General features: G+C 40.6%; 5 protein-coding genes across 7 annotated transcripts; 3 read left to right on the top strand and 2 right to left on the bottom strand.

The window, feature by feature from the left end:
* Positions 1-743: 743 nt before the first annotated feature.
* Positions 744-20,558, top strand: LOC114288530 (protein EARLY FLOWERING 5). Of its 3 annotated transcripts, XM_082909080.1 has the most exons (10): positions 772-1,075; positions 2,075-2,168; positions 2,805-2,890; positions 6,834-6,883; positions 7,364-7,433; positions 7,516-7,597; positions 7,672-8,093; positions 8,662-9,159; positions 13,052-13,129; positions 20,029-20,558. In XM_082909080.1, exons 1-9 carry the CDS (start codon positions 995-997, stop codon positions 13,106-13,108), a joined length of 1,440 nt encoding a protein of 479 aa, XP_082765206.1. In that variant the 5' UTR covers positions 772-994; the 3' UTR covers positions 13,109-13,129; positions 20,029-20,558. The 3 variants fall into 3 exon arrangements, with proteins under 3 accessions (XP_082765205.1, XP_082765206.1, XP_082765207.1); XM_082909079.1 differs by lacking the exon at positions 13,052-13,129 and having other exon boundaries at positions 744-1,075; XM_082909081.1 differs by lacking the exons at positions 772-1,075; positions 13,052-13,129 and having other exon boundaries at positions 2,133-2,168; positions 6,812-6,883.
* Positions 20,559-24,452: 3,894 nt separating this feature from the next.
* LOC114259525 (HIPL1 protein) lies at positions 24,453-29,831 on the top strand. Its single transcript, XM_028199542.2, has 7 exons — positions 24,453-24,883; positions 25,018-25,175; positions 26,093-26,890; positions 26,971-27,184; positions 28,297-28,475; positions 28,867-29,108; positions 29,223-29,831. The coding sequence occupies exons 1-7, from the start codon at positions 24,793-24,795 to the stop codon at positions 29,626-29,628; spliced, it is 2,088 nt and encodes a 695-aa protein (XP_028055343.2). The 5' UTR covers positions 24,453-24,792; the 3' UTR covers positions 29,629-29,831.
* Positions 29,832-31,072: 1,241 nt separating this feature from the next.
* Positions 31,073-50,874, bottom strand: LOC145813172 (uncharacterized). The gene is made up of 6 exons (XM_082908444.1): positions 50,725-50,874; positions 50,421-50,646; positions 46,374-46,454; positions 33,894-34,340; positions 32,342-32,491; positions 31,073-31,971 (listed from the first exon to the last, which is right to left on the bottom strand). The coding sequence occupies exons 1-6, from the start codon at positions 50,872-50,874 to the stop codon at positions 31,850-31,852; spliced, it is 1,176 nt and encodes a 391-aa protein (XP_082764570.1). The 3' UTR covers positions 31,073-31,849.
* Positions 50,875-54,938: 4,064 nt separating this feature from the next.
* On the top strand, positions 54,939-57,071 carry LOC145813171 (uncharacterized). The gene is made up of 3 exons (XM_082908443.1): positions 54,939-56,492; positions 56,581-56,930; positions 57,065-57,071. The coding sequence occupies exons 1-3, from the start codon at positions 54,957-54,959 to the stop codon at positions 57,069-57,071; spliced, it is 1,893 nt and encodes a 630-aa protein (XP_082764569.1). The 5' UTR covers positions 54,939-54,956.
* Positions 57,072-58,544: 1,473 nt separating this feature from the next.
* Positions 58,545-68,528, bottom strand: LOC114259586 (uncharacterized). The gene is made up of 4 exons (XM_082908442.1): positions 68,392-68,528; positions 66,322-66,442; positions 59,764-61,747; positions 58,545-58,582 (listed from the first exon to the last, which is right to left on the bottom strand). The coding sequence occupies exons 1-4, from the start codon at positions 68,526-68,528 to the stop codon at positions 58,545-58,547; spliced, it is 2,280 nt and encodes a 759-aa protein (XP_082764568.1).
* Between the last annotated feature and the right edge of the window lie 2,089 nt (positions 68,529-70,617).

The following is a 70,617-nucleotide window of genomic DNA, read 5'->3' as shown; positions in this document are numbered from 1 at the left end:
GTGGAGTTACTATTGGTGGTGGCAATGGTGATGTAACGGTTAGAGTTTGAAAGATTATAATGAAAATATTTTGTATTATGATAAAATTGTAATTTAAAAAAAAAAAAAGAAGGATAATTCACATTAGTTTTTCGTAATATTTGAATAAAATACATGAAGTCTCATAATTTTAGCGTAATTATACGAATCTTCCTTTTTGTTAGGTTAAAGTAATCGAAATTAACACAAATAGAATGAAATCATAGCAACAAACTTCCTATTGACTGGGTGTCTCATCTTCTGCAAGAGCTTGAGATTCTTTTGGCAGACATTCTCCAGCTTTAGTTTGTTTTCCTGCTTTCTATTTTTTGTTTCATTCAATCAAATAAAATAAAATAAATAAATAATGATAAAAAGGAGAAAATACATTCAATGTAAAAAAGATAATAATATTATTTTTCAATTCATATGACTAGCGAATTATTGATGAAAAATATTCTAAATATTATGTGAATTATAACAATTAAAGAATTTAATGTAATTATACTAAAATTGTAAAACTCATTATAATTTTTTTAAACTTCAATAGGATCAGTATAATTTAAACGTAGAGGATCGATGTTTGGAAATAAGCTATTTTAATCCAAAAGTAAAAAAAAGACACTATAAATTATTACATAACTCCCTCTAGCACATATTTCTGTTAAAAAAAAAAAAAAAAATTAAGATAGTCAATCATCAAACCACTACTAAAAAAAGAAGAAGAGTGGGGGTATTAAACAACAGAGTGGTCAAAGTGCAAATAACCTAAACCACAAAGGTAAAGCCTGTAATTAATAATTGTACACACATGCGAAATCCGAACGCAGTTGTGTTGCTGTGCTCTTCTTCATCTCCGTTTGCTCTGTCGACTCTCTGCAATCGACTTCAAATCAAAGAAAGAAGATAACTTCGAGATACACATACATACATAGAGAGAGAGAGAGAGAGAGAGAGAGAGAGAGAGAGAGAGAGGATGAAGACCACAAAAGGAGGCAAAGTCATGAACCCCACGGACGCTTATCGAAAAGAGCTTCGCAAGAAGGAACTGAAAAGGGTAATCAATCATAATCTCATATTTTTTCAGAATTTTATCTCCTATTTGACACACCAATTGTCACTCATGTTCTGATTTATTGCTAATGAAATTTGTTAAACAGAGAAGAAACCCAAATTGTAATTGACAATCCAACTATTTTTGTTTAGTTGAGCTGAGTTTCTATAGTCTAAATTAATCAGTCAATACTTGAACCAGTGAAACAGTAGCGATCTAGCCTATTCTACAATGTCTCAATTGGGGTATGAGTTCTAAATCGATTAATGGAGTTCATTTTTTCAAATACTGTTCCCAGGAGTTTTTTGGGTAATCTGCTTCCCCGAGGCAAAATTGATTTTAATGTAAAAGGAAAGAAAAATTCTTGTTTTTGTAATTGTTTAAATGGAAAGTTGTTGGAGTTATTTTTGATTAATTTGGCATTCAATTTTTATTCTCTTCAAGTAATAGTGCTGCCTTGTTTTCAGCTTTTTGATATGATAATTTCTGTCATCAATACTTTGATTAATGTAGATGGACCTTTTCTTTCATCAAATTTAAATTTGATGGAAAAGTGCTCAAAAATCACCACTAATCTTTTCTTCAAATGTTCATCAAATCAAGGGACAGTCATTTTTTCATCAAATTTGAATTTGATGAAAGTTTAAAAAGATGAAGCATTGGAGATGATTTTTTTTCTTCGATCAAATTTGATGAAAAGGAATACTTGGGATAAGAAGGGAATTTTTAAAATGATTTTGACGAAAATTTGATGAAAGGATTGGAGTAGTTCGTATCAAATCAAGCTTTTTACTCAAATTTTGAATCAAATTAAATGAAAATTTTGGTGAAGGTTTTTGAGATGCTCTTATTTACTATTCATCTTTAAAAGTGTGCTTTTGTGGATCATTTACATGTTATGTTTGTTTCTTTTTTGTTACTCATTGTTTTCTCATTGAGGGGTTCAATACATGTTCTGAATTTGCACAAGATCTTATTATCTGTGCTCATATATTTTGTCAGAACAAGAAAGAAAGGAAGAAAGTGAGGGAGGTAGGGATATTGAAGAAGGATCCCGAGACACTGAAGGAGCAGATAGATAAGCTGGAAATGATGAGTAAGCCATCATCTATCTTTCGTTTTTTATATCATGACTATGTACTTGTTTGTTTTTTATTTCACAATGAAGGGTTCTATGGAATATTGGGTGGGTTACAAATAGCAAAAAACAAAGTTTATGCCATTGAACAATGTCTGTGGTAGGTACTTCTCCATTTGTGCGAATGCGCAAAAAGTTGATTAAATTAGGTTTTAATCTGACACTTGAATTGCCACAGTTGTGCAAATGCTCAGAAGTCTGTTAAATTAGGTCTTGGTCTGATACTTGAGTTACCAATAACACTTGCTAGTTGTCACTTAGTTTTGTGCATGTGCCATATATTTGATTGTGTTACACTGTGAATTTTATTTTTCATAAAGAGTATTATCAGATTGATGCCATTTTAAAAACAATGATCATTACGTTCTCATAAATAAAATAGGAGAAATTATGAATTTTTTAAGAAGAATTTTTCCTCAGGAGTGTTTCGTATCTTTTCTTCACCCTTCAGATTTTCTGTGTACACTATTTCATGTTGCTTGCATAATAAATAAATCTAACTTCTTTCCTTTGTGCAATCTTTTTAATCACGCATGCAGCTTTATTTAGTAGCTTGCCGATACAATAACATGCCTTTTCTATTAACTGGTGCAGAGGCAGATGGTGCTTTAGATAAAGCAAGAAAACACAAGAAGAGACAACTTGAGGACACACTGAACCTCGTTCTTAAGAAGAGGAAGGTAATCTTTATGTTTTATTTTTTAAGAAGAGGAAGGTAATGGCCTACGTATGCAAAACTAATGTCCTAACTGAAACTTTTTGTCTTCTTCAGTAAGCAAAGATGAACATTTTTGTTAAGTTATTACCAAAATCACTAAAAACTTGGCATTTTTCATTTTGGGGCCTACGTCTGTATGCGGTGTACTACAGCCCCAGAGTCCAAACATTTTTTTGGGCTTGCTTTTATTATTTAAGAAGCATAAAAATGAGAAGTGCTAGTGAAATTAACACTTCAAAATTTGACCAAGCTCGATGTGTTTATCTCTCGAGCCAATGGCCCTGTTTGGTAGGGGCTTATGTCCAGCTTATTTCTGCTTTTAGCTTAATTTAAGCTATTTTGATGTGTTTGGTTCTGCTTAACAATACAGCTTATAGCTTTTTGTAAGTCAAAAATCAACTTATTCTTTGAGTGGGGGAGGAGAAGCTTAATTTATAAGTCAAAAATCAGCTTATGTTCACTATAAGTTGTTAGGCTATAAGTTATAATCACTTTCCCACAATTTTATCAAACGGGGCCAATATTGGGAAAAGCCCTTGACCAAGTAAATCATGAGTTCAGCTCAAGAAGTTTGCTTTATTGTATAATATTATAGATGGTTAAGCTGACTTCCAAGCTCAATAAATTAAGGGGCTTCAAACTTTGGCAAGTTTTGACTTGTTTATCTCATGAGCCTATATTGAACTAGCTGCTAGTCAAGCTAAATATGAGTTGGCCTCATATTGAAGTTTCTGTGGCACTTATTAGTATATGTTTAGACCAAAAATGTATTCGTTAATGGTTGATTTTTTTACTGTCATAAATTTTGGTTGAATGACATGGTGGCCTTCTATTTCTTAGAAAGTATTACTATCTTTACATATAATGAGTTGGTGAGGAGTGCATTTAGAAATTAGGATGGGATCTTGTTGCATTTAGTTGTTTGAATAAGTATTTCAAGCAAAGCAACTGGTGTAACAAATATGTTGTATGCAAAGATGAATATTGGTGAGCATGTTTATTGAAAATGTGAAGGGGGTGCCTTAAGACATCTTCATTGTTTATATCTTAAAGATTCTAAGCTAAATGATACACTCCCACACAATGCTTCTGCGTAAGGTAGACAAATTGGTTATGGTGTCAGTTCGGCTAATGAATTTGTGGATTGCAAAATTAGACTTGACCGCTGAGTCTGCGGTCAAGTCAGAGAAGTGTATGAGTTATGAGTTTGTAATTTGAGGTTCCTGATCTGTGTCATCAAGCTTATGGGTTTGTGAGTAAACTAGAAATTCGGTTAAAGGCTTGCATTTGTATGGACAACTTCTTCCTTCAAGTGAATTGCATTACAACAAGTTTCTTTGGCAGCTTCAGAGGGTTTAGACAAGGCAGCCTTCTCTCTTCCTTCCCTTTTATCCTAGTCATGGAGTCGCTCAGTAGGATGCTAGATAGAGTAGCGGATGGCTGCATATTGCTGGGGGTCTCTATTAGGAGTCGTGGCAGTGTTTTCATTTTGGTTTCTATCTCTTTTTATTGATGATTCAATTAGTCTTTGTGGGGGGTTGGGGGCGGATAATGAGGCAAGTGTTGTCAAATGGGGGCACTTGCTAAAGTCTTGTGTTTAGCTGCCTCCATCTTGATGTTCTTCATGTCCATTTTTACTATTTTATTCCTGATGGCTTAGAAGCTAGAGAGGCCATAACACAAATATCATTTTTTTGAGTGCTGTCTCCTCTTTGTTTGATGCTTAAAGATGGAGCTTTGGCAATTGAGAAGCTCAGGCAGTTCAAGCCTTGTTTGGTGAGTGGTTATGGAAGACATTTTTTGAAATGGATAGTGTATTGCTAAGGGTGAATTTATCACTGAGAGTGTTTTCAGAATGATGTTTGGTTTTGTGATGTTCCATTGATAGAGGAATTCCCAACCATTTATTGGCTTATACTGCCTATGATCTTTGATTCTCTAGATGCGTTATTAAAAGTGAAAGGTGCACCAAGGGACCGAGGTCTCTTGCGACCTAGGCGCAAGGCGAAGTGCGGGCTTCATTGAAGCAAGGTGCACCTTGTAGATATAAAATATATAATTTGACTTAGACTAATAATTCAAGCTTCAACATAAGTGCAATGAAAGAATTCATGTTATAAACAATGAGAAAATTTTCTTAAAAAGAAAAGTTCTTTGTAAAATTTTATAAGACTTCCAAAAGCCATAAAAGCATCTACCATTCCAAATACCAAATAGTCTACAACTAAACATTCAACAAAGCATAAAGCTAGCGGGCACTAATATTAAAGTTTAAATGTCTTAAAACTAACAAGGGCAAATTAAATAACTAAATATCTAACACAAATAACAAACACCAATATTTAAAGTTATAACATTTAAAAACACCAATATCTTAAGGAGGACCTAACAACCATTCTCAACATCAACACCAAGAAAATCATAATCTTCTTCTTCATCATTGGATAATCCATCATCATCTTCGTCTTGTGTCTCATTTGAAGTGGAACTGATGATTTAACACTCATCGATTGTTCCTTTGAGCTTGCTTGAAGTTCTTGTTCTAGTTCTCTTCCTACTTTCTCCAATTCCAAAAGCTATAGCTACATCGCCACATGTCAAACTACTACTATCATCATCAAACTCAAACTCATCATCTCCATCGAATTCTCCTAAGCAACCACTCATTCTTTTCATCAATATTCTTTAAAGAGATGGGATCAAGTGTATTGCATCTCAATAGTTTATTATACTTAACAAATGTCAAATCATTGAGATGTTGTTCCAAACTATTTCTTCTTTTGCTATGAAGTTGTAAGAATTAGAAAAAAGATTAAATTTATGTTACGAGAATATTAAAAAAAAAAAATTGAAATTCACCAAACATGAGTTAGAATTTTAGATGTTCACATGTTCAAATACACTCTAATTTTGTTCACAATTTGATGTGTGGGGTAGCTCTGGAGGTGATTTTGACTATGGATAATTTGGGTTGTTAGGTAAAGAATGCCTTCCAAATTGTTGCTGTATGCACAAGAGACCTATGCTTTATGATGTTTCCTCACTTCATTGTCTAGGGTTTTGCCTCATAAAGTTGTGGACCTTATTGATTGTTGGCAAGGGGTCGAGCAAATAGGAGAGTTCAGGCCTAAGAAGCATGAACGGGATTTTTTTTGAATCTTTGTTGATAATGTTTGTTAAGAGCTGCTCTGGAAGCATTTAATTGTTTTTATTTTAGTTGAAGTTAACTTAGGTTCTTTTTTGCTAGGTTGATTGGCATTGAACCTGCGAATGCTTGTGGTGGCTTTTTATAAACTGACAACTTCACTGAAAAACAATATTTGAATTGGACTTTTGCTATAGATATAAATTATAATTTCTTGGATGTGGTTGGTCCAATTTTGGGCTGTTCACCTCCAGAAAATCCAATTTTCTGAGTCTCTCTGGCAAAGTAGCCGGCCCACTTATATTCAGATTAATAAGATAATAGGGAGATACTTCTCTTGCCACTGAGATGGACCGTTGATACTTCTCTGTCCCTCCCAAACGGGCTGGTGGTGTCTTCCTTTTCTAGGAATCACCTGAACATGATGCATATGTGAATTGCATACTAGGTTTTGTGGCAGTTGGAAACCATTATCCCTTTAATTTGGTTCTAAATGCGCCCACTTCTAAAGTTCATTTGTAAAGAAGAGGTAGAAGTGATGTTTGTGGTGAAAGGATTTAGTAGTGTTGCAATTTCCATAGAAAATTTTTGGAATTGAGGTTTAGTTTTTTTAATGTTTGGCAATTAACAGTTTTTTGATTTTGGTAATAAACCTTTTTGTCTGCAATATACATTTAAGTTGTATAATGCTTCCTTCACATTTTAGTGGTATTATGATGCTAAATGTGATTGTCACAGTCTTCCTGGCTGTCCTACACAGGAATATGAAGAGAAAATGCGAGAAAAAGGTGAAGCACCAGTTATGTTCAGGTGAAAGAGCCTATATTTTTCTTTAATCTTTATTTTCTTATTTTTGCAACAAGAAATTTTTTTTTTTTCAACAATTATCTGTTTTGGTGATCACATCAGACTAAGAGAGATTTTTATGTTCAGGAATATGAGTTATTATAGGAGATACCTATGGAAGAGAACCTAGTTATAGGTAGAGATTTCAACGACCATGTAGGAATCGATAAAGTAGGTTATGAGAGAGTGCATGGTGGGTATGGTTTTGGTGATAGAAATGAGGCTGGAGAGAATATTTTAGATTTTGTGTTGGTTTCTGACATGGTGATGGCCAATACCATGTATAAGAAGAGAAAGGAGCATTTGATAACCTTGTAAGAGTGGGTCAATTAGGAGCTAAATAGATTACTTTCTAGTAAGAAAAGTGGACCGTCTCAAATCGGTTTGGTTTGGTATAACAATCATCTGTTTTCATTTAACAAGTATATTTTCCTTCTGATGCAGTCATTTGGGACCTCCCCGAAGACGGACAAATGCAGAAGAAGAAGAAAGAGTCAAGCACCCAAAACCTGAAGTAATTTTTACTTAATTTGTGCTGTAACATCAGTCCCTTGTGGTAAGATATGATCTGCATTCAGTGATTCTTTTTTATGCAGGACTCAGTTTACTATCACCCTACATTGAATCCCACAGGAGCCCCACCACCTGGAAAGCCTCCTATGTTTAAATCGTCAATAGGTAATTTTTATGCTTTTGGTCTCTCTCTCTCTCTCTCTCTCTCTCTCTCTCTCTCATCCATATGTTGGTTGCAGGACCAAGAATTCCCTTATCAGCAGCATCATCGAGTGATGCTGCATCATCATCGATGTCAGAATTGGAAGATGTTGATTTAGGTGTTCCTCCACCTCCACCTCCACCTCCTCCTCTGCCCCATACTGGTGATGTAGATGCTGGAGATTCTGTTATACCTGCATCTTTGCCTTTACCTCCTCCACCTCCTATGCCACCAAAGGCTGCTGTGGCAGATTTGGGTTCACCATTGCCTCCACCTCCTTTGCCACCACCACCTCCTGGCCCCCCACCCAAAGATCATGTTGCAATTCGGCCTCCCCTTCCTCCACCTCCGCCATTCCAGCAGTTTGCTCAGCCACATCCACCAGGCACTGGTGGAAGTGAAAGGGAGAAAAATCAATCTTCAAAGTCAGATGATTCAATCTCCAAGGAGCCAGTTCAGGTAAGCTCTTTTTTGTTCGCTTTGTGGAAATTGTTTGATTGTGTGAGAACTTGAAATTTATTGTTTGAAAAGATGTTGATCACTTGATTGAAACATGGACAGGCATGATCTTTATAAAAAAAATTCTGACATAGTTATTTGACTGAACAAGTGTGTTCTTAAGGAGTGGTTTGGAATGATCTAAATAAGTGTACTTTTTGACTTTTTATGAAATATGGATTGGGTTTGAGGTGATGTGGTAGAGAGGTGATGTGATAGAGAGGTGATGTGACTTAAATAAGATGATGTGACTTAAATAGGATAATGACTTTTTGACTTTTTTAGGTTATGACAAACAAGGCTTAATTGTCTAGTTAATTTTTTTTTTTACAGAATAAATGGATGAAAATTTCGTTAATAGAAAAAGAAAAAGGGTAATTGGTGGAAAACCGATATACTTGTTTTATTGAATATCTAGACCTGTAGATGCTAAAAGCTATTTAACATTTTGCAGCTAATGTCTAGAAAATAGAGACAAATTCTCTCTCTCACTTATAAATCTCGCTCTCTCTCTCTCTCTATTGTGCAGGCACATACCATTCTCCCTCCACCCCCTCCACCTGGGTTACCGTCAAAGGTTGCAAGTAATCAATCTGAAGGTGCACCATCTGAATTTGAGGCCAAAAATTCTTCGGGGACCAACGATCTCCCTAAACTGGTTCCCCCACCCCCACCTCCAAGGCAACAGCCTGCAGTGCTCAGTCCTGCACTGGTCCCAAATTTACAGCCTGATGTATTACCCCCAGGAATTTCAAGATTCCCCCCACCCCCACCCCCTCCTGGATTACCTGGCCAAGCTGTACCCCCAGGCATGATCGTTTCTCTAATTCCGAGGCCACCTTTTGGGCCTCCCCCTGGACAAGCCCTCATGATGAGACCACCACTTCCCCCGGGTCCCCCTCCTTTTTTACAAGATGATTATGCTGCAAGACCTACAGTTCCTCAGAAGCCATCATATGTTAAATCTGCTGCATCTACTGTTGTCAAGAGGCCACTTGCTCAGCATACTCCAGAGCTTACAGCCATGGTATGTTCCTGTGCATATTAATGTGTTGCTATTTAATGGGTTACAACCATTATCTGATGCCTTGGTGGAAAAGTTGCAAAAGCATGTGGGGTATGGTTTATGCTATTTTTCTTTGCCTTTTTACGGAATAAAACTTTGGGTCAAAATTCTTTGAGAAATGTAATTTGTCATCCTTCAAGAGTTCTTAGAGGCCTATGAGAAATAATTTAGAAGACAAATGAAAATTTGTGACTTTAAGTTATTGTGGGTTTTTATTATGTTCCAGAGGTTGGGCACGGGATTCACAACTGTAGGAGCTTTATCTAAGAAACTGACATATAAAATTGTGTATTGCAAATATCTATAGGGAGTCGGGCCTAGAGCAGATTTCTAATCTAAAATTTATTAAAAAAATGCAAAATTTTTCCATAAATCTTGTCTTCTTTTGATTTCGCTTCAGTCAAGATCTACCACTCTGATAATTACAGCTGGCTGTGCTGTGATTTAGGTCTCATGGAGTTCAGTCGGTTCCAAATCTTTCTGATTATAAATGAACGGAAATTCTAAGCCATTGGTACTAGCCAGGACCTTAGTTGCAGGAATCGTGCAACTAGGTAGCGATTCTCAGTAAGAATCGCGATTCCGCAATTCCTAGAAAGAAACGTGTAAGAATCGCGTTTCTGTGGAGAGAGAAACACGATTCAATCCAAGATGGGATCATAAAGGGCAGAGAGAGAGAGAGAGAGAGAAACCCTAACCTTTGACGTCGACATGAGAGGAGAAAGGGCTTCGATCATCTTCGTCACTCTCGCGATCGTCTTCGCCACTCTCTCGATCGTCTTCGTCTTCGTCTTCGTCTTCGTCACTCTCTCTGTGCTTCTCTCTCTCTCTCTTCGTCTCCGCTTCTCTCTCCCTTCATCTCTGTTCGTTCTTCTCCTCACTCTCTCTCTTCGTCTGGATCATATCATATATAATAGATAATATATATAATTTATCATATATAATAATATATATTATATATCATATATAATATATATAATAAATATAATTTATCATATATTATATATGTAATAAAAAAATATTTAATTATTATTTCTTAAAATATCATATATAATAATAATTTTTGTAAATTATTATTCTTAACTTTTTAACATATAATAAATAAAATAAATCATCCAATTATTTTAAAGAAATCTAATTAAACCATATATAGTAAAAAAAATTATAAAATAAAATTTCTAATTTTTCTTTTTATTTATTTTAACATAATTTATTATTCCTTATTTATTATAATTTTTTATTTATAATATATATCAATTAAAAATAAAAAAATAAATTAACAATAATACATTATTTAAAAAATATAATAAATAAATAAAATAATTAATGTATATTAAAATAAAAATATTTATAAAAAAACTTCTAATGTGCATTAAAATATATATATATATATATATTACCGCTCCCGGAGACGCTCCCAACCTAAGAAACTTCTATCGGCTCACGATTCCCCGCTCCCGGCCCCGCCCTCGCTCCCGCTTCGTGCAACTAAGGCCAGGACAAGGGGAATCAATATAGGGTTGCATGTGCTTAAGTGGTCAGCATTCACTATGCTCTGCACATAATAACATGTCATATATCGACCTGAACCTGATTTACTTTGTAGGGCTCAACCAACCAACCTCTGAGTTCTGATTGTGACAAGAGTAACTAATCAATGTTTAGAAAGAATAAATAAGGAAACATTACCTTCCCAAAAATAAATAAAATATTAATAATCAAATACAAGATATATTGTAACAAAGCGGATTGGATTGGGGTTAATTTTGTATAAAGTTTTAGAAATGTTGGATCATTTGAGATATTCTTGTTTCTAATATTTGAGATTATATAATCTAATGTCAGCTGTAGTAATGTAATGCCATAAAAAAGGAGTCTGGATCCTCTCCTTGAGCTCCTCTGTGGTGCTTCATGCGGGTGACGGCCCAAATTGGGCCACGTCGCCCACTTACTCATGGGTGGCTGAGATTTGATGATTTAAAAATAATAATAATAATAATTTTCCAATAAAATGTTTCCCTCCGATCTTGTGTACCAGAACCCAGAGCCCCCAGAGCCCCAAATCCCCAAATCACACCTCCCTCTCGCTACCTACATCACTCTACATCCTCCCCAAAACCCGTCTCGACTTCTCAGCCTCTCCCTCTCCCTCACCCTCACCTTCACAATCTTCTCCTTCAAGATGATTTGAAGAAAGCAGGATTCAAGAGGTAATTTCATGGACTCTGGTATTTGAATGCTTTTATCTAGACTAAGAAAGTGCTTTTGAAGTTGCAGTACATTAATATTCTTGAATAGCTAAAACAAGCTGTGGTTTTGATTCTTGTTGAAGAGAAGATTATATCCATTGTGGTTCTCATAGATAGCAGATGGATCCTGAATTTCCCCCCCACCCACCAATTTGTGGTTGTTTTCATTGCATTTCCAAGGACATTATTTGCATGGTACATAAGAGTGAAATAGGATAAAGATTAACTTTTATATTTTTTGGAGGTCTCAACACTTAGCTACTTCTCCCATTTCATTCCCACTTCCAGTACCTCTAAAATTGGTGATACTATGTTCCTAAATGTAATTGCTATGAAGCACAGACACCTCCCCGGGGCCTGCGTACGAGTGTCAGACACGCTGTGGACATGTGTCGAACACTCTCCCTAAGGTGTCCCCTTTTTTTTTTTTAATTTTTCCAATCTGACACACGATGGACATGCGATGACATGATTTGGACACGCGTGAGGTGGATCGAAGAAGCCCTAACCCGTTGGGGAGAGAGAGAGAGAGGTCGATGATGGAAGCCGTGAAGCTGTTCAAAAGAGATCAATTGAAGCATTGAAGCTGTTCAAAAGAGATCAATCGAAGGCCCTTCTGAGGTATTCTTTTTCTTCTATGTTCTCTTCTCTTCGTCTTCTCTGTTCTTCTTCTTCTTCTCCTCCCTTTTCTAATTTCGTCTCTCTTCCCTCCCTCTTTTGATTTCGCTTGTCTCCCTTTTTGCAATTTTGCCTCTCTCTTCTCTCTTCTGATTTCATTTCTCTCAGCTCTTGGTTTATCTGTTTTCATTTTTTTTTTCCCCTCTCTCCCCTCCCTTTTTTCCCTAATTTCGTCTCTCCCCTCCCTTCTTTTTTCTTTTTTCTATTTTTTGGTATCCTTGTTTTTGTTGAACCTAAATTCATAGAACAAATTATTTTTACTTGAAAAAAAAAATCAATTTTTATTAAAAAATTTTAGGTGATGTGTTTATTAATTTTATTATTATTGTAATTTTATAGGAATCAATGATTTTTTTTTATATTTTAAACGTAATAAATAAATAAAATTATATATATTAAATGTGTCCCCGGCGTGTTGTGTCCTCCATTTATTAAAAATTTGCATGTCCGCATGTCTGTGTCATGTCCCGTGTCTGTGTGTGTGCATCATAGTGTAGTTGAGATGAATTGAAGCTGCTTGTTCATTCTGTTTCATAAATATATATAGCCAATTCTAATTGTGGGTTATGTCACAACTTCTCTTCTGTAGATGAAGTTCTCCTATTTGAAAACTTACCTACTTCTCCCATTTCATTCCCACTTCCAGTACCTTTTAAATTGATGATACTAGGTTCCTAAATGTAGTTGAGATGAATTGAAACTACTTGTTCATTATATTTCATAAATATATATAACCAATTCTATTTGTGGGTTATATCACAACTTTTCTTCTGTAGATGTTCTCCTATTTGAAAAAATAAAAAATAAAAAATTTAAAAAGTAGGAATGACATTTGATTAGTCCAATTCTTAAAATTTCAATCGCAAAATTCATTTACTTCCAAAGCTTTAAGTAGTCTAAATCAATTCATTGCTTCTACTTTTTAGTTGCATTTTGACATGGATATGGAACTAACAATGATTGTGGTTGGAAGCCAAAACTAGGAATGCCATTTGATTCAAAAGGTGTGTATTGTTTTTGTAATGCATATGGAGAGAGAATGGGGTTTAGCACAAGAAGGAATTGTTGTAACAAGAACAAGTTTACTAAACAAATTATTTCTAGAGTTTTTGTTGACAACAAGGAGGGTTTTCGGAAGGTTGACAAGCGAGACCCATTGACAAAAAACTCTAGAGTTGAAACTAGCATTGGTTGTGAGGTCCAACTTTTTGTTAAATTGGATGTGGCTATTGGGAAATTTGTTGTGAGTAATTTCAAAGAACACAACTATGAACTTGTATCACTAGATTGTGCCCACATGTTGCCGTCGCAGAGAAAGATATCAGCTACAAAAGCTATTCAATTAGAAACTGGTGGGAGGCAGTCTCTTGGATTTATGAAATTAGACCAAAAAAATTATTTGAGAACCAAAAGACAGAAAAGTTCAGCATATGGGGAGGGAGGTAATGTGTTGCAATACTTTCAACAGAAATCTTTGGAGAATCCATCTTCTTTTTTATGCTTTCCAATTAAATAATGAGGAGCAAATAATGAATATGTTTTAGGCCAGTGCACAAATGATCATGAATTATACCTAATTTGGTGATGTAGTTACATTTGATACTACTTACAAGTTAAATAAAGAGCATAGACCCTTTGCATCTTTTGTGAGATCAACCATCAAAGAGAAATAGTTGTATTTGGTGCAGTTTTGTTAGATAATCAGACGGCTGATTCTTTCGTATGGTTGTTTGAAATTTACTTAGAGGCTATGTCAAGAAAGATGCCAAAAACTTTGTTTAACAATCAAGATGTTGCAATGACTAAGGCCACACCCATTGTGATGCCTGACATTAGTCACTGATTGTGCACTTGGCATTTGATGTAAAATGCATTAAGGTATGTTAATTGTCTCTTCTAGGATAAGGGGATAACCAAACCAAACCAAACGAAGCCTTAAGTCCCATCAAATGGGGTCGGCTACATGAATCCTTCTTCTCCACGCGGCCCTATCAAAGGTCATTTCATTAGTCAAATTAAGTAGATTCATATCTCTATTTATAACGCTAGTCAACGTTAATCTAGGCCTACCCCGTCCCCTAACACTTCTATCTACCGTTACAGCATCGCATCTCTTCACTACTGCCTCTGTTGGTCTCCGTTGAATATGACCAAACCATCTCAAACGATTCTCTCTCAACTTATCTTCTATCGGTGCTACTCCTACCCATTCCCGAATACACTCATTCCTAATCCTGTCCTGTCTAGTCTTACCACACATCCACCTTAGCATCCTCATCTCAGCCACACTCATCTTATCTACATGTTGTTTCTTAGTTGCCCAACACTCCGTCCCATACAACATAGCTGGTCTAATAGCCGTTCTATAAAACTTACCTTTTAGTCTAGTGGGTATTCGTTTATCGCACAATACCCCAGACGCACTTCTCCACTTACACCATCCCGCCTTAATCCTATGGGCCACATCTGCATCAATCTCTCCCGCTGTTGTGATAATCGACCCTAAATAACGAAAATGTTCACTCTTAGGCAGTTCTTGGTTCTCAATCTTCACTTCTCCTCTGCTTTCATTGTTACTGTTACTAAATTTACACTCCATGTACTCTGTCTTAGTTCTGCTTATTCGAAACCCTTTAGATTCAAGAGCTTTTCTCCAGATCTCCAACTTTGTGTTAACTCCTTCTCTAGTCTCATCCACTAACACAATATCGTCTGCAAAAAGCATACACCATGGCACGTCATCCTGAATATTTATCGTCAACTCGTCCATAACTAAAGCAAAAAGATAAGGACTTAAGGTAGATCCTTGGTGTAACCCTACAGTGATAGGAAATTCATTTGTTTCTCCAGCTGGCGATCTAATAGTGGTCACCACCCCTTCATACATGTCCCTAATCACGTCAATGTAGCCTTTTGTCACCCCTTTCTTCTCTAACGCCCACCATATTATATCTCGGGCACTCTGTCATATGCTTTCTCAAGGTCGATAAACACCATATGAATGTCTCTTTTCTTTTCTTTATACTTTTCTATTACTCTCCTCAAAAGATAGATCGCTTCCATTGTTGACCTACCAGGCATAAACCCAAATTGATTCTCTGACACCTCTGTTATGTCTCGCAATCGATGTTCCATCACCCTCTCCCACACTTTCATTATATGACACATTAGCTTAATTCCTCTATAGTTGTTACAATTCTGGACATCACCTTTATTCTTATAGATTGGTACTAAAATACTCTTCCTCCACTCATCTGGCATGTTCCTAGTCAACAAAATTTTGCTAAACAACCTAGTCAACCAAGCAACTCCCTTTTTACCCAAACACTTCCAAGCTTCAATAGGGATATCATCAGGTCCTAAAGCCTTATTTGATTTCATCTTCTTAAGTGCAATCTCCACTTCAAAATTTCTAATCCTGCGATAGAACCTATAGTCTTGGTTTATCGTATTACTGATTATTTCTTCCCCTATTGTCGTACTTCCATGTTCCTCATTTAACAGTTTCTCAAAATAATTCTTCCATCTTTCCTTAATCTCATCGTCCTTCACCAATACCTTAGAATCCTCACTCTTGATGCACTTTACTTGATTAAAATCTCTTGTTTTCCTCTCCCGTATCTTAGCAAGTTGGTATACCCTCTTCTCTCCCTCCTTACTATCTAGTCTAGTGTATAGGTCATCATAAACTTTCAACTTAATCTCTCTCACTACTTTCTTGACCTCCTTATTAGCCAATCTATAGCTCTTAAGGTTTTCCTCAGTTCTATCCTTCTGCCACTTTTTAAAGCACTCTTTTTTTTAAAAAGTGGCAGAAGGATAGAACTGAGGAAAACTGAGGAATGGTGTATTTTCAAAACTCGTGTATAATATTGAGGATGAAAATGAATGGAAGTTAGAGTGGGGGGAAATGCTTGATAAATATGGTACTTGTGATAATCATTGGTTGAAATTGACTTTTGAGGTGAAGGAAAAATTGGGCTAGCCATATGTTAAATCAACATGGACTGCGGAAATAAGTAGCACACAACTCAATGAATCTTTTAATCAACTTCCATTCATTTTCATCCTCAATATCATACATGAGTTTTGAAAATACATCTTTCACCCTCTTATCCTAGAAGAGACAATTAATGTGACTTAATGCATTTTGCATCAAATGTCAAGTGCACAATCTGTGACCTTGGTTGTCAAAATCCCTAATCTGGATCTTACGATCCTACGATCTTATGATCCATTTGAGTACAATCAATCTAGATCGTATAAAAAATTCATTATAGGTAGGATCTTTTGATCCTAGTAATGGGATCTAATAGGATTGTGGAATCCCGATCCGAATCCGATCCTATCCGATCCAATTTACAAACCTTGTTTTGTATTGTATGATATATTTTATTGTAAATTTTATGTTTGTTGTCTAAATGCCAATTTATGTGGTCAAAATAAAAAATAAAAATTAAGTAGTATTGAATCAAATAGACTAAGAAAAACAAACTAGGAAAACAAACATTCAAATATTGCGGTAATTTAAGAAAATTAACTAGTCGGAAAGATAAACTTAGCTTTAGCGGAGTCCAAGGAGGGTAAGATGATTGCAACTTTATCCCAATTTTTGGAGAGATTATTTTTGACTCGAATCCGCTCCACCAGGGATGCTAACGACAAACCTTATGATTCGGTTAAGCTGCTCTTTTGAGTTCTTAATCTATTTTCATATCCAACTTTGTTAAATATTTTTTCTTCGTTTTTTATGCATGATTGTAGATTTTAAAGTATTTTGTTATAGAATTCTTCTTTTTCACCTTCTTTTTTGATGAAATACAAAACTTTTACCATCGAGTTTTCTATTGTATAATATTTTATGTACATTTTACATGGAATATTATATTTTTCACAATATCTTCACTTCTTTTTAATAGAATATAGGCTCATTTTGTGTATATTTTTTAAGAAATATTTATTTAAATTAAATTAGTATGTAATTTGTCTTTTTCGATAGGATCTAACGATCCTCGATCCGATTCAACGATCCTCGATCCGATTCTACGATCCGATCCTATAAACACTTCCAACGATCCAATGTAGAATCCCGATTTTAACAACCTTGTCTGTGACTTGTGTCAAACATCACAATGGGTATGGCGTTAGCCACTGCAACATCTTGATCGGCATCCAACAAAGTTGCACCAAATACAACTATTCCTCTATGATGGTTGAATCTCACAAAAGATGCAAAGGGTCTATGTTCTTTATTTAACTTGTAAGCAGTATCAAATATAACTACATCACTGACTCGGGCATAATCTAACTGGAAAGCATTCAAAAAAGAATGGATTCTCCAAAGATTTATGTTTTAAACATTGCAACACATTACCTACCTCCCTACATGCTAAACTTTTCTTTCTTTTGGTTATCAAATAATTTTTTTGGTCTAATTTCATAAACTCCAGAGACTCCATCCCACTAGTTTCCCTATCCATGAGTTAAAAAGACTGGCCTAAAACAAAGACCAGATTGTGTAGCTTATATCTTTCTCTATGACGGTAACATGTGGGCACAATTTGGTGATACAAGTTCATGGTTGTGTTCTTTGAAATCACTCGCAACAAATTTCCTAGTAGCCACGTCCAATTTACAAAAAGTCGAGCCTTACAACCAGTCCTAGTTTCAGCTCTAGGGTTTTTTTGTCAATGGGTCTCGCTTGTCAACCTTCCAAAATCCCTCCTTGTTGCAAACAAAAACTCTAGAAATAATTTGTTTAGTAAACTTGTTCTTGTTGTTACAATAATCCCTTCTTATGCTAAACCTCATTCTTCCTCTATATGCATTATGAAAACCATACGTACTTTCTTCCGAATCAAACATCATTCCTACTTTTGGCTTCCAACCACAATCATTGTGAGGTTCCATATCAAAATGCAATTGAAAAGTAAAGGCAATGAGTTGAATTGGACTACTTAAAGCTTCTAAAATAAATGAATTTTGTGATTGAAATTTTCAAAATTGAACTAATCAAATGTCATTCCTACTTCAATTTTTTTTTTTTTTTCTCAAATGTGAGAAGCTCATCTACAGCTGAAAAGTTTTGATATAACCCACAATTAGAATTGGTTATATATATATATATATATATTTATGAAATAGAATTAACAAGTAGTTTCAATTCATCTCAACTACATTTAGGGACATAGTATCACCAATTTAAGAGGTACTGGAAGTGGGAATGGAATGGGAGAAGTAGCTAAGTGTTGAGACCTCCAAAAATATGAAGGTTAGTCTTTATCCTATTTCACTCTTACGTAGGTACCATGCAAATAATGTATATGGAAATGCAATGAAAACAATCACACAAAATTCAGGATCCATTTCTTATCTATAAGAACCACAATGGAGATAATTCTCTCTTCAACAAGAATCAAAATTGCAACTTGTTTTAGCTAGTCAAGAATATTAATCTAAAGCAACTTCAGAAGCACTTTCTTAGTCTAGATAAAAGCATTCAAATACCAGAGTCTATGAAATTACCTCTTGAATCCCGCTTTCCTTCAAATCATCTTGAAGGAGAAGATTGTGAGGGTAAGGAAGAGACCGAGAAGTCGAGTAAGGTTTTGGGGAGGATGGGGAGTGATTGTTGGTTGCGAGAGGGATTGTGGGTCGCGAGAGGGAGGCGTGATTTGGGGATTTGGGGCCTCTAGGTTCAGGTACGCGAGATGGGAGGGAAACATTTTTTTAGAAATTTTTTTTTTTTTTTTTTTAAATCAACAGATCTCAGCCGCCCATGAGTAAGTGGGCGACGTGGCCCAATCTGGGCCGTCCCCTGCAAGAAGCACCATAGAGGATCCAAACTCTAATAATTTATTAGGCAACTCTATATGGATAGTCTGCACGAACCTTGTTAAAATAGAATAATGTAAAGATGATTAAAGCCTTGCTTATCATATACAAAACTCTCATTTAATTTTATCCTCTTCATTTCCAAGATTGTCAAATCTGATTACTAATAGTAATATGTATGAGAAGCATTAATGCTCCATTTTTTTGGGCGGAAAATATTTTTCTTTGTTTGGTAGTGATGATGGTGAAATGGAGGTGCTAGCATGGTGGTGGGGTGGCGGTGGCGGTGGCGATAGTGACGGTGATGGTGGCAGTGGCCATGGTGTGGTGGTGGAGGTGAAAGTGGCGGTGGTGGTAATGTGACATTGGCAAGACTTTAGGCCGGAAAATGTTTTCCGCCTTTTAAAAGTGGAAAACATTCTCTGCCCATATAGGCTTGTTTTCGGTTGACCGTAGAAAATATTTTCCGTTGACTTTCGTTTTCCATTGTACCAAATACTAGAAAACATTTTCCGCCCAAACAAACGGAATGTAAAATTAAAGTATACATAAACTTGTAGAATTTAGGGTTATGGATAACAGATTTTGATGTACACATTTAAGTAACAAAGGCATTTACATCATAGACTCAGACATGCTTTAGACACTTGTGTAACACATGTTTACACTTAGACACATGAAACATATTACAAGTTTGAATAAATAAACTTGAAATCCAATGATAAAAGAAAAGAAATATGTAAATTTATACTTATTCTCCTTTAAACTTTAAAAGTTATTATTTATTTACTAAATATTCATATATGTGACATATAATAATTGTTTAATCTTTATATATGTCATGTAATAAATATATAAAATTATATATTTTGTGTGTGTTCTCCACTTACCGTGTCATACATTTCTTGAAAACTAATGTGCTGGCGTGTCAGCGTCATCTCAGTGTCGTGTCACTTGTCCGTATCCCTTCATTCTTAGGTCCATGACTGAGCCTGAGTTTGTAATTGCATAGAAACTCTTGTTTGCATGCGTGCATGTATCCTAATTTCATTTTTGGTAATGGATATAGGTTCCGGCATCTGTTCGTGTAAGGAGAGAAACTGCTATTCAGAAGTCCAAACCAAAGCCATCTCTCTCAACAGCTGTAGCAGCAGTCAACAAGCCAGCAGTTGCTCGAACTGAGGTGAAACCAGAGTCTGTTAATTACTCATCAGCAGCGGCGCCAAAGACCCAGAGTGTTGATGACTCGTATATGGCCTTCTTAGAGGACATGAAGGCATTGGGTGCCCTAGATAGTTGAGCTGATTTTACCAAAATGAAGAGGTGCAGAGAGAAACAATTTGTACAGCTATTTTGATCAATCTGCGTTTCACTGAGTAAGAATCATTCCATGCTCATGGCCTTTAAGTCCTGTAATATTGTCTTGGAGCCTTTTAACATTGTTACAATTTTTAAACTATCTCAAATTTCGAGATGTGTAAGTTACAACTTCGGATTTTATTTTTTTATTTTTTTTTTTAACGCTTCAGTGCGGGGCAAAATATGTTAACCTACAGAAGTAGAAAATTTCTACATTGAAGTTGAAGTTTGTTTTCTCAATAGCATAGTCTTTTCTTTTTAGTGCTCCTCAACACAGTTATTCTCGGCATTTTCTTATCTGCACACCTTCCCCTCTCCTAGGTTGTGTTTGGATTTTGGATTTGTGGAGAGAGAAGAAATGGAAGAGAAAAGTTATAAAATTTATTCACTTTTTTTTTCCCCTATATATATATTTTGTGTGTGCGCATGTGAATGCTATATGAGGTGTCTTTGCTTTCAAGGCGTAATGCCAACATTCAAAATTGGGGCATTGCAGAACATGCATTGATGCGGTACAAAATGGGGACTGCAATGAAAGTGGTGAAGTGAGAGATCGTGGGGGGTGGGGATGGGGATGTGAGTGGCCATGGTGGGTAGGGATGGGCTGAGAGGTTGTGGTGGAGTGGGGGAGCAATAGGGAGAGGCGGAGATGGTCATGGGGTGAATGGTGACAGAGAAGAGCCTGGAGGGGCAGGGGTGGTGGAGCTAGCTGGTGCCGGTGCTGGTGGTTGGTGGCGGGTAGGGGTACAGTTAGGGTTGTGCAAAATATCATCAAATTTGCTAAAACTGCAATGATCTATACCAATCAACACCCATCCATTCACTAATTGAGGATTCAATTGTAAATTTTATAATCCGCTTCCAAACCGTTTTTTTTAACCTCTAATGAAATATCAAAATAAAAATGTGTGAAAGATATTTGAAATATAAAATTTGTTGCAAATTAGTAGTTATATATATGAAAATTATTATGTAAAATTAGTTTGTGTTATATATATGAAAAATATTATGTAAATTAGTGTTATATGTTATGTAAATGTTTGATAATTGTTTAAGAATATTCTTCAATCAACTAGCAAATTGAAACCGCTCCAAATTGTCCAAATGGGGGTTTGGTTATTTGTCAATCTGTCATTCACAGGTTAATTTATAATTTTACTCTCAAACGTCCAAACCACACTGCACATACCCTGGGCATACGTTAGGGTTAGGCTTTAGGAGGTTAGGAAAGGTGTAAAATTGATATTTTATGAATTGATAAAATTATAATACCAAAAAATATGAAGTGATAGAGGCCTTACAAAATATGATATTCTTCATTCATAAAGAGTGATTCAATTTATGAATTTTTTTGAATCAACCCAGAACAACCCACACACACCTTATCTACTTCTGGACACAAGAAGTGCATTTCCATTATTTTTGTGCATGTATGAATGCTTGGGGTACTTGTGCACAGATTAGTATGTGGGGTGCAATATTGGCAAGCACTGAAAACCCCAAGTACAATGGGAACTTCATTCACTAAAAACCCCAAAGGCACAGCAGCATCTCTCTGTCCCTCCCATTCCATGCCCTCTCTCCTCTCCAGGAATTAGGATACTGTTTTCATTAGCAAAAGATAAAAAGAAAATTGCAAGATCGGACACAATTTTCATATATAGGATATCATCTCATGAGTGAGACTCATTAGACGAGTATGAGTCAATTAATATGAGGGGATTGTGTCTAATATGTAATCAGACTCTGTGCATTAACATTTAATGTCATGTTGATGATTCATTTAAGCGGAAACTATATACAGGTAAGAGTTCGAAAAAAAATTACCCACACATGTAAGGGTGCAAGTGATAGCCTTTCATTTGCATCTCAGCACGGACACACTTACACCCCATGTGTTTGTAATTTTTTTTTCCAACTCCCACCTGTATGTAATTCTCCCTTCATTTAATCATCTAACGCATTAGCATAAAAAAATTTAAAAATAAAAATAATTTTTTTAAAAAAATGACAATAATATTCACTCCCCCTTTGAGAGTTTATAAATAAAGATAAGTGATTTAAAAATGAAGTATAAATATCATTGTTTAAAAAAAAATAAAGACACATTTTAAGTTAAAAATTATGTTCATTTTTTTTTCTTCTAAAAGAAATTTCGGTGACAATTTCTCACTCAACTTGTAAACTAAGGCCTCGTTTGGGAACCCTCCTTTTTAGTTAAAAAGTTAAAAAGTTATTAAATTAGCCAAAAAGCTAACAACCCATACCAAAAAGTCAAAGATTCTCTTTTCTTTTTGTAAAAAGTCAAAAAGTCATTCCAAATATACTAATTTTTTTTAACTCATATTTTAGCCAAATAATTAAAAAATTACTAAATTAACCTGTTCCAAACGAGGCCTAAATCTATTAAAATAATTCTCTTTCTTATCATTTTCACCAAACCAAATCACATCAAATCACCCCATCAAACTGAGTATTAAGAGTGTCAAACTTTTCCTTACATAAACATCGGCCCTGTACAAACCCTTGAATAACTCACCCAATCAATGCCTAAACTGAGGTAAATTTTCTTTACCCATTTGACTTGTATGATTTCTTGAGCTTCACTTTTGCAAATTCTTGTATTCTCAACTAGCTGGTAATCTTGATATTGAACAGACAATAAAAAAATTAAAAAAAAAAAACTATATGCTTCGCATCCTCTGTTATCCAACTACTTTGAACCATTCAAAAGCACCCCATACCATGAAGTCCCCCCTTTCCTTTTACCCTTTAGCCAAATCTCCTTCATCTTCAATGCAGAGAATGTGACATGACAGTACACTGCATAAATATATTTAATTCATATTGAAGAACCCTATATTTAGATAAAGCTGACAGGTCTCTCATATTATAGGTTTTTATTTTATTTTAATTTAATTTAATAAATTAATGTCATTGTTGCCGTTGAATTTCCGGTGTTTTAGAGCTTCCTCTGATGCTAATTGAAGTGGTTTCCATTCATATTTGAGAACTGCCATTGCTATCATGGGCTTGTTTAAATGGTGTAATATTTGAATTTACTTTAAAAAAACATGAGGAGGCAATCAAATTCAATGTGGGCATGAGACACATGAAATTGAACCAACCAGGATCCATTCAACCTGGGTTTTCTACATTAAATGATGCTTGACTTCTTAACTACCCAATTATTATTGAAATAAAGAATTCAGGCAAAGTCAACCATGGAGGCTACCCACTTGATGCTTCAAATCTCAAATGAGAAAAAAAAAATGCCTAAAAACCCTTATGTGAGTGAGAAAGCCATAGAGCTTTACCTTTTATCTTCTGGAAGCTGAATTATTTTTTTATTTTTTGCACTAGGTAGGATGGTACTTGCAAGTTAAGTTAGATTAGATTCGAATCTGAGACCTCATATTGTGGGGCATTTTAGTGCCCTCTCAAAGACCACTCGAACTACAACCCGAGTCTCAAGCTGAGTTAGAAAAGGCCAAGGATTCATTGTCCCTGAATCTCTTTCTTCCTCTCAGGCCCGGCCCTGAGATTTTCGGGTCCAAAGTCAATAATTAATTAATAAATTTTTGGGGTCCTTTACATTTTTTTTTTCATTGAATGAAAAAAAAATGAAGATAAAAGACAAAAAAATTGTGTCAGAATCACAAAAAATATTTAGTATTACATTACAACAATTAATAAATGTCGCTTGATTCTCGCTCTTCTTGCATTTTTAGAAGCAAATAAATCAATCATACATGCATAATCTAGTTTTTTTGCAAAATCATTTTCAATGGATAACAATGCTAATTATTTTAAATGGGCTGTTTAATTTTTTAATAGATCAATTTATTTTAAGTTAATTTGGGTCTTTCTTAATTTTTTTTTAGATTTAAAATATGCCTAATATATTACAATAACCTATAATAGGAGGACCCTTTTTTGGGTCTATTTTCAATGGATAACAATATTAATTTTTTTGAATGGGCCTTTCAATTTTTTAATAGGTCAATTTATTTTAAGTTAGTTTGAACCTTTTTTATTTATTTTTTTAAACTTGAAACATACCTAATATATTATACTAAATCATAATAAAAATGACTCTTTTTTTAAGTCTATTTTGAGGGGCTAGGCCATGGCCTTGTTGGCCCATGCCGAGGGCCAGTACTGCTTCGTCTGTTCTCAGACACTCACAATTATTTGATCATGTGAAAATCTCGAGACATAATCTAATAATTGTGAACGTTTTGGAATAGGGGGACGAAGGATCCCGTGGCAATTGATGGAAGAGGGGCCAATAATATAGGGAGAAAGAGATATTGAGGAGTTGGTGATGGCAAGAATGTTTCAAACCCTTTTTAGTCTATAAATAATCTGTTTCAAGCCCAGAAATTTTTTAGTCTATAAATAATCTAAATTTGTCTCTTTAGTCAAATCCAAATACTATTGAAAAGTGAGGCTGTGTTTCAGTTTGGTGTTAATGGGTGGAGTTCATTTTATTATTCTCCTCTTTTGCACTTTACTGCTGCTTCTAAAACCTTCCTCTTCACTTCCTTTATGTACTGATTCAAGTAAGTTTCAGTGTTTCTTTTCTTTCCTCTCAATCATTCATGATCCATTTTTGATAACTTTCTATGCAGTTTTCAATTTGAATTTTGACTTTTTTCTTTTTCTTTTTTTTGCTTTCCCGCCTTATATGGTACAGGGGCACCCTTTACTCCAAAGGCTTCTCTATCTTTCTGTCCTTACAATGGAACTGTCTGCTGCAATTTTGCCAAAGATTTGCGTTTGCAGAAGCAATTTGAAGCTATGAACATCTCTGATCCAAGCTGTGCTTCTCTTATTAAATCAGTCCTTTGTGCGGTAAGAGTTTTAGTAATATTATGAACTCAGAAATTATCCATAATGAAATGCAAGGACGGACCAGATTTATTCTGTAGCCATATCAAGTTTGAACCTACACTAGACATTTCATTCTCTGATGCATAGTTTTTCCAGTAAGAGTTTATTTGTCCACAGATGAAGAACCAACTTGGTTCCAGTATGTTTTGCTTTAGTTTTGTTAGTGGGCTGTTTCTTTTCTTTGTGCTCTCTGTTTGAGCTCTTTGTGTTGTTGTTTGGCTTTGTATAGCTTTTGTTAGGTCCTGGGGCATGCCCCTTGCTGTTGTGTATCCTTGTTTTTTATTTATGACTTATTCACCCAAGAAAAAAAAGAAAGAACCAAGTTGCTTACTGTTGTTTTAAGTCCTTGACCCCTGAATCGATTCGGTGCTTGATGGTGATGTATTTTTCTCTTTTAGGGCTTAAGAATTCTAGTACATATAAAAAGTAGGTAATTACAGTTGATAAAATTGTGCCATTAAATACATGCTTGCTCATTCACAATTCAATGTTTCATATAATCCTTTTGATTTTTTTGCTAACACACCAACAGACTAAGAAATTTTATTACCTTGTGAAGGATTCTCACAACTAACATCTTTGTAGTTGATGAACTAGGATCTTTTTTTTCCTCAAATTTCTTTTAAGGATTGTAGTGTGTAGATCAATAGAAATTTTGTAAACTTCAAACCTTCTTCATATATAATTCTTTACTTTTTTCATGTCACTTTAATTTCTAACCAAAGCCAAAGTTGATTTAATATGAATGTGAATTCTATGCATAGCTTAACATTTATTATATACTAAAATGATCTCCCTTTAGAACATTAGCTTTTATTTCATCCATTCAACAATTTTTTTTTACCATATGTTAATTTTGGTGTTGTACTGATTTGTAGAGATGTGATCAATTCTCAGCAGAGCTATTTAGAGTCAATTCTATTCCTCGTCCAGCCCCTGTACTCTGCAACTCTACCGTTACAGTAAATTCCTCCCAAACTATCCAAGCCAGCGATAACTTTTGTGCAGAAGTATGGGATACGTGTCAAAATGCCTCTGTAATGAATTCACCCTTTGCCCCTTCATTACAAGGCCAAGCTGGACAACCGATAACTTCCAATTTTACCAAACTAACAGACTTTTGGCAGTCAAAAGCCGATTTTTGCACTGCGTTTGGTGGAGCTTCTGTAGATGAATCAGTATGTTTTGATGGAGGACCAGTTAAATTAAATAACACGGGAACTCCAAGTCCTCCAAGTGGTATGTGTCTTGAGAAAATAGGTAACGGTTCTTACCTCAATATGGTTCCTCATCCTGACGGGTCTGCTCGTGCATTTTTTTCCAACCAACCGGGCAAAATTTGGTTGGCGACAATTCCTAAAGACGGGTCTGGTGGAACGCTGGAGTTCGATGAATCAAATCCCTTTCTAGATCTAACGGATGAGGTTCATTATGACACAGAACTTGGGATGATGGGCATTGCATTTCATCCAAACTTTGCACAAAATGGTCGTTTCTTTGCTTCTTTCAATTGTGATAAGGCTAAGTGGCCTGGATGTGCGGGTAGATGTTCCTGTAATTCAGATGTGAACTGTGATCCTTCGAAGTTAGGTCCTGATAATGGTGCTCAACCATGCCAATATCAAGCTGTTGTTGCAGAGTTTACTGTTAATGGTACCGCATCACAGCCTTCCTTGGTACATATCAATACACATGAATTATTTTTTATTATTATTTTTCGCTTAATGATTAGTATTGAATCTAGATCATCTTCCAGGCAACAAGTGCTAAACCATTGGAAGTGAGTAGGATATTTACAATGGGCCTTCCATTTACCACTCATCATGGGGGACAGATTCTTTTTGGGCCCACGGACGGGTACTTATACTTGATGATGGGTGATGGCGGTACAGGTGATCCTTACAATTTTTCCCAAAACAAGAAATCATTGCTCGGAAAGATTATGAGGCTTGATGTTGATAACATTCCAAGTAGGTATTAGCACGAAATTTTTCATGTATATGGTTAATTCTTGACATCTAATAATTATTCTTCACATTTATTGGAAATCTTTCTTTGGGGGATTTGTTTTCATCATTCCTGTCCTTTTCGCTTCTAATCTATCTTCTCTACTTTAGTCAGTGCTAGTTACTAGTGTTTCACTTTGAAATGTATTCTCCAGAAGCCTGACTTTGATCAACCAAAAATTTTGATTTTATAAAGTTAGAATTTTACTAACCTGCAATTAGTAGCTTTACCACTATTCAGACTACACTCATAATGTGGCAATTCAAGTCGACGGGTTATTAAATCAAGAAAAAAAAATCTTCCTGCTGTTGGAGTAGGCTTTTTATTTATTTATGTTTCAAGTATTTGTGGATCATTATTATGAAACAAACATGTATTCCTGAAACATATTTCCCCTGGCATTTCCATCTTATTTCCTTGAAAGTGGCATCCAAACAAACTGAGAATGATGCCACGGTATACTGAAGACGTGTATAATTGTTTATTTTCTGTACCCATTTATTTCAAAGCACAATCACTTGGCATTGTGAACACCAATTCCAGAATCTCATATTCATAAACATTAAACACAATCCTAGTTTTTAAGTACATAATGGTCAAAAAGGGCTGATGACTAAAAAAGAAGGATTAAACTGATATTCTCGTAAGACAGAATTCATGTGAAACTTGGTAAAATTTGTCCTTTTTTGGATTTTTATTTTTAATTTTTAATTTTTATTTTTTTCTTTGTCTCTCAAAGTGCATGGCCTATATATACTAACGGAAGTTTAACTCGGTCTATTACAGTTAAGGTTTTTGGTTGCAACTCTCTCTTCATGCTTCCACTTGTTTCAATTATGATTCTGTCATTCTTTCATGCCTCCATCAACGATAAGAAGGGCAAAACTTTTGTAAACTACAGAGAAGATTATCACTCCCCTTTCCCCCTGGAGGAAACCGGGCACAAATACACAACTCATTACTTCATTTAGTAAAGAAATACATTAAGAAGCTGTTTAACTTGTTTCATTCATTCTTTTTTTCCTTTCTTTTGGCAGTTTTTTAATCACTCTTGTGGCTTGTCATGCATGTCCAGGTGACGCAGAAATTAGTCAGCTCAGCCTGTGGGGAAACTACTCTATCCCCAAGGATAACCCATACACCAAAGACAAAGAATTGCGTCCTGAAATATGGGCATTGGGGTTAAGAAATCCTTGGCGATGCAGTTTTGATTTAGAAAGACCTCCTTATTTTATGTGCGCGGATGTTGGGGAGGTATTATAGTTTTCTATTTCTAAGACATTTGGAATTTTGGTTTATGCTATCACTTTTATATAAGTCAAACTGGTACAATTACCAAGGGGGACTAGGCCCACCTCTGCCCTCTTTTTTACTCGGATCCTACTTTCTTTAGAATCATTTTTTTTTTTTTTCAATTTTTAGATATGTGAGTTCTTAGGTAACTGTCTTTAATCATAAACCCCATCAATTATGGTTGATGTATGTGTATTATGTTTCCAACCTTTTTGTTTAAATGCCTTGCAAATCACAAAAAATTTACTCAGATTCTGTCAGACCTATGTGTCTGATAACCCCAATTAGCATATGCTTTCGTTTTCTGAATTGATGCTGTGTTTGACTCATACAATGATTATAATCCCATTAGGATCGATATGAGGAAGTGGATATCATAACCAAAGATGGAAACTACGGCTGGCGTGCTTACGAGGGCCCCTATCTTTACACTCCTCCACAGTCGCCCGGAGGGAATACATCGCTAAATTCCATAAGGCCAATTCCCCCAGTAATGGGATACAATCACTCTGATGTAAACAAGAACGATGGATCAGCCTCAATCACGGGAGGCTATTTCTATCGCTCAATGACTGATCCATGCATGTATGGCAGGTGAGCAAGCTTTCTTCAATTTAGTCCGACAATAAAAGAAAGGCGACTCAGTGCACGAAACACAATTATAGTGGGGTTTGAGCCTCGCTTACATTTTAACTGATTTTGTTTCAGGTACTTATATGCAGATCTGTATGCGAGTGCCATATGGGCAGGCACTGAAAACCCTGAAAATAGTGGGAATTTCACCACAAGCTTTATTTCTTTTAGTTGTGCTCGGGACTCACCTATACAGTGTAGCCTTGTGCCCGGAAGTTCACTTCCTGCTCTTGGTTACATCTATTCATTTGGGGAGGACAATAGCAAGGACATTTTCATATTAGCAAGCAGCGGTGTGTATAGAGTAGTCCGTCCCAGTCGCTGCAATTTTACTTGTGCAAAGGAAAATGTTAACGCTGTTGTGAGCCCAAGTCCTGGTTCTTTCCCTTCCCCCTCTTCGCAAACAAGCCGATTTGGTCCATATAAGAACACAGTGATCCTCTGCTCTTCTATTCTGTTGATTTTGTTGGGTTTAATTTAGTACTAGTATGCTGTGAATGTGATATATAGAGAACAAAATGCGCATTTATGTCAGATTATTGGATAATTAGACTCTTCTCTTTCGTTGTTTTGGTTTTTAGTAAAAAGGCAAAAGAATTGTTCGCTCTGTTCAATGCGCATTTATGTCAGTTTGCCAAACAAACTTGCAACTAGCTCTTTATCAGATATAAGTCATTGAGTACAGTCCTGTCCTGAGCTCCATTGAAGCAATATTCTATTATCTGTTTGTGTATGGAGAATTTTATTGGTTATGTGCATGAAGAGTCTTTAATGAATTAATAAGTTTAACTCAAACTAAACTTTTGAGAAACATGCATGATTTAGAGAGAAATGGAGTTCCTACTTTCAGAATGTTTGCAATTGTATGATAGTAAATTTAAGAATCAGAGCACATGTTTGAATCTTAATGGAACTCAAGCTGCCCGGTTTATGTTTTGTAAACTAGAAGTCTCCACAAATCGACTTCCCCAATATATATCGAGATGTGGGTAAGCCTCATCATTTGACCCGAAGGCTTGCAGCCCGGCCCGAGCCTGTACCCTAGGCTCTCCCTGAGTGAGATTGGACTTGGATCTAGGCCTTGGGTTTGAAGTTCAATCTAACCCGACTGCCCATAGACCCAACCCATTTGGCTCGAAGGCTTGCAGTCCGGCTCGAGCCTGTACCCTAGGCTCTCCCTGAGTGAGATTGGACTTGGATCTAGGCCTTGGGTTTGAAGTTCAATCTAACCTGACTGTCCGCAGACCCAACCCATTGGGTCACCTGCTGGGCCGGCTCGCAAGCCTATTAGATATTATGAACAAAAAGGGAAAAATGACAAAAGAAACCAAAAAATATGATTTAAATCTTGGCTCATTGGGCTAAGAGCATCTCCAATGGATGGCCAAATCAGCTGCCAAAGCCATAAAATGGCAGCTTGGGCAAAAATGGCCTTCTCCAATGGAATGCTATATCAGTTGCCAAATTTGGCAGCTGCCAAATCAAGTGCCAAACTTGGCAACTACTTTGGCAGCTGCCAAATCCTGCCAAGTCACCCAAAATGAACAAATCAGATTTTTCAAATATTGAACAAGAATGAACAAAACTGTTTTCTTTCTCAGATTTCTCAAAATATTGTAATGAAATTTAATGATATATATTGTAATGAAATTTGTAATGAACAAAACAAAACAGATTCAATTAATGAGATTCAAAACAGATTCATATATTGTAATGAACAAAACAAATCAGATTTCTCAAAATATTGTGATGAAATTTCTCAGATTTCTCATACCAGAATTCAAAACAGATTTCTCATACAAGATTTCTCATAACAGATTTCTCATAACAGATTTCTCAGATTTCTCAAAACAAATCTGATTTCTCAAAACAGATTTCTCAGATTTCTCAAAACAAAACAAATTTCTCAGATTTCTCATACCAGATTTCAATTAACAAAACAGATTTCATACCAGAATTCATCAATATTCAATATTCAATACCAGAATTCATCAAAAAACAGATTCAATATTAATGATAAAAAATCTGATTTGAACAAAACAGATTTCATACCAGAATTTGATCCAAAGCTGCAGTGGCATCCGCAGCTACCAGAATTCATACCAGATTTCATACCAGAATTTGAACAAAACAGATTTCATACCAGAACAAAACAGTGGCATCCGAAACTGCAGTTTATCCGATCTGATCCGAAACTGAAGTTTATCCGAAGCTCTGATCTTCACTCAGATCTTCACTCTGATCCGAAGCTCTCTCTCTCCGCAGCTCTCTCTCCCTCTGATCTCCCTCTGATGTGCAAAACTTTCCTAACTTTATTGATTAAAACTCTGATCCGAAGCTCTCTCTCTCCGAAGCTCTCTCTCCCTCTGATCTCCCTCTGATGTGCAAAACTTTCCTAACTTTATTGATTAAAAATAAAAAATATCTACAACGGCTCTTTATTAGTGCTACTTTATTCATTAAAAAAAAATTAAATAAAAACATAACTCAGACATGCCTACAAAGGTTTTTTTTAATAAAAAACACATCTACAACGGATATAAAAAAAACGGCTCTTTTTATTTTCTATAAATACAAACCTTTTCTTCTCTCATTTTACTCAATTTCATTTCACAATAAACTTTGTAAATTACATTTTTATTTATATTTTCTTTACACAATCGGTATGGAAGGTTCATCAAAAATAAAAAGAGGAAAATCATTCACCATTGCTGAAGATATGGCACTTTGTCGAGCTTGGTGTCACATTTCTGAAGATCCAATTGTTGGCAATTCACAATCTTATACTCACTTTTGGGGGAGAATTTATGAAAATTATTGCTCCCTTCAGAATGATCAGTCAAGAACACAAGTTTCTATCCAATCTCGATGGGGTACAATCATGAAATGTTCTAACAAATTTCGTGGATGTTTAGCGCAAGTCGAAAATCTACACCCAAGTGGGATGTCTCAAGTTGATCTAGTAAGATTTCATCTTCATTTATTACGTTAGTTTTTATTTTATTTTATTTCATCTCATATAAAAATTAAATAGTAAGTACTTAATTCAATATTGACACAGATGCTTCAGGCAAAACTTTTATACCATCAAGATGAAAAGAAACATTTTGCTTTTGAACATTGTTGGTCAATCTTGCAAAATAATATCAGGTGGCAAGATGTAACTCCTACGAATACGGTGAAGTCAAGGATACATACACCATTTTCCCCTGATTCAGCCCCCGATTTCCCTATGGATAATTGCATTTCTCTTGAAGATGACACCAGTCCAAGTGTTGGTAACAATCCAACTGTTGGTGAGGACAGTGTCTCTGCAAGGGGTAAAAGGCCGATGGGTAGGAAATCTGCAAAAGAATTGTTTCGAAAAAATCAAGTCGTTCAAGCTGAAGTTCAAAATATGAGCACACAATTGGACACATTTAACCAATACCTTGCTGAGAAGGAAAAGAAAAAAGATGAAAGAGAAGAAAAAAGAATTCAAGCACTGCAGGAGATGAAAGAACTTGAGATGAAAAAACACGACTTCGAGATCAGAAGACAAGAACATGAGATGAAAAAAGAAGAACATATGATAATGACTACAGACATTTCTCATTTGGACCCTCAGATGAAAGCATATTACACAATGCGAAAAAATGAGATTTTTGCCAAGTGGTCCTCAAATGTGAGCAGTCCAAATTTTTATTTCCCCCTACCTCCTGATGAATAATTACGGGATAAATGTTAGTCTTTATTTTTTTGCAATATCATTTATTTTTTGATGTAATTGTTAGTCTTTATTTGCAATGTAATTTTTATTTTATAATGAAATTTCATGTTATTTTAAGAAACATTGTTGAGTCTTTTGTACTTCACATTTAAACATTTAAACATTTTTTTTAACAATTTTTTATTATTTTTTATTTTTTATATTTGTCTAGTTGGGAATAATATAAATATATAATTTTTTTAACAAACAGATAAAAAAAGGTAACAAAAGACAAAAAATAAATAAAAATAAAATCACAAAAAATCAATATCCAAACAACCCTACAAAGTTGGAGGGAAAGTTGGTTGAGATTTGCCAAAAATAGCAAATGATCATTGGAGCACTATTGCTATAATTTGGCAAAATAACACTATTCATTGTCAAATTATAACAATAGCAACCCCAATATAGCAACAACCATTGGAGATGCTCTAAGCTTGCTAGTTTGGCACGTTGGCTTGTAAGAGCATCTCCAATTGATGGCTAAATCAGCTGCCAAAGCCATAATATGGCAGCTTGGACAATCTTGGCTTCTCCAATGGCATGCTATAACAGTTGCCAAATTTGGCAACTGCCAAATCAAGTGCCAAATTTGGCAGCTACTTTGGCAGCTGCCAAATCTGCCAAGTCACCCAAAATTAAATTGTTTTCTTTCTTCCCTCCTTCCCTTTCAGTTGGGATTTTCTAGAATGCATGAAGTTTATAAAAATATTGAACAAGAATGAACAAGAATTCATCAATATTCCAGAATTCATCAACATTCAGCAAATTCATACCAAAAACTGATTTAAAAAATTTCATCAAATTCATACCAGAATTCATAAATAATTTCAGGAAGCCCCTAGTTCACCTTTCCATATCAAAATTTCAGAATTCATAAATAATTTCATACCAAATAATCCAAAGAAAAATACCAAATTTCAGAATTCATCAATATTCCAAATAATTTCAGAATTAAAATAATCCATTATAATCTCAAATTATCCGAAGAAAAATACTTGGATTTGATGGGGGCTGCGGCTTCCATTGATCCGAAGATGATATGAAATTCTGAAGAGGATGATCCGAAGAGGATCGATCTGAAGAAATTCTGGATTCGATCCAAATTTCATACCAGGTATTTTTCGAGGTATTTCTTCCGGGGCTACGGCTTCCATTTTTCGATGTATTTTTCTTCAGATTGATCCAAATTTCATACCAGGTATTTTTCTTCAGATCGAAAAGGGTTGAAGGTGAGGGTTGAAAGGGTTGGAGAAGAGGGTTGAAGAGAGAGAGAGAGAGTGAGCTTCGGATGAGAGAAGATGGGGGATGATCATTGATCCGAAGATGAAGTGGAAGATCATTGATCCAAAGATAAAGTGGAAGAGGAGGAGATGCTGATCCGAAGCTGATCTGAAGAGGATGATCCGAAGCAGAGATCCGAAGCTCTCTCCCTCTGATCTTCACTCATCCGAAGTTTGTTTCGAAGCTATGCTCTCTCTCTCTCTCTGAAGTTTCGAAGTTGTGCTCTATCCCATTGATCTGGAAACTTTCAATTATGGAAATTTGTGAAATCATCCGAAGTGTGCTCTATCCCATTGATCTCAGCCGTTGATTAATAATAATTCAACGACTGAGATCCAAGTGTGCTACTTTATTCATTAAATAAAATAAAAATCAAATAAAAACATAACTGAAACATAACTACAACAGTCCTTTTTTATGTTAAAACGGTTATAAAAAAATGGCTCTTTTTTTTTTCTATAAATACAAACCTTCATTGCTCTCTTTTTCAATTTTTCATTTTTTTTATTTTTTATATTTGTCTAGTTGGGAATAATATAAATATATAATTTTTTTAACAAACAGGTAAAAAAATGTCACAAAAGATTAAAAAAAAAACAAAAAAAAAAAAATCACAAAAAACCTATATCCAAACAACACCTACAAAGTTGGAGGAAAAATTGGTTGAGATTTGCCAAAAATAGCAAATGACCATTGGAGCACCATTGTTATAATTTGACAAACTAACACTATTTATTGTCAAATTATAGCAATAGCAACCCCAATATAGCAACAACCATTAGAGATGCTCTAAGAGGTGGCCTGGTCGCCCATCATTGCTCAATTCGTGAACCTATCTGGTCCAAGCCTGTTAAGTAGGGTTTGGGCCTAAAGTTTTAGTCCATGAGTTGGCCCAACCTAAAGCCTGCCCAAAAAAATAAAAAAATAAAACTGAACTTAGCCCGCGGGGGAGCTTGAGCTTCACTGTCATGGGACAAGTCACCCGACCCGAACCCTAGATGTGGGTGTGTGTACTCTTTCTAATATTTAATTGAGAGAAAATATCAAAAAGAATAGTAAATATGAAAATTAATTACAAATTAAAGAATAGCCTCTGATAAGTGACATTATTTATAGAACCAGTACGGTTAGTATGCTGGCCATACAAATCTCTACGTCTCACTACAAGCACTATAATGTTTAGAATTTGACTCTCCCTACGTAGAGCATCTCAATTAAAGTAGTGATATTTTATTTCAAATTTTGTTAATAAGCTATTTTTTTTATTTTAGCTAGTCATTGTTTAAACTACGTTCTCTAACAAATTTTCTATTCTTTCTATATTCTATTTAAACATTTTTTCTTTAGTTTTTTTGTTTACTCTAAGATGATTTCTAATTTTTATCTAACTCAACTTAATTTTCTCTGTCTTTCATTCTCTGTTTTTTCACTATTACCTATAATTACGCATACAATTTTTTTATTTGATTCATATAAGATATTATAATTAAATTTAATGAATTACAATCATAATGATAAAGATCAAATACAATACATAATCAATATAAAGAAACTCTTAACGTAGGAGAGACAGTCTTAATAAATATATGGGGAATAAAATCCACAATTAGGTAGAGAAATTCAAACCACTAACTTCATAGTGAGGTGACCGAGTTATGATCAATCAGGCTAATCTCGTTAGTTAATTATGCATACACGATTAAAGAGAGAAAAAAATATTTTATTTACATACAAACAATGCGTGTAAACAAAAATACCATATTTAAAGTACCATATTTTATTACACTAATTTAATCGAGGGTGAATTACACTAAGAGTCCTTGCAGTTTGGGGCTTATGTTACTTTGATTCTTGACTTTTAATTGTGATATTTTGATCCTAAATTTTGAATATTATTCCAAATAAGGACAATCAAAGATGTTTCCGTTACAACCAGTCTATTTTAAGGGTAAAGTCGTCATACAATTTATTTTGTATTAGTTAACTTGTATCTTATTTAAAACGTGATGACCTTTTTTTTAGTGAATATTGTTGGAACATTCTTGATTATAAAATTATGTTTGGTTTGGTTTTCAAAATCTATTTTCAAAAAAAAAAAAAAAATTAAGAAACTAAAAATTAAATTGATGAAAAAAATTTAAAACACATCATTTGCATATAATTTTATCTTTTGGGAGAGTAGAAATAAATATTTTTTATTTGATATTTCTTTTCGTTAAATTAGTTTCTATTTTTTCAAAAGTTAAACATGGCGACAACTTTGATATCATTATTAAACCGATCCATTAAATCAAAAAAAAATCTAAAACTAAGAACATTTTTTATATTAAACATATCGATTACATATTAAAAGCCTAGTAACTATCCATTACATGATAATCATCAAAAAAATATATATTAACAACAAATACAACCATCTATTACATGACAACTACCTAAAAAATAACAAAAACAATCACCCATTACATGATCATCATCCAAATGCATATTAAAATTAATTTAGTAAAAAAATAAGAAAAAAGAAAAAAGAAAAAGATTGTTTTTATATAATTTTATCTTTTGTGGGTAAAAATAATTTTTTGACATTTATTTTTGTCAAATTAGTTTATGTTTTATCAAATTGACTTTGCTCTTGAAATGGAATAATAGTGTCTTCAATTGTCCTCAATTGAAATAAAATTCAAAATTAAAATTCAAATGTATCATAATTGAAAAGTCAAGTAACATAAGTCTCAAATTATAAAAATCGTTAGTATAATCTGCCCTTTAATCAATAAAATAATGTAATTAGATGTATAAACAAATTAATATGAGAGAGAGAGAGAGAGAGAGAATTATCTTTGTTCAATATTTTGTTAAAATGGGTAAATTATAAATAAATCCCTGAAATTTGTTTAAAATATAGATTACCCCTTTATGATTATCAGAATTTTTTATTTAATAGAATTAACTGAAAAAATAAAATTCTTAACTGCTCTCTTATACAATAATAAGATTACCTAAATTATTAATTGAAATAAATTTCTGATATCATTAAAAAATTATTAATTGACTTGATAATTTATTAATGAGAGGGTGAATTGTGAGCTGGAGTTGGGCCGAGGTAACGGCCGAGCAAGTTGAGGGCCCAACGGTGCATAGGTGCGAGACGATCGACATTTTGCCCAAAGTGGGCTGCCAGAATTTGGGCCGGGCAGAGTACGGGCTGAGTGTCACCCCGGACCGGACAGAAACTGCTCGGTAAGGCAGTGCTCGGTCGGACCAGGGTGCCCGGTCTGAAGATGGCCAAAGCCGGATTGACCGAGTGACCGGCGGCCAGGAAGGCATGGACAACCGAGGAAGTTGAGTGGCCGGTGCCCGGAAAGGCGTGGTCAGCCGAGGAGACTGTATGGTCGGCAGGAAGGCCGATCAAAGTAAGTATCCGGGCTAGGCTCGGCCGGGATGCCGCTTAGCCCGGTCCTCCGTTTGTTTATCCGGTTAGGCGCTTAAGGTATGAAGCATGGTACGACCGAGGTAGGGCAGCTCGGCTGCCGAGCTCCAGCTGTGCTGACAGGCAGTTGAGAGCAGGTGATGAATGGCATGGTTTATGCTGACAGATGGGATAGCAGAGCCACGTGTCAGGAGATGACAGGGAGTGGATATGGGGCTCAGAAGGTATATAAGCATGTCTGCGCCCCCCATACGCGACAGACGAACACTCTGTAAGGAATTTCTTACACTCAAAACACTCTCTCCCTTCTCTCTATTCCCTCTAAGGTGTGTGCTAATTTGACCGTCGGAGGGTGTTTCCGGCCACACACCGCCGGGCAGCTCACCGTTATTTGCTCGCAGGTGATCGGATATCGACGGAGCTCGGAAGAAAGGAATACGGGCACGCCGGAATATTTGCTCCCCGTACAATTGGCGCCGTCTGTGGGAATCTTGACAGACAAAACCTTGTCTTCCAGGTTCATCTGATTGCCGTCCATGGCGAACAACGACGAGTTCCCGTTGTCCGCCATCGATGGAGCCACCCCGGAATATACCCGAAGGAGAGAGGGACCACCTGCCGTCCATCTAATGGCTGACTTGGGGACGCCCACTGGAGGACAGTCAGGAGACGCGCGGGATAAGCGCGGAAGGAGTCATGGGCATTCACGGAGTCCAGACGGTCACCGGCGGAGAGACTCACACGCCAGGCGACTGGAAAGCAAGTTAAGGGACCAAGACGCTGTCATCAGGCGGATGGCGGCGGAGATGGAGGATCTTAAGCGGCATGTCAAAGGGAAAGGTGTAGCTGGAGTGGGAGACCACAGTGAGCGCACCCCATCCCGCCGGTCAGGCGATCAAAGTCAGCGACGTACTCAGTCCATTTCCATCACCAGGAGTTACCAGGTTGGTGATTCCGACATGCGTGCAGAAAAGTCTAGCGCGCAAGACAGCACTTACAAACCCTCACGTCCGGCGACGACGTCGAGGTACTCTTATTCTGCTCAGTCAGAGGACCTACGGGCAGTGTTAAGGGAGCGGGCTCGCCGGCGCGAAGCTCAGAGAATACCTGCTTTCCAGCGGCTCTCCTACGGGGTTCACAGCAGCGAGGAGGTCGGAATGCCTCCACCCCGCCAAGCAATGCCAATATTCGAAGATACAGACTTGGCAAGGCTGAGTGCCACTCCTTTTTCCCTGGAAATAGAAACAACGCCGCTTCCGACAGGCTTCCACCAGCCTAAGTTCACACTTTACGACGGAAAAACCGATCCGTACATGCATGTGAGCCACTTCCGACAGGTTATGGCCGGACATCAGCGCAATGACGGACTTATGTGCCTAATCTTCCCGTCAAGTTTAGGCGAGCTGGGCCTAAAGTGGTTCGAGAGGTTGCCGGAAGGGAGCATACAAAGGTGGCATCAGTTGGCCGAGGCGTTTGTTACGCGCTTCAAAACCAACACAAAAACACCAAAGGAAGTCGATCACTTGCTAAGTGTCAAGATGGAACCGTGCGACACACTGAAGGCGTACAATTCAAGGTATTGGGAAACCTTCAACGAGATCTTAGACTGCCCGGTCAACCTTGCTATCACGCAATATAAGCGCGGTCTCCCGGTCGGACATAGACTGCGGGACTCGCTTACCATGCACCAACCGACCTCCATGGGCCAGCTCATGCAGCGCATCAATGAGCACATCCGAGTAGAGGATGATGCGTCGGCTTCCACCGTGAAGGCCACTCCGGTCGGAACAGACAAGAAGACAGCAGGCAAGGTGCACGCAGTTGGGCAAGAGTCCAACCGCTCAAATGACCGAGCAGAGGAATCAGACTGAGGTTCAAATCGAAAAAACCGGGGTAGAGGACGTCGGAATGACCGGGATGATTACCCCCGAGATGACGTTGAGGACGCAAACAGAAGAATGAAGGCAAGGACTGGCATAACCACGGTCTTCAAGATTCCAATCTATCGCATACTTAGTGAAATCCGAGACGAGGAGTATGTCCGGTTTCCTGCTAAGTTGGGCGATGGACAAAAGGGCTACAATCCGCGGTATCGTTGTACGTTTCACCGGGAGAGGGGCCACCGGACTGAGGATTGTTTGCCTCTGCGACAACACTTGGAAGAACTGGTTGCGGCCGGGCATCTGGACCTTTACATTGATGGCGGAGTGAAACCGAATCAGGCTCCGGTCGATCCCAGGGGACAGGACGACCGAGATGCACCACCACAGGGAGTTATTAATGTCATCCACGGAATCGTGGAACCGGAGCGTGTTTGCGAACTCCGGGGCATGATTAAGAAGGCAGAGCATATGAGGGAAGTTTTGTCAGTACAGCCTGCCATCAAAAGGGAGAAGACAGAAGAGAAAGACGTGATCAGTTTCACCTCAAGGGATTTAGAGCGTATCCAGACGCCGCACAACGATGCTCTTGTCGTAACACTACGCGTCAAAGAATTTGATGTTAGACGGATCTTGATCGATCAGGGAAGCTCGGTCGAGATCATGTATTATGATGCGTTCAAACAGCTCAAACTCCGCGAGACAGACTTGGCTCCGGCCACTTCGCCACTGGTTGGATTTAACTCGCAGCCGGAGTGGCCATTGGGAAAGATTATCCTGCCGGTCAAAGCGGGATCCGTGGTCAAGCAAGTAGAGTTTTGGGTGCTACAAGTGCCTTCAACGTACAACCTTATCCTTGGAAGAGGATGGCTTCACGCCATGCAAGCCGTAGCATCGACCTACCACCAGGTGATGAGATTCCCCTCGGCTATGGGGGCAGTCGAGGAGATTTGGGGAGACCAGGTCATGTCCAAGCAATGCTTCGTGGCGGTCAACGGGAGCCGGGCTGCCAAAGGATTCGTTCAAATGGTCGAGGGACCGGAGGACCAGAGTGTCTTGGATGATGTTGGCACCAAAGCCGAAGACAAGGCTGTTGAAGAATTGGTTGAGGTGCGGATAGATGCCGAGCAGCCGGACAGATTCTTCTTGCTCGGTTCGAGTCTCTCGGCTATGGAGAGAACCGAGATGATTGAGTTTTTGATGGCTAATATCGAAGTCTTTGCATGGTCGCCCTACGACATGCCTGGCCTTGACCCAAGTCTTATCTGCCATCACCTCAATGTCTTCCCTGGAGCAAAGCCAGTCATCCAGCGAACAAGGAGATCGGCGCTGCATCACGCCGAGGTAGTAGCAGAGGAAGTAAAAAACTTACTTGAGGCACGAGCAATACAGGAAGTGCACTACCCTCGGTGGATTTCCAACACGGTAGTGGTGCCTAAGAAGAATGGAAAGTGGCGAGTTTGTGTCGACTACAAGACAGTCAACCGAGCTTGTCCAAAAGACAGCTTCCCTTTGCCACGCATTGACCAGCTAGTGGATTTGACGGCTGGACACAATCGGCTCAGTTTCTTGGATGCGTACCGCGGCTATCACCAGATTGCCATGCATGGGCCTGACCAAGAGATCACCTCTTTCACGACTCCAAGGGGACTCTTTTGCTATCGAGTTATGCCTTTTGGTTTGAAAAACGCCGGGGCAACCTTTCAGAGGATGGTGACCAAAATGTTTGCTCCTTTGCTCGGTCGGACAATGGAGGCTTACATCGATGATATGGTGGTAAAGAGCCGACATGAGGCAAACCATTTGTCCGACTTAACCGAGATGTTCGCCATTCTGAAGAAGCACAAGCTGCGCTTGAACGCCTCTAAGTGTGCCTTTGGTGTGGGATCCGGGAAATTTTTGGGTTTCTTAGTCACGAACCGAGGCATCGAAGCAGACCCCACTCAGATTAGAGCCGTGCAAGAGTTGAAGCAGCCCAGCTCGGCTAAGGACGTGCAGCATCTGGCCGGGATGGCCGCCGCGCTCAATCGATTTATAAGCCGGTCATCAGATCGCTGCCGCCCTTTCTTTCAAGCATTGAAGTCAAAGTTCTCATGGGATGACGAGTGTGACCGAGCTTTGGCCGAGCTCAAGGATTATTTGTCTTCTCCGCCACTGTTGGTTACACCAGAGCCTGGTGAGGAACTCTACCTTTACCTTGCTGTCTCCCAGCACGCAGTAAGTGCGGTGTTAGTCCGGGCTGAAGGGATCAAGCACCTCCCAATTTTTTACGTAAGTAAGACCTTACTGCCGGCTGAGACGAGGTACTTGCCTCTGGAAAAGCTTGCGTTGGCACTGATGATGGCTTCGAGGAAATTGGCACATTATTTTCACGCCCATACCATCGTCGTACTGACCGAGTTTCCCCTCAAAGCCTTGTTTGAGCGCGCAGACTTTTCAAGCCGAATATTAAAATGGGCGGTCGAGTTGGGACAGTTCGATGTGAAGTTCCAGCCGCGCACCGCAATCAAAGCCCAAACCTTGGCCGATTTTGTTGCCGAGTTCTCACCTGGCACTCATCCGGTATGCCCGGTCGACATTGCCGAGGCAGATGATGAGACGCCCACAATGCCAACCGAGGAACTACCAGCTGCAGAAGGTCGCGCCGCGGAGTTAGCGCGCACCATCGAAATTCCCTCAGTTTGCACGGTAATACCTCCCGGTGCTGCGATGACGGAGTTGTGTATCACCAACCTATCCACTCTGTCCGGTATCGCATCACCAAGGGGGGAAGGAATGGTTCCACACAGCTTAGAACTTGATGATTCGCCTACGGACTTGGGCATTCTGAACCAACTTGCTGAGTCCGGTGCCGAATCATCAAGGGGGGGAGGAATGGTTCCAGACAGCTCAGAACCTGCGGCCGGCTTCACACCGCAACCTGGTGATTCGCCTACGGACTTAGGCATTACGGACCAACTTGCTGAGTCCGGTGTCGAATCACCAAAGGGCACTGACTTTGAACCGGTCAACACCAAACTTGACACCGCACCGCCGAGCAGTTGTGATCCCATCGCCCTTCGCAACTCTCAGGACCCATCTGACTGCTGGAAGCTTTTTGTGGGGGACATGTGGAAGCTTTTTGTTGATGGAGCGTCCAACCGTCATGGTGCCGGCCTAGGTATCGTTCTTATATCCCCGGACGGCCTAACCATTGAGCATTCTATCACACTCGGCTTCCCGGCGTCTAACAACGAGGCTGAGTACGAGGCGCTTCTTGCTGGGCTCAAGAGCGCAATTCAAATGAAGGCTGCCGAGCTTCTGGTATATAGTGATTCCCAGCTTGTGGTTAACCAAGTTTCAGGGATTTATGAAGCGAAGGACGACAGGATGGCGAAGTACCAAGCTCTGGTTAGGGACCATATCAAGCAGTTTGAGGCAATCAGAGTCCAACGGATTGGCCGAGAAGAAAACAGCCGGGCTGATGAACTCGCCGGCCTCGCTTCCATGGTCGATAGTACGTCTCCAAACCCCCTGTTGATTGACTTTCTTCCGCGGCCGAGCATTGAAAACGCCGGGCAGACGGATGTACTCTGCGCCGAGCTAGGTCCTTCATGGATGGACCCCTTGATCTTGTTCCTCAGAGACCGGACTCTTCCAACGGACAAGAAAGAAGCACACAAAATCCGGGTGAAGTCCGAGCGGTTTTGGCTCTCTCCATCAGGCGCGTTGTATAAGAAGTCCTTCACCGGTCCTTATCTCAAGTGCGTGCACCCGAACAGTGTGGAGGCCTTCTTGTTTGAAATTCATGAAGGCATTTATGGCAGCCACATCGGGGGCAGGTCCTTGGCCTACCGAGCTATTTCGCAGGGATACTGGTGGCCGTGCATGCAGGCCGACGCGCAAAAATATGTCCGCAAGTGCGAGAAATGCCAGAAATTCGCCCATCAGATCCACCAGCCTGCCAGGGAACTTCTTCCCCTCACCAGTCCTTGGCCTTTCGCCATGTGGGGGCTAGATATAGTGGGACCATTGCCAATAGCACCGGGCAACCGGAAATTCTTCATCGCGGCCACAGATTACTTCACAAAGTGGGTTGAAGCTGAGCCCTTGGCAACCATCAAAGAGAAAGACGTGAAGCGATTTGTCTGGCAGAACGTTGTCACGCGGTTTGGCGTCCCCAAGATTTTGATCTCTGACAACGGCACCCAGTTTGACGGTCGCCTATTCAGAGGATTTTGTGAAGATCTGAAGATAGAATTCTACAACTCCACCCCGGCCTACCCGCAGTCCAATGGTCAAGCCGAAGCGTCGAACAAGACTATCCTGGATGGGTTGAAGAAACGGCTGGAAAAGGCCAAGGGAAAGTGGGCTGAAGAATTACCTAGCGTCCTTTGGGCATACCGAACAACCCCGCGACGTTCGACCGGGGAAACTCCATTTGCTTTGGCTTACGGCATGGAGGCGGTCATACCCTTGGAAGTTGAAATGCCTACCCTCAGAACTGAGAGTTTTGCGCCCGAGCTAAATGCCGAGGCTATTGCCTTGGAGTTGGACCTAGCGGAAGAGCGCCGGGAGAAAGCCCTCATCCATGTGGCCGCCTACCAACAAGAGCTCTCCAAGAAGTATAACAAGACAGTGCACCCCAGACCGTTCAAAGTTGGGGATTGGGTTTTGAGAAAGATTATGGGCAACACCCTGGTGCCAGGAGAAGGCAAACTAGGGGCAAATTGGGAAGGACCCTACAAGATCACTGGTCTGGCTGGCAAGGGGGCTTACCACTTGGAGGATCTAGAGGGAAGAGCCATACCCCGGCCATGGAATGCGGCCAACTTGAAACTGTATTATTTTTAAGCTTTTACTTTCCTCTTTTTGTAAAGAAATTTTTTGGCTTGCAAAGCAGAATGTAATTCTTTTTGTCAATTTATAGAAGTAATTCCGCCTAGCACTAGCACTTGGATTGTTCTTTTGATGTTTAAAACCGAGATGATGTGCTCCGGTTGGAAGAGTTGGTATTTTGTCCAACTTAGGATGCCCAACCAAGATGATGTACTCAGGTTGGAAGAGTTGGTGTTTTGTCCAACTTAGGATGCCCAACCGAGATGATGTACTCCGGTTGGAAGAGTTGGTGTCTTGTCCAACTTAGGATGCCCACCCGAGATGGCGTATTCCGGTTGGAAGAGTTGGTGTCTTGTCCAACTTTGGATTCCCAACCGAGATGGTGTACTCCGGTTGGAAGAGTTGGTGTCTTGTCCAACTTTGGATTCCCAACCGAGATGATGTACTCCGGTTGGAAGAGTTGGTGTCTTGTCCAACTTTGGATTCCCAACCGAGATGATGTACTCCGGTTGGAAGTGTTGATTTGTTCAACTTAGTTACAGCCGGAGTGGCTATTTCGGTTCATGAATTTGTCTCGTTCTGCTGAAGTACTTAGACCGTGTTATGTATTCCGGTTCGATGAGTTATACCGAGATGTTTTGCTGAAGACAGAACTGATTACAACCGTGCATACACTTGCAAAAATTCAAAATCTTTCATTGATAAAGAAATTCATTACAAAAGGTGGGGACAGAGCCCGGTTACATCAAAAGTATTGAAAGCAAAAATACAAAGAAAAGAAAACTAAACCAAGGGGGATAGATTGGTGAATTCATCCTCGGCAGCCTCAAGGTTGATGGTTGGGCTCGCTTCTTGGGCACCGGGCTCAACTTGACCGGGCTGCACTTCCACTTCGGCGTCTTCAGCCTCTGAATCTGTCTCATCACTTCCTTCTTCAAGCCCCTCCTCGGCCTCCGCTTGAAGCGCACTGAATACATCATTTGCGTAAGGCACGAGGTAGACCGGTAGCTTGGCGGGAGGAGGATTAGTAAATACATCGGTGTCGGAGCCCTGGCCGAGGTGCTCGCAGGCGGACTTCCAGCCAGCCTTGAAAAAGATGTCTTGTGTTGCAAAGACTTGCTTCTTGTAGTTCTTCTCGGCTTCGTTAAAACCGGCATTGTTGGCAGCTCGGCAAGCTTTCCTCTTCGTCTTCTTAAAAGCGTCCACCTCAGTCTGGAGCTCACTTTGTTTTTTCTCGGCCGCCTCCAGCTGGCCAAGTAGTCTGTTATTGTCAGCGTTGGCTATCTGGAGGGAAGCCTTAGCCCGGCCCAGCTCGGCTTGAAGGCTCTCAACCTGGCTGGCTGTGTCGTTTGCCTTTTGCCTAAGCCGGTGGATGCGCTCCAAAACCAGATGCTGTTTTTGAATGGCCTGCAAAAAACAAAGTTGATGAGAAACGTAACCGGGCAAACACTTCGGAAAATTTTCAGAGCTGCATTGGCTTACCCTGGCCATGGACTTTACTGATGACTTGACTAACCGAGTGTCAGGGACGTGGTCGCTGCCAACCACGTCGCTCGGTAGTAGGAATGCTTTGGACAGATCAAAGGCGAGCAGATGCTCTTTGTCAGCCTTGATCGAAGCCGTTGCCGGGATGTCCTGACCCCGGTGCTTCAGATGTGGGTGCCAGGCTGGCACTGGGGCGGGGGCGTCCGTGGGGTGCTCGGTGGCGAGCTCGGTGACTAGCTCGGCGGACGGATCTGCTCGAGCTCTTTTTTCGGCCCGCCGCGCAGAAGGTTCTCGGCTGGATTGCCCGGCGGATTGAGTGGCCAGGGCGACCACGGCGCCACTGGATTGACCGGCGGTTGGCGACCGGGTTACCACGCTCGGCACCTCGGCAGATGTGGCGGTGAGCAGGTTCTTGATTCGACTTCTCTTGGCCATTTCTTGCTCGTTTGTTAACCGGATTAACGGGACGTCGGGAAGGGTTGGATCTGGCGGTGGCGAAGGAGCTCTGAGGAAGTCGGTTACTTTACTCCGGCGGGGAGCGGAATATCTATATGTAGGACTGTAGCCGAGTAGTTGGTTACAGTCACGATCCCGGTAGCGAAGCGCGGTCCTGATCGCCTCTACGTTGGGGAAATTGTAGTTGGCTTGCAAGGCTTGGATGGCTGCAAAAGAAACAAGAGAATGATTAAACTGCGGAAAACATAAGTGTGTAAACCGAGATTATTTGCGCAGCTTACATGTGCTCCCAAAATTTTTGCTAATCATCCAGCCCGGTGTCTCGGCTGTTTCATAGTTACCAGACACCCAGAAGAAATCATCGTCATGAAGATCCTTGTCTGGTGTGCCGGTTACGATTTTCTCTCGGCCCGGTCGAATCTTCAGGTAATAGGCGAGACCGTCGCCGGTGTGACCAAGTGTGTATTGGCGTAGGATCTCGGCTAAACCTAGGCTTATGCCTAACCGGTTATTTAGCTCATGCACGCCATTTATTATCCTGTACGTGTTGGTGGACACTTGGGTTGGCGCTAGCCCGGTTCGGCGTAAGAACTCGGTAATCAGCGGGTTAAGAGGGAAACGAAGGCCCCCTTCGACAATGGACAGCACGGTGAAGGGGCATTCCTCCCTACCCCAAGGCGTGGTTTCTTCTTCGGCCATCTCGAGATGGACGTCAGCCGGGACGCCGTACTCCTCTTTGAAAGCGGCTAGCGCGGCCGGAGTGTCCACTAGGAAGCGGAATTTCCCCATTTGTGGCTGACTTACTATAGCCCGGTTGATGGGTTGGGCACGGTGGTAATTGGCTGCAGCTCGGTCCTGAGAGGTTCAGGAATGGCAGTGGTCCCCTTGGACTCTGCAGGAAAAGGATGGCAAGTGTAAGTGAGCGCGGTTTCGCATTAGGAGCTAGACTTCAGCTCGGTCGGTAAGGGTGCCAAACCACCTCGGTTGACTAATTAAGGAGCTCGGTCGCCCAAGCAGACCTGATTTTAGCCCGGTTAAGCGATCAAGTAATTGGGTTATCTCGGTTTGTGCCGTGGTTATTACAAACATGTTGTTTGCCCGGTTTGGTTGGTTTTTTGGATCAAAAGAAGGCCCAGAGCCCGGTTCACCCCAGTTCTTCAGCGTTCTTCAAGAAGACGAAGAACGCCAAGAACAGTGGGAGGTTTGTGACGTTTTCAATGGTCAATGCCCTAAAAGCTACGTTTTTGTGCCCTAATGTGTGTAAAATAAAAGAAAATAGCAACGTAAGAGGGATTGAGTATCTTACCTGTGAAGGGCTGAAGGTGTTCTTCTAAAACACGAAGGATGGCAGAATGGCAGAAGATTTGAGGACGAGAGTGCTGGGGCTCTGAGGTTGAATATCGAAGTGGCAGTAGGAATTGGAGTTTGGGGGAGGTCTCGTATGTATAAGCAAGGGGGAGTCCGCCCAAATTCAAATTCTGACAAAAACGGCGGGTTGGCTGCCCGATGCCCAATGGCAGGCCGCCACGTGTCCCCATTTATGGCTACGTCGGGGCTGAAGCGACGGGTTGAAAAGACGAAGAGCCAACCGAGCTACTTTCGACGAGAACAGGTCGGCCGAGGAATATAGCCGGTCAAATCTGCAGACAATGACGTCAACTAGCTCGGTCGAGGCTTGGCGTCTTGAAGACCAGAGAAATGTTATCTCGGTCGAAGTGAGTAATCCCTGTCACGCTTCCGCGGACGGAATTAAGGGGCAATTGAGAGGGTGAATTGTGAGCTGGAGTTGGGCCGAGGTAACGGCCGAGCAAGTTGAGGGCCCAACGGTGCATAGGTGCGAGACGATCGACTTTTTGCCCAAAGTGGGCTGCCAGAATTTGGGCCGGGCAGAGTACGGGCTGAGTGTCACCCCGGACCGGACAGAAACTGCTCGGTAAGGCAGTGCTCGGTCGGACCAGGGTGCCCGGTCCGAAGATGGCCAAAGCCGGATTGACCGAGTGACCGGCGGCCAGGAAGACATGGACAACCGAGGAAGTTGAGTGGCCGGTGCTCGGAAAGGCGTGGTCAGCCGAGGAGACTGTATGGTCGGCAGGAAGGCCGATCAAAGTAAGTATCCGGGCTAGGCTCGGCCGGGATGCCGCTTAGCCCGGTCCTCCGTTTGTTTATCCGGTTAGGCGCTTAAGGTATGAAGCATGGTACGACCGAGGTAGGGCAGCTCGGCTGCCGAGCTCCAGCTGTGCTGACAGGCAGTTGAGAGCAGGTGATGAATGGCATGGTTTATGCTGACAGATGGGATAGCAGAGCCACGTGTCAGGAGATGACAGAGAGTGGATATGGGGCTCAGAAGGTATATAAGCATGTCTGCGCCCCCCATACGCGACAGACGAACACTCTGTAAGGAATTTCTTACACTCAAAACACTCTCTCCCTTCTCTCTATTCCCTCTAAGGTGTGTGCTAATTTGACCGTCGAAGGGTGTTTTCGGCCACACACCGCCGGGTAGCTCACCGTTATTTGCTCGCAGGTGATCGGATATCGACGGAACTCGGAAGAAAGGAATACGGGCACGCCGGAATATTTGCTCCCCGTACAATTAATAAAAGAGGTTATTTGTTATGAAATTATAAATTTTGAAGTGGTGGCATGTAATTTTTAGAATTACATGAGCTAAATTGTATTTTAAACAAATCTTAAAAGGTGCATTTATAAATAATTGGTCATTCTTTAACATAAATTCGTTCTCTAGAGGAAGAATAACAATTTGATATGTCTAGTATGAAAATCAAGCATTTTTTGCAACAATTTTTTGGATTTTTTGTGTGCAGTTTTTTTTGTCTTTTTTGTAATTTTTAGATAACATCAAGTTTTTTTATTATTATTACTTTTTATGGAATATAAATATACTACAATGAAAATATAAAGAAAATGCTTCAAAAAAATAAAAATAAAAATAAAAATGTTTTGCTTAAAAATAATTGTCAAATCAACCTTTATATCCTTCCCAAATATGTGCCTATCTATATATGGGTAATGTAATTAAAAGGGTACGTAAATGACATTGGGAGGTTTAACATAATTCAATCTTATGAGAGATATAATTTTAAAAAAAAAAATAAGTTATAACTAAATATTACTTAAGATATAATATGTTAGATCATAAGTAAAATAATATTATAACTAATATCACAATGAGTCATAACTAACATCACAATAAATCATAGGGCTACAAACGAACCAAGCTGTTCGCAAGCTGTCTCGGCTCGACTTGTTTAGTAAACGAGCAGATCTCAAACTCAAATAAGCTCACTCATTTATCTTTATTTAAATTATATAATCTGCATATTATTTATATATTAAATAATAATATAAATACATTATTTATGTATTAAATAATATAAATAATAAAAAAAAAATTATCGAGCCGAACTGAGCTGAACTCAAATCCAACTAATTATCAAATCAAATTTGAACTCAATAAACAAATTCGATAAGCAAATAATTCAAGCTTGAGCTTAACAAATCTAGACTTGACTCTTTACAACTCTAATAGGCCATAATCAAAAATCACATATGTCCGAATCAAAAGTGCAGAGGGGTTGTGTACTATTAAATTTCCCATCTATCTATACTTATGAAGCAAAGCAAAGGCATGCCAAGTGGATTTCTTATTTCTCTATTTAAAATATATAACAAAAAAAAAATTAGATAGATAAGATGATAGAATTCATACCTAAGAATTTTGGTTTTGTACAAAAGACTCTTGCCATTTAAGTGACATACAATATATAAGGAATTTTTTGTTTTATTTATATTTATTTGAATTACAAGCCGTTGGCATATATATATATATATATATAATTTTTTTTCCACCAAGTTAAGACAATAGATGTTTGCCTATAAATTTGAATTTGAAATATCACGCTAATATGGATCATAGATTTGAGTAAGGATTTGGAAAGATAAAAGAAAAATATAAATGAAATGTAAATAAAATATAGTTACATTTCACTTATATTTTTCATTTCTCTTTCCCTTTCAAAATCTTTATTTAAATTTATAATCCAAATACAATTTAAGTATCTTTTCAAAACTACTTAAGTCACTGCCCAAGTCACATATTTTTGAAAGACTGGAGTTATATAACTAGAGCAAGGCTAAAGCCTTACACAAACCAACAGGGGGATTACAAACCCAATTGGGTGGTAGAACTCCATTAAGAAAGGCCCTCGCTGCCCAATTTGCAGCACTATTAGCCTCACAAGGAGTCCATAAAAAGGAAAAATTACATTGGATTGCCAAGCTTCGGATATCTTCGATGATGGGAGCACATTCCCACGGAGGGACAACCTCGGAGACACAATGAGAGATCACAGTTTTGTTATCTCCAGCAATTTCCACCTGAGAAAGATTGAGGGATCGGGCCATGAGACATGCCCATCGGACCGCCAGAGCTTCACCCTACATAACTAACCTCACTTCCTCAAAATGAACAGCTCCTTCCACAAGCAAGCCTCTGCTATCCCGAATAACCAGAGTCATTGATGCAGTGCAAAACCCAGGTCTCAGAGCCACATCATAGTTAGCTTTCAACCTGCCATGCCGAGGGGAAGTCCACTCCCTAGCCATAGATCTCAAAGAACTCCACAGATTAGAAATAGGCTGATTAGATTGCAGCACTATTGCATACTCACTAAAATCCTTTTCAGCTTTGAAAATTACAGAGTAAGGGTCATTGGGCTGATAGTTGAAAACAACTCATTTCGACATTTCCAAATGTGCCAAGCTAACTGTAGGAGAGGGTTCAAGAAAGGAGTTGGAAAATTCGAAGATCGAATTCTCTAGAATATGATGAGAGGCTTAGATTCTTCAATAATCTCAACTTAGGAACACAATCAACAAAGGAGATGATGGAGATAAGAGATTGGGTGAAGAAGAAGGCAAAATGGCTAGAGAATAGAATAATGGCAAGGCTCTCCCATGGATCTCCCACTTTCACTCTCAAGGTTGATAGTGGAGAAGGGAAATTAGTTCTTTCCCAAGAGTTCAAAAATCTCCAAAATCCATCCCTTGTAAAGCTATGGGTGGGTGCTATTTATAGGCACCTCATGATGTAGGATGGAGCCCATGTGCAAGGCACATGGGGGATATTCTCTCTAACCACCTTGTCCGAGGAGGTGACCTCTCCGAGGAGGTGACTTCTCCGAGGATGAGAAAACCCCGAAGAGGAGATCACTCCCTCGGCGAACCCTTCTTCTTAGCCACACCTAACCAATGATCCCCAATCATCCCAAAGGGTCAGGGGTAGTCCCAGAGGACGTCCTGCCGCAAAAAAATATTGCCGAGTCTCATGGACCCCCCGGGGTCGTGCCACCTCGACCCGGGTATAGGCTAGTTTAACCGAAGAGTGAATTTATCTCCACTCACCGTCCTCGGGATCGGGTCCTTTGTTCGAACTCCATTACGCCCATGGTTCTGGTGCGTAGATCCCGGAAAGCTCCGAGCCCGCAAGTGTTCTGGGACTCATTAACGGAGCGACTTCTAGATTGCGTCTGAATCCGTTCGAAGCCAAGTGTTTAGGACCTCTAGGTTCGTGGATCCGAACCCTTTCGAGTCCGAGTGCCTCGGATCTCTAGGCTTGCTTAATACCCTTTCGAGTCCGGGCCCAAGTAAGTCTCTAGGTTCGTGAATCCGAACCCTTTCGAGGCTTAGAGCCATTCAGCCCGTTTGACGGCGATAAATCCAAGCCCACCAATCTTGGACTTGCGATAAATTCGGGCCCACTAATCTTGGGCTACTGGGCCTAAATAATTTAGTGGGCTTAAATTAGCTCCTCTTACATTTGCCCCTTGCGTGTGCGAGAAATTATAATTTTCTCGGACATGCATACTGTCATTTCTTCGACCCTGCTTCGCATCACGTTCCCCAAAAAAAAAAACATGTTGTCACGACAGAGCCTATGGATAAAGTTGATGACGCACTTCAATTTACAAAAAAAATTGACAAGCAAAAATTTTATTTTTTTGTACTCTTTTTTTTTTATTTTTATTTATTTATTTATTTATTTATTTATTTATTTATTTATTTATTTTTTATTTTTTTATTTATTTTTTTTTTTTGGCAAGTCAGCACACTCATCACGTGTATACACAGTGTATAGAATATATGACGGAATAGGAATATTCAAGGAATAATTCCCCATTTTATTTCTATTTAAAGAAAGGCCCAAAACCCTAATCCTCACAAACTTTTGCTCAGCCGCCAAACCCATTTTCTCAGCCTATTCTCTCTCTCTAGATCGGGAGGCTAGCCTTCTTCTTCAACAAACCAGCGCTGTTTCTTGCTTTGAAGACCACTGTTGTTTGCATACCAACTGCTATCACAGCTTCGAGCAACACCACCGATTTGTCCCAACGTCGCGACTGCTGCAATTTTGCCGCTGGCCTCGGCTGTCCAGTTATACCCACTCACGTCGCTGCTGGTAGCCTTGACTGCCAAGCACCGACCACACACGCCGCCCTCTCAACGCGGCATGCGTGGTCTCGCCAAACACCATTCAACTCAACGTCTTCTTGGTCCAGCGGTATCTTCCAGAGCTCGGATCTCGTAGCTCTCGGTTTTGTGTTATACCTGCTGGTTCTATCCGAAATTAATCAATGCGGAACGCGTCGCCGATTCAACGTGACGCCGGTTTGCCTACTTTCGATCTCAGCTGTTGCTCGTGCCACCATTCTTATTGACCACAGTCTGTAAAACCTCCCTGATTTTAGCTTATATTTTCACCATTCTTGAACCTCTTCCTCTTGTATATATATATATATTTATTTATTTTGTGGCAGCTTTTATGAAAAAGTCTTATTTCAACATCTATGATTCTAATGACACATTTTTTTTTTTAAAACAGATCAGAGGCTAAATCTGTGTGTACATTGATTGCTATTGCAGAGCCAAACAACATAACTTCCTCAGAGACCCAGACTCTCTGGAGCTCGGTTTTTTCTGAATAGTACTAACGCCAGCGTCTTCGTAACGCCACTGTTGCTTCTGGCTTTCGAGAGCCACTGACGGTGTCGTCTCCGCGACATCACCCGCGACGCCTACCTCGACTGCCCAACACCGCTCACTGTTGGCTTCACTCCGCTTCTACTCCACCATCGGCTTTAACCATTCCAACGCAGACCACACACGTTGCCCACTCAACGTGACGTGTGTGGTTGCCGACTCCTCTGTGGCACCACTCTTGCTTCCGTCTTCGAATTATCCAGCGCTGACCACACACGTGCGCCCACTCAACGCGACATGTGTGGTCTTGCCTAGCACCGCTCAACTCGGCGTTAGCCTTAGGAGTATCTTTCTCGCGTTTGTGGTCTCGCCACTACTTCCAGCCGTGCTCTTTTTCCATTGGCGTGAATCTGTGAGTAAGTTCTTTCAATTGTTTTATATATATATATATATATATATATATTTGTGTGGTGGCAGCTCTTGTAATAAATAAATGAATAAATTCATTTTCCTTCTTATTGATGGGTCTTTGTGCTCAAGAAATAGATATATAAACCCATGCACTGCTATATTAAATAAAATGAATCCATGCTTGAACTTCCATGTTCTGATACATTAAATAAAAATAATATCGGTGATTTGAAATCCCAATGTGAATCTTGAATTTGTTTGGGCTTTGCAATTTTTGAAATAAGTTGTGGGATTTATTTAAACGATTTTTCTAACTTAAAATTTGCTAAAGAAATTCTGGACTATTGCATAACTTGACCCATTGCTGCTGAATTTTGCCCTCGTAATAGAATATTTGCCACTTGAACTGAGCAAATAATATTGACTTGGGAGGAACACTCTTGTAATTCACATGACAATCCATTGAATCTTGCTACTGATGAGAAATGTAAAATACTTCGGATCTTGGGCCTGAAATTTGCTATTGAACTTCACTCTGTCCAAATTTTGAGCCCCGTATAAATTGGACCTTTAATATGGAACATAGTGACTTTAAGAAATTGACCCGATTGAACTTCATCATGAAGCGACCTATGACATTGCACCTCTTATTGATGATAGAAGACGAAAATCTATATGTTGATGATGCACCCATTGGTATTAAAATTTGTTGAGCTTGAAGAATATCCGAGAAAATGAATTGTTGATGACGTCCGAAGTTGAATTTGTTGATAAACCCATCATGTTGCATGTAATAATATTCTGAATTTTAATACGGTCAACTCTTTAATATTTATACCGGTTATTTCAGCCATATGTCTTCTCAAAAGAAACCCGTAGCTCCAGGGTCATCAGAACCGGCTCTCATGAAAGAGAGGGATGTACCTCCGGCATCTGAGTGGAGGAAATCTCCTTATTTTGGTCGGAAGGACCCCTTCTGGCGGGCGGCTACCTCCACCACTTCTCTTCTATCTCCGAAGGCGGCTCCATTATGTCTCACTGAGGACACTGACTCTGGACATGAGGCCCTCATTTCTCCTTCCTCGGTGCTACGCTTTCGGATTGAGCGGGGGGACTTTCCATACTGTTATCCTCAGTTCAAGGCCTTCTCAAACCCTCCTTTTGGTTGGCGGGAGTGGGTCGATGATGTCCTTTCGGACAAGAGCTTCTGTCAGCGGCTTCAAGAGGCCCGACTATTGATCCCAGTGAAAATATCTCGATCCCTATCCATCCGTCGCAACAATGCTAGCCTGGAAGCCATGGCTCTTCGATGGAGCACCGAGACACACACCTTTATACTTGGCCAGCACGAGATGGGGCCCACCCTTGAGGATGTGTTCATGTTGCTGCGTCTGGAAGTGACCGGCCCTGATGCCTTCGACCCTGAGCAGACACCCCCCGAAGATGATTCTTTGATCCAATCTCTGAAGCTAAATCTTCAAACTTGTGGTCGGTGGAGTTCCGTTTTTGATGGTTCAGCGAGGAGGACTTGTCGAGTAAGGACGGACCGTGCCTCCTATACTGCATGGATCCGCCACTTCTTCAAAGATCTTCAGCCCTTGGCCAGAGATGCTGACCCTGACTCTCGGGAGTATGAGGCCGGTCCGATGTATGGCTCCAGGCTCTATTTCTTGGGATTTCTGGCTTGCTTCCTTTCATTCTTCATTCTTCCGAGCACACCTCCGGATTCCCTCAATCCTTTCGTCTTCCCCTTGGCAGTCAGGCTCTTTAGAGGAGATCGGATCCCTTTGGCTCCACTATTTCTTGGGAATCTCTACTATCGGCTGGATCTACTACATCGAGATATGGTTCGCTCCGTGGGTCGATATGAGCCTGTCTCCTTTATTCACAGCCAGTTCCTGCTATGTTTCTTCTTCGAGAGGTTCCCAAAATTTGCCCCTGCTCCGACTGTATTTGAGGCGGAAGTTCTTCGGGAGATAGTGGATAAAGATGGCATCCCCGTGCTCGATACTGATGGGTCTCGGACATTTGAGAAAGCGAAGTCTTGCCAGCCGTTGATTACACGGTGGTCACGTACCATTTCCACCTTATCCTTGAATACTCTGGTGGATGATCCCCGACGCTTTGTGGCACAGCCGTATGTATGCCCACCTGTGGGTGTGGCCACACCGCTTATCTATCATGGTTCCTCCCGTTCGGTGTCCTTTCCTTTGCCGAAGAACATCCATGCACCCTTTGTTGATATGCTGATTATGATTCGTCCGAGTTCATTACCGGTGTGGCATGAGGAAGGCGTTGATAGTGCCGTTTATAGGCCTGACCGCGTAGCATGTCAATTCGGGTTTGATCAATGTGCCCCGGGGCCAGCACCTCCTTTATTATCATTTTCAGCGAGCTACGGGCGCTTCAGTCGCGGGCTTGTACACATCGTGCTTCCCATATCCGGCTCTTTGACGATGCCAGGCTTGAGCCGAGTAGGGGGTTTCACCCCCTCTTTCAGGCGGTATTGGCAGAAGAATATCGATGCGTTTATTGCATTTGTCCAGAGCAGACCGACCGTATGTTTGCCTCCGCCGATTTATAAGAAGGATTCTTCTCTTCGGCTACCCGAGAGCCGAAAATCTGACCACATGTACGAGAGTTTCTTCACCTCATCTGCTCCAACTGACCCTTCTGCTCGGGCATCTGCTTCTAGCTTGGCAATTACTTCTCCGGAGCCAGTCCCTTTGAATAAGGCCTCTAGTCCTCGGACGACCCGCCTTAAGAAGATGGCTCACAAGAGGACTTCTGATGCCAGTCCTTCCGCTCCTCGCCTTTCCAAAAGGCTTCATGAGGTACCCGAAATTTTTGATTTGAAGCTACTTTCCTTTTTGCGACTATACCTTCTAAAAATGAAAACTTTTATTTGCCCATGTTGTGCAGGATCCTGCGGTTGTTGACGTTCTCAGTACCGTGGCTCCTGGCCATGCTGCCTCCCCCAGGCCGGACTCAGACTTGGACGACACCCTCCCTTTGTCTGCAAGACTTGTGAAGATGCGCACCTCTCGTATAGCAGTTATAGATGATGATGATGATGAGGCTGAGTCCTCCGACCATTTTTGTGACCTTATTCCATGTATGCGTCGTCACCGCCCTACCGTAGCTGAGGAGGAGCGCTATCTTGGTGACGAGGCTATTGGGGCTCACCGTTCTGATGTTGAGATTACTGGAGGGACTGATGCCTCAGAAATTGATGCCGTAGGCCATGCTTCTAGAAGCAATGTAGAGACGAGGTGCGCCTCTGGGAATGGTGTGGAGGTGGATGTGCTAGAAATCTCTGAGACTCGCTCTGGCACTTATGGTGATTCTCATCCTTCGGCCCTCCTTCCTTCTTCAGGGATGACTGCTACTGTTCAGGCTTCATCAGACATTGAGATCGATCAGGTGCTCTCTATACGGCCAAGTGACCTTGCTGATGCTAGGAGTCCTTCAGTTGCTCCGGCTTTGCATATTGATTCTCCCTCTGGTAATCTTTCTTTCTGAAGTTTGTCATTTATTTCTCTTCAGTGTTAGCTGCTACCGAGGTCCTGCCTTCACCTGCCTCAGACTCTGCTCCAGTGTTAGCTGCTACCGGGGTCCTGCCTTCACCTACCTCAGAATCTGCTCCAGCGTTAGCTGCTACCGGGGTCCTGCCTTCACTTGCCTCGGACTTTACTCCGATTCTTTTTGTAACTCCTCACGGTTCTCCTTCTCAAGGGGGAACACCTGCCTTTGAGACGACTGCCAGAGGTTCTTCATCGCCAGTGCCCTCGAATATTTTGGATTTGAATCTCAGTGATTTCTACATTGATAGTGATGCTTTTGGTCTTTCCCCTTATCGTTCGGCATTCTCAGGCTCGGGACCTCTGCTGGGAGTTACCCCTCCGGGTGGTTCATCTAACCCGATAGACATTGGGGAGATTCCTGAGACTAGCAGCTTTCCGGCCCCAATTCCTCCTTCGGCTTCTGGCAAAGTATCATTTCTCCATTATTGGGTAGCTCCTGAGTTTGCTTCAGTTCTACAGCTTGTGCATTCAAGTTACCCGGAGACCTTTGCTTCATTTGCTTGCCAGTGTCCACTCATTCAGACTGCTCTTCTCGAGTCTTTTGCCACTATCTTATATAGCTTGGACAGGCAACGGTTGTGTGACCTTAACGGGAAAGTAGTCGAGACGGCGTATCAGGGGATCTCTGACATGGAGCGTCACCAAGTGGACTTATCATGGCTTCAGAAGCGCCTGGATATAGCTTCGAACGCCAGTCATCGGCTGGAACTTATGTTTGTGCTTGCCTCTTATCGCACCTCTATAGATGAGGCAAAGGCAACTCTTCGTGAACTGGAGTCGGGTTATGCTCGGGCCTTGGAGACTTTAGAGGCACACTCTACTGTTTGTCCTCCAGATGTAGATGTGACGGGCAGCTTCTTCGAGGGTGTCTTTAGGAAAGATTGAGTTTTTTTTTTATCATTACTTTCTTGCCCCTTTCGATAAAAATGTTTTATCTAGGACAATGCAATGAAATGACAAAATTTTTGTCGTTTGGATATTTTCGCATTGTTTTCTCATTCTACTTGATAAAATATTTATTTCGAATGATACAATGGAAAGAACAATCATATGCACATGTTTATAAAAGCTGAAATATTCTCATTAGTTCTTCAACTTTCTTGACAAAAGTATAATAGATTCACTGTAAGTGATGGGATAAAACATGCACCATAGAGAGAACCAGCTTCTTCATAACGTAAGGGAAATACAACTTTTAGACAAAGTAAGAAAGTGAAAATGAATTTCATCATAGATGAGTCCAACTATGGGTAGTAATGCTTGATAAACTTTGCATTGAGCGGGCCAGTTCGGAAGTCGTCTTCAACCCTTACAAGTTTGTAGTACCTGCTTGAGCTCGCCTGAACCACCTTGTAGGGCCCTTCCCATTTTGGAGAAAACTTGGGCAAAGGCTGTCCTCGCATGATTGGGTCTACAATCTTCCATACTAGATCACCTTCTTCAAACTTCCTTGGTATCACAGTCTGGTTATAGGCTCAGGCGATGGACTCATGATACCTTTCCATGACTTTTGCAGCTCTGTCATGCTTTTCCTCTAATGCTTCCAATCTGGTGGTTCGAGGCTCCAATACCATCCCCGAGGCGAGAGCCATTCGAGCAGATGGCGTTTCCAACTCTATAGGTAACACTGCCTCGGACCCATACACAAGGGAGTAAGGAGTTGCTTGAGTTGGCTTTCTCTTCGAAGTGCGATACGCCCATAGGGCTACTATCAACTGTTCGGACCAAGTCCCCCCAAACTCATTCATCATCTTGCTCAGAATCCTTGTCAGTGTCTTGTTTGTGGCTTCCGCCTGCCCGTTCCCTTTTGGATAGTAGGGTGTGGATTTGTGATGCTTCACTTGGTAAGTCTCTAGGAGACTCTTCACATATTTGTTTATGAAGGGAGTGCCGTTATCCGAGAGGATGGTGTTTGGTACCCCAAATCGGCAAATGATATTCTCCTTGATGAAGTTCGCGACTGCAGGCCCCGTAGCGTTCTTCAGAGGAATTGCTTCGACCCACTTTGTACTCAATTCTGTGGCTGCGAGAATCCACTTGTACCCCTTAGAAGATGTGGAGATGGGCCCTATCGGATCAAAAGCCCAGGTATGGAACGGCCATGGCGTTCGGATACTATGCAGGTCTACAGCTGGAGCATGGATCAAATTTCCGTGTTTCTGGCAAGTCTGGCACCTCTTCACGTGATGGGATGCATCTGACTCCATGGTCGGCCAGTAATACCCAAGGTGTATAAGTTGCTCGAACAGCCGAGCCCCTCCTTGATGTTCAATCTCGTGGGCTCTTCCGAGGACTAGATCTGACTCCTCCTTGGAGAGACACCTCGGGGGAGTGCCCTCAATACTTCTTCTGTAAAGCTTGTCCTGATCAAGAAAGTACCGCCTCGCTCTCCTCTTGAGGTGTGCAATGTCCCTCGGGCTCTCAGGTAGTGTTCCCTCTTTGAGATAGTCAATGTAGACTTGCCTCCAGTCAAGGGTATCAATTTCAAAGCAACTCTCATCCTCCCGGATGTATGACTGACACTTGGGGCATTCCTTCTGTAATTGATTCGAGTCCTTCTCCATCTCGGGCCAATAATAACCTTGCCTTTGGATTCTTTTGTACAGACTGATATCCCCATCCCCGCAAGACTTTTCGTGGATCTGTTGTAGTCGGAAGCTCGCTTCTTGTTGGCCAACACACCGGGCTAGGAATCCGGTACCCCCTCGGAAGTAAAGTTCACTTCGAATAATTGTGAATTGGGCAAGCTTGGCCATAGTCAGTTCTCCAACTTTGCTTCTGAGATGTTCGAAGACTTCACCTCTCCAGTCCTCCGGAAGGCCTTTGTCTTCGGGTATTATTGAAGGTTCTGTTCTCTTTTTGATAACAATTGTTGCCTCTTCCTCTGGAATGTCAACTCTTGCCCCTAATGTTGCAAGGGCATCTGAAAACTTGTTGTCGGAGCGAGGCACATGCTCTATTTCGACCTTCTGAAATTTGTCAAGAAGCCTTTGGACTGTTGTTCGATATGTGGCCAAGGCAGGCTCCTTTAAGACGAACTGTCTTGAAACTTGCTTCACTATCAGCTTTGAGTCCCCCCGGATCCGAATCTTCTTGATACTGTGCTTCTCAGCTGCTATCAAGCCTAAAATAAGAGCCTCATACTCGGCTTCGTTATTCGAACAATGGAAATCCAGTTTATAAGACAAATATAACTTTTCCCCACTTTTGCTTGTAAGGACTATCCCGGTTCCTCCCTTCCCTCCGGCTGCTGCTCCGTCAAAGCTCAATGTCCAGAAGCTTTCCTCGGAAGCCATAGCTGTGTGCACCTCTCCTCTTAATTCTTCATTCACTGGTTCATAGTCACCACTTGGAAATTGGGCAAGGAGATCAGCTAAGGCTTGGCTTTTGATCGCCTTGGGGGCTACACATGTGATCTCGAATTCACCCAGTGCTAACAACCATCTTGCCACCTTCCCGGTTAGAGCAGGCTTGCTGAGGAGGTATCGGATCGGATCACTTCTAGTAACAATCTGAATCTGATGTGCTAGGAAGTAATGTCTGAGCTTTTGGGCAGTGAATACCAAAGCTAAACAATGTCTCTCTACTGGAGTATATCGGACTTCTGCTCCTCGAATCTTCCGACTGATGTAATACACCGGGCGTTCTACTCCATCTACATCTTGGACCAATAATGCCCCTATGGACTTGGGGGTTGAAGTTAGGTACAACATTAGAGGCACCCCGGGCTGCGGGGCTATCATGGTCTGAGGCGAGGTCAAGGCCGCCTTGATTCTCTCAAAGGCCTTTTGGTGCTCTTGGTTCCACTCGAACTTGGCATCTCCTTTTAACAAAGAGCCGAAAGGCGCAGAGATCTCTGCCAGTGCTGGGATAAACCTCCGAATATAAGACACCTTCCCGAGGAACTTCTTTAACTCCTTCTGAGAATGCGGGGGAGGCATTGCTCTGATAGATTTGACCTTGTCTTCATCTGCCTCGATACCATGCCTATGTACAAGAAACCCGAGGAACTTCCCGGCCGTCACCCCGAAAGCACACTTGAGAGGATTCATCCTCATTTTGAATTTCTGGCACCTCTTGAATACCTTCTCAAGGTCTCGGAGATGGTCTTCTTCTTTCTTGGATTTCACCACTAGATCATCAACATAATCTTCCACCTCATGATGGATCATGTCATGAAAGATTGCAGTCATAGCTCTTTGGTAAGTTGCACCGGCATTCTTGAGTCCGAAAGGCATGACTGTATAGAAGAAGTTTCCGAGAGGTGTTCTAAAAGCAGTCTTTTCTGCGTCCTCTTCAGCCATCTTAATCTGATTGTATCCACTGAATCCATCCATGAATGAGAACATCTGGTGTCCCGAGGTAGTATCCACGAGGGTGTCGATGTGAGGAAGAGGGAATTCATCCTTCGGGCAAGATTTGTTCAAATCTCGAAAGTCTACACATACTCTGATTTGGCCATTCTTCTTCTTTACTAGCACGATGTTTGCTAACCACGTGGGGTACTGTATTGGTCGGATGAAACCAGCCTATTGAAGTTTTTCAATCTCCTCCTTAATCTTCTCTTCGAGATCTGGATGATATTTTCGAGCAGCTTGCTTAATTGGCTTGGAGTTTGGGAACACATCAAGATAGTGGGAGACTAGGTCAGGATCTAGTCCGGGCATTTCCTTATATGACCAAGCAAACACATCTGAGTATCGGCTTATCAACTTTAACAACTGTTCCCGCTTCTCTGGGCTAAGGCTCGAACTTACGAATACCGGCCTCGGTGCATCTTGTCCATCACTCAGATCTATTTCAATAAGTTGTTCGGGCTGAGGCTTCGGCCCATCTTGCATACATTCTGGAGCCACTTCAGGCTTTATTACTATATCATTGTCAGGAGGCTCTTCTTTTGACTCGGAGTCGGTGACTGAAGAAATCGACTCCCCGCACCTTCATAAATAGTACACCATCTTGCCTCCTTTTCGAACTTTCATCACCTTCCGAGGAATAGGCGGACTTTCTGTTCTAGACATTGCCCGCTTACTTGACTCTGCCATCGGCTCCTTGTCATCTTTGATATCCTCCCAACGAGGAATTTTGACCCCTCGAGGCTTAGAGGTGGTGGGAACTTCTTCGACAGCCAGTTCGGTGAAGTAGATGGCATCAGAATAATGAGCTTCATGGATCTCGAAAGGCCTTTCTGTAGCCTGAATTGTCACCGTCTTCTTTCCCCATTTAGCCTTAACACACTGATGATAACTCGATGGTACAGCCCCATATCTATGCATCCAGGTCCTCCCTAGAATGATGTGATAATTTGCCTCAGAATCGATAATATGGAACTTGGTGGCCGAGCGAATCTCTCCAATGGCTAAATCAACTGTTACGCATCCGATAGTAACTCTCCTTTCTCCACCAAAGCCAGTGATGACTATCGGCTGCTTCACAATGCGTTCTTCAGAGATTCCGGCCTTTTCTAGAGTAGCGCGAGTCATAATGTTGATAGAGGCTCCACTATCTAGAAAGGCCCTTTTGAACTCAACCCCGTTAATAAAAGCAGTCACATAAAGCGGGCGATTGTGAGAAAAAGAATACTTCCGATCAACCTCGGAGAAAGTAATGGCACTAGATTGCTCTTTTGCCTTCCTCGGGATAGATCCCTCAGTCGACATGCATTCCTCATGGTGTGCCTCGGCTATATTAATGATAGACTTGGTGATTTCTGTTCTTGCCACCTTGGAAAGTCCAAGCTGGTCAAAGAACTGCTTGAACTTTACACAGTCTTGCAAGGTTTTGGCATAGTGATCCGGATCTTTTTCCACTCTTGGAGGCTCGTAGTTAACCATCTCCTCGGTCTCCTCAAAATAAGATGCCACATAAACATGGTGTCCTCCTCTTCCATAGTATTCTTCTCCTCCTTCTGGATCAAAGGGATCTTCGCCATAAGTCATAAATGTTCTGCCCTCTGGATCGAGAGCACTTCCATAGTAAACTTGCTCACCCTCTGGCTCGAGGATGTCGTCCAGATAACAGTCATCGTCATCGAGATTAGCGATAGCCTCGATCATTGGGCCTTCATAAGTTATCATAGCAACATTCTTGCCCTTGTCTCGGTGTTGAGGATATGGTTGTTCTCGGATGTCTTGAGTCCCTCGTTTTTTGAACCTCAATTCGTCTACTTCGACTTTATCTCTGAAGATTTTCCTGAGAGTCCAACACTTCTCTGTCGGATGTTTCAATGTACGATGGTAGACACAAAATTCAGGGCTCTCACGGTCCTTTTTTGATGGCATTTCTTCAACATAAGGCAATTTTAGCTCTCCGTCAGCCACCCATTCCTTAACTAGAGCTTTCACTTCCTCGATTCCACATGGATAAGCAACATTCCCCTTTTCACCATTATATTGCTTTCTTTTCTGGCCTCTATGACCTCCTCCTTGTGAATTTCGGGTATCTGGGGCAGAGGCAGCAGCAACGATAGGTCCACGAGATGACTTGAAACTAGTCTTGTAACTGGCTTTAAATCCGGACTCCTGAGCCTGAGGAATGCTAATGTTCCGAGCTGCTTCTATTAATGCCGAGAAGGTGGGTAGCTTGTGGTTAACTAGAAACATTTTGTACCTACTCAATGCCCCTTCTAGACAAATTTGAACCAGATAACTCTCCCCAACTGCTTCATGACAATCCACGGCCTTGTCCTGAAACCTTTTGACGTAGTCAAGGATGTCTTCACTTTCTTGTTGCTTCTCTTTACACAATGTAAGTGTGGTCACCTTCTCCGCCACTTGAAAGAACTTGGAGTGGAATTTGTTAACCATTTCCTCCCAACTTCGGACAGAGTTTGGGGCCAAATTAACATACCAACTATATGCTTGGTCGGTGAGGGACTTAGAGAATTCTCTCAGTCGGAGGACGTGGTTTGAACCATGAATACCTAGAGTCTCGATGAATCGCACAACATGTTCTCGGGCATTTCCTTGTTTGCCGTCGAACTTGATGAACTTCGGCACTGTATACCCCTCAGGGTATGGATAGCTCAGCATCTCAATGGGGTAAGGCGGCTTGACGTCTGGATCAGGCAAAGAGGGTAAGGTCCTCTTGCCCCGTTCGAGATCGAACATGGCCTGCACATCGGTGAGAGTGAGAAACTGTTGAGGGAGAGAGTTTGATGGTGGTATTCCCGGGACTTGGCTTATGTACCCGAAGACTGAGCTAGGGGCGTCTTGGCCATTCTGGTGCTGCGAATTCATCATTGGTGAGGACATTTGACGATACTGGCCATCAGCGCCTATAGACAAGCCAGTTGGTGATGGGATATTGAATTGAGGCCCATAGAGTCCACCGCACGGCGCCGCTATACCGGCTTGTGCTTGCAGATTTGTTGTCGGCACCAAAGGAGGCCCGCTTGGTGCTTGGGTAACATTTACTGGTGGCGTGACAAGATTAGGTACGGGCAGAGCTCCATTTTGCGCCATCATGCTCCTTATGCTTTCCTGGACACCAACAGTCGCCGGAGCACCATTCATTACACCAGAAACTCCCCTAGTCACCATTGGATCTTGGCTTGGCACGCCATGGAGCCCGGGTATGGGCAAACTGCCGCCGCCTACTGTGGTTTGAGCATGTGTTACTGTGGCCGTGTTGCCATGAGCCATAGGCTGATTGGGGCCTACTTCTCCTTGGATTTGATTTTGCGCTCCGGCGGGAATAACTCCACCACCAGTTTGATTTCCGTTTGGCGCCGGTGCAAAGTTAGAACTCATCACCAACATGGTGTGAGTGAGATTCTGAAGAGTGGTAAGAATCTCTTGCTGAGTATTCTGAAGTCCTTGAATGGCTTCAAGCAAAAGTGGTTGATCTGGAGCCATGGTTCTGTCATCACCACCATTAGAGGATCCTTGTTGGTGAACTTCATCTTCTCCCGCCATCCTTGTTGGAGTTGTGTGGATTCCAGATCTCGTTGAGACCATTAACCAATCCGCCTCCCCAGCAGAGTCGCCAAAATGTAGGAGAGGGTTCAAGAAAGGAGTTGGAAAATTCGAAGATCGAATTCTCTAGAATATGATGAGAGGCTTAGATTCTTCAATAATCTCAACTTAGGAACACAATCAACAAAGGAGATGATGGAGATAAGAGATTGGGTGAAGAAGAAGGCAAAATGGCTAGAGAATAGAATAATGGCAAGGCTCTCCCATGGATCTCCCACTTTCACTCTCAAGGTTGATAGTGGAGAAGGGAAATTAGTTCTTTCCCAAGAGTTCAAAAATCTCCAAAATCCATCCCTTGTAAAGCTATGGGTGGGTGCTATTTATAGGCACCTCATGATGTAGGATGGAGCCTATGTGCAAGGCACATGGGGGATATTCTCTCTAACCACCTTGTCCGAGGAGGTGACCTCTCCGAGGAGGTGACTTCTCCGAGGATGAGAAAACCCCGAAGAGGAGATCACTCCCTCGGCGAACCCTTCTTCTTAGCCACACCTAACCAATGATCCCCAATCATCCCAAAGGGTCAGGGGTAGTCCCAGAGGACGTCCTGCCGCAAAAAAATATTGCCGAGTCTCATGGACCCCCCGGGGTCGTGCCACCTCGACCCGGGTATAGGCTAGTTTAACCGAAGAGTGAATTTATCTCCACTCACCGTCCTCGGGATCGGGTCCTTTGTTCGAACTCCATTACGCCCATGGTTCTGGTGCGTAGATCCCGGAAAGCTCCGAGCCCGCAAGTGTTCTGGGACTCATTAACGGAGCGACTTCTAGATTGCGTCTGAATCCGTTCGAAGCCAAGTGTTTAGGACCTCTAGGTTCGTGGATCCGAACCCTTCCGAGTTCGAGTGCCTCGGATCTCTAGGCTTGCTTAATACCCTTTCGAGTCCGGGCCCGAGTAAGTCTCTAGGTTCGTGGATCCGAACCCTTTCGAGGCTTAGAGCCATTCAGCCCGTTTGACGGCGATAAATCCAAGCCCACCAATCTTGGACTTGCGATAAATTCGGGCCCACTAATCTTGGGCTACTGGGCCTAAATAATTTAGTGGGCTTAAATTAGCTCCTCTTACACTAACCAAAGCAGCTTACGAAAAAACTCCACTCTAACATTCTTGTCCTGAATTTTTTGAAACAGATCACAGGTCCAACGCTGGATCGAAACAATTGGCCCAGAGTTGCGAGTGAGGTTTAAATTGCTCCCAAACCACACAGCCCTTATCCAGTCACATCTACAAAGCAAATGCTCCACTGTTTCAGATTCCTTACAGCAGGTGGGACATATATCATCTTTTTCACAATGATGCCTAAAAAGGTTTGATTTAGAGGCCAGCAGATTATTGCATGCCCACCACCAGAAGTGTCTAAGCTTAGGAGGAATCGGGAGAGTCCACAAGAATTTCCAAAACAGAGTTGGAATCTGAAAAGAAAAAGATGGTCCGTCCTCACTGTGACACTGTTGATGTGTAACTTCTACATGGTACCCAGACTTAACTGAATAGGTCCCTTTGGAGTCATGATGCCAAATTAAATGATCTTCTTTATTTTCAACCGCTATGGGGATCGAACAAATCTAGTGAACCTCCTCTGGAGAGACCACACCATACAACACATCTTTCCTCCAGCATTTGGAATTGGGATTAATAGCATCGCTAACAGTAACTAATTGGCAGTCTATGGGTTTCCAAGATTAAACCCGAAAGTCTTTAGACAAAGCTACCCATTTGTTGTCCTAGAACTTGATGGATTTCCCACTGTAGACCTGCTACCGAATGCCATGGTTTAGCACCTTACGACCCTCCAACATGCTAGTCCAAGCCCGAGGTCCTTTCCTGGCATTCCAAAAATCTGAGTTGGGGTAGTACCTGCCTTTAAAATTTTGGGCACAAAATGATTGAGGATTTTTGCATAGCCGCCAACCTTGACGAGCCAGTAAAGCTTTATTAAAGGATCAAAAATCCTGAAACCCCATTCCACCTTGGAGTTTTGACATGGTCATCTTCTCCCACGATGCCCAATAAATTCCTTTACACTCTAAGTCTCCTTTCTATCAAAAGTTGCTCAAAAGCGCATTTAATTCAGCACATAAATTCTTTGGAAAAAGAAAGCAAGCCATTGAATAGGATGGAATGGCTTGGGAAATCAATTTGACAAGAATTTCTCGGCCTATTTGGGATAACAATTTAAGTTTCCAGCCTTGAAGTTTGTCGCGCACCTTCTCTACAATAAAATTATAGGTCTCACGTTTGGATCTCCCCCAACAAGCTGGCAAACCCAAATATCTGGAACTTGGTTTAATAGGGACAATACGCACGATATCACAAATCTGACTTTGAAGTCCTGCCTTAGTATTAGCGAAGAATTGGATACCAGACTTTTCAAAATTTATTTTTTGGCCAGAAGCTCGCCCATAAACTTCTAAAACTCTGAGAATTTTATGACATTGAACCATATCCGCTTTGTGAAACAAGAGAACATCATCAGCAAATAAAACATGTGATAGCATTGGGCAACCTCTGCTAAGTTTGATACTTGAGAATTTCTTCACGTCCAAGCTCTTTTAGAGGAGCTTAGATAAAGTTTTGACCACAAAGAGGAATAGATAAGGAGAGAGAGGGTCTTTTTGCAGAATACCCCGAGTGGGGGTAAATGTTGTTCGCACAGCTCCATTCACTACCACTGTAAAGGTAACTGTTGATATACATTACATAACCCAATTAATCCAAATCTCATGAAAGCCCATCCTTTGCAAAATTGTTTCCAGGAAATCCCATTGAACCCAATCGTAGGCTTTGTTGAAATCAAGTTTAGTGGCCATGTCCGCTTGTGTACCCCTTTTGTGCAACTTAAGATAATGAAAGGCTTCATGGGCCACCAAAATGTTTTCTTGGATCATTCTCCCAGGAACAAAAGCCGATTGATTTGGAGAAATAATTGCTCCCAATACTTCTTTCAAGCAACTAGCCAGGATTTTGGTGATGATCTTGAGTGTAAAGTTACATAAACTAATTGGTCTAAACTACGAAAGCATCTCAGGTGTGTTAACCTTCGGGATTAAGACCAAGTTAGTGTGGTTTAACTCCTTCAAGAGGACTCTATTCACAAAAAAAACTCCAAACCACCTTACACACATCCGCCCCGATCACATCCCAATATTGGTGGTAAAAAAAAGCTAGGATACCCATCTGGTCCAAGAGCTTTAAGCGATCCTAATTGGAACACCGCAGATTTAATTTCATCGTCTGTTACTTCCTTGGTTAACCGAGACTTCATCTCTGGAGTGGTTACGTGGTCCACTGCACTCAAAGCCTCCTCCATATCACGATTACCAGTAGAGGAAAACAAGTCAGTAAAGTAATCGTGTATATGAATGTTAATGTGCTCATCCGATACGAGCCACTCCTCATTTGTATCCTTAAAGTGGATCAACTGGTTTCTTTGGTGGTGTTTGGGAAGTTTGGAACTTGGATTTTTTTTTTTTTCACAAAAAGTCAAACTTTTTGTGAAACCAAAAAAAACACATCCAAACAAAATATCACATTCAACCTCATAATCATTTCACTTTTTCTCTCACAAATATCACATTCAACCACAAAAAAACCCAACTATCTTCCCAAACACAAAAAAAAATTCTCCAATAATATCCTACAACTAAAAAAACCTACATAAAAACCCACTTCCCAAACACCCACTTTGTCTGCGTTGATTGAGTGTGGCGTGAAAAAAGGCCTTGTTCCTATCTCCGTATGACAACCAATTAACCCGTGACCACTGATGGATATACATCTCCTCTCTTAACAAATATTCCTCCAGTTGGGATTGGATGGCATGTTGGTCCCGACAGTTCTGGTGAGTTGGAGCTAGGGGTGTGCATAATACAGTCGAAACCGCCAAAACCGTACCGAACCGCACCGCCAAGGCAAATTCGTTATTATTTGCCAATCGAACCGCCGATTTTTGGTAAGAAAAATGGCAAATTCTAGTGACACTTTTATCAATCCGCCGGTTTCTATTTTTCTTCCAAACCGCACCGACCCGCACCGCTATTAAATCATGTTTTATAAGATTCTAAAAATTCTTTTTTACTTAAGTTTGCTTGTTGTTCTATACCTTAGAATATAGTATTACATTACTGCTCGAGGGGAATTCAAGATGTCAGTAATCCAAAATAAAGTTGGATTCCAATTCACTTTTCAAGATGCTTAACATCACGGTATCTCTCGTCTTTTTTTTACTCTTTGATTTAAGTTTTGTAATTTGAATTATATTTTTTTATAAATCGCCAATTCGCCCGAACCGCCAAGGCAAATCAGCCATTATTTGCCAACCGAACCGCCGGCTTTTGATAAGGAAAATGGCAAATTCTAGTGACACTTTTATCAATCCGCCACCCGCCATACAGTTTCTATTTTTCTCTCAAACCGCACCGACCCGCACCGCGCACACCCCTAGTTGGAGCAAGGCTTTAAAGATGAGCCAATTCGCGTTTACAGTCTGCAATTTGCTTTTTGTAGTTGCCAAATTCATTCCGGCTCCATGATAGTAGGTCATTACTACAGGATTTCAAACTGTGGACCAACTGGAACATCGGGGATCCAGAATTTGGAGAGGCCTACGCCCTCTTGATGACTTCCCCACACTGTGAACTTGATGCTCACATAGATTCAAATTTAAACAACTGAGGAGCTCTTTTTGGCGGGACATAGCAGTTAACAATAAGCGGACAGTGATCGGAGCCAATGATGCTCTCATGGAATACTTGTGCAAAAGAAAACCGATCACGCCACGCCACTGTGGCAAACGCTTTGTCCAACCTCTCACGAATATTAGCTTCCCCAACTTGGTGATTTGTCCAGGTATAGGCAATACCTTCAAAACCAAGATCCATCAACTCACACTCTGAAAGCATAGATTGAAAGCCATCAATTTGAGATCTGCGACACACCACCTAGTTTTTCCCACATAGAGCCCACTTGATTGAAATCTCCCAAACACAGCCATGGATAGTTATTACTCTTGGCTCGATCAATCAAGAGGTTCCAAAATTCCTTGCGTTTCGACCTATTAGGAGGGGCATATATAAAGGAGATAGCCAACACCCTGTCGGGGTTGGCATGACCAACAATACACCGCATGACATGTTTGGATTTAAATTGAACATCCACCTTAACCTCATCCACCCATCAAAGAGCAAGTCCTCCAGACGCCCCATCAGGATTAACATAACAGCTATTCGGAAAATTAAGCCTTCTACTAGTCCTCTCCCAGCTTGGAGGTTTTATTCTTTGTTTCCATCAAAAATACCACAGAGGGACCATGGGTTGAGCACAACTCTCGGAGGATCTGTACTGTCAGAGGTCACCCCAACCCCTGATAGTTCCAACTGAGCCTCAACATGGAGCTCGTG

Source organism: Camellia sinensis, chromosome 15 (assembly GCF_055761805.1).
Source record: "Camellia sinensis isolate YWXY chromosome 15, ASM5576180v1, whole genome shotgun sequence".
In the NCBI taxonomy this organism is placed as follows: Eukaryota; Viridiplantae; Streptophyta; class Magnoliopsida; order Ericales; family Theaceae; genus Camellia; species Camellia sinensis.
The sequence above is the reverse complement of the archived record's forward strand: the minus strand, read 5'-3'. Positions and strand labels throughout refer to the sequence as shown.

What these genes read in the sequence shown, in the direction of transcription:
- LOC114288530 (XM_082909079.1), top strand. Translation starts at nt 995, where the DNA reads ATGAAGACCACAAAAGGAGGCAAAGTCATGAACCCCACGGACGCTTAT. An exon ending in TCAAGCACCCAAAACCTGAA is followed by an intron (nt 7,434 to 7,515) that starts GTAATTTTTACT and finishes TTTTTTATGCAG; the next exon opens with GACTCAGTTTACTATCACCC. An exon ending in CTCCAGAGCTTACAGCCATG is followed by an intron (nt 9,160 to 20,028) that starts GTATGTTCCTGT and finishes TAATGGATATAG; the next exon opens with GTTCCGGCATCTGTTCGTGT.
- LOC114259525 (XM_028199542.2), top strand. Translation starts at nt 24,793, where the DNA reads ATGGGTGGAGTTCATTTTATTATTCTCCTCTTTTGCACTTTACTGCTG. An exon ending in TGTGCGCGGATGTTGGGGAG is followed by an intron (nt 28,476 to 28,866) that starts GTATTATAGTTT and finishes TAATCCCATTAG; the next exon opens with GATCGATATGAGGAAGTGGA. An exon ending in GATCCATGCATGTATGGCAG is followed by an intron (nt 29,109 to 29,222) that starts GTGAGCAAGCTT and finishes ATTTTGTTTCAG; the next exon opens with GTACTTATATGCAGATCTGT.
- LOC145813172 (XM_082908444.1), bottom strand. Translation starts at nt 50,874, where the DNA reads ATGGCTAGGGAGTGGACTTCCCCTCGGCATGGCAGGTTGAAAGCTAAC. An exon ending in GGTTTGTAATCCCCCTGTTG is followed by an intron (nt 46,455 to 50,420) that starts GTTTGTGTAAGG and finishes TTTCTTTTGCAG; the next exon opens with CCATCCAAGCCTTGCAAGCC. An exon ending in GCAGCCCCCATCAAATCCAA is followed by an intron (nt 32,492 to 33,893) that starts GTATTTTTCTTC and finishes ATTCTTTTGCAG; the next exon opens with ATTTCCTACCCATCGGCCTT.
- LOC145813171 (XM_082908443.1), top strand. Translation starts at nt 54,957, where the DNA reads ATGGCTCTTCGATGGAGCACCGAGACACACACCTTTATACTTGGCCAG. An exon ending in TTTCCAAAAGGCTTCATGAG is followed by an intron (nt 56,493 to 56,580) that starts GTACCCGAAATT and finishes CATGTTGTGCAG; the next exon opens with GATCCTGCGGTTGTTGACGT.
- LOC114259586 (XM_082908442.1), bottom strand. Translation starts at nt 68,528, where the DNA reads ATGGAGGAGGCTTTGAGTGCAGTGGACCACGTAACCACTCCAGAGATG. An exon ending in AAAGCTCTTGGACCAGATGG is followed by an intron (nt 66,443 to 68,391) that starts GTATCCTAGCTT and finishes TTTGCTTTGTAG; the next exon opens with ATGTGACTGGATAAGGGCTG. An exon ending in AAAAAATTCAGGACAAGAAT is followed by an intron (nt 61,748 to 66,321) that starts GTTAGAGTGGAG and finishes CGACCAATACAG; the next exon opens with TACCCCACGTGGTTAGCAAA.